Here is a 62,930-nt window from a genome sequence, read left to right on the forward strand (position 1 = left end):
CCCTTCCCTCCCCCTTTTTTGTTTTCCGTTCCCCTCCCCCCTCCCTTCCCTGTCCCCGACGACCGGATCCTGAGGAGGCAGCTGCGGTGGCAGCTGCTGAGTTCTGGGTGAAGGTGAGTGGTGCCGCCGCCGCCGCCGCCGCCGAGTAGAGCGCTCTAAAATGGCCGCCGTCCCCTGGCCGCCTGTTCTCGAGCGGTACAAAATGGCGGCCGCAGGCGGAGCCGGGCGGGGCGACACTTTTTAGCGTTTACTGCGCGCTTCGGGCACTTGGAAAGTCCTCGCTTTTGTTCTCCTTCCCCGTTGCCCACGGAGGGGAAGGAGACAGGCGACTTAGGCGGACCCGGCCGTCATCGTGGCTGTCGGTGGCCGTGCCTTGCGGGGCAGGGATCGGGGCGGGCCGAGGCGCGGGGTGCTCGGACGGGGAGAGAGCGTGGCGGGGCCCCACGCGCGGCGGGGTGGGACGCGGCCGGCGGGGGGCCCCGGCCGTTGGCGCGGGACCAGCCGAGGCGCAGGAGTCCCTGAGACCGGCCTCCCTGCGGGGAGGAAGTGGGTGAGGCCCCGGCGCCGGCGGGGGCGGCAGGGCTGTGTGTCGGGGGGGGGCGGAGGGCATCCCCGACGGGCTCGCCTCAGACGGGAGAGGGAAGAGAAAACGAGGACGCGTGTCCTTTGTCGGCTGCGGAGGGAACGAGAGGGGGCTGTCAGTTCTGGGGGTTGTGGAACGAGAGGGGCCACTTGGGGGCGACGGGTGGGAGGAGGCCGCCCTCCGCCCGGAGAACAAAGAGCCGGGCGCCGGGCCGGCGGGGCGCCTCCGCTCCTCTGCGCCGGGCTCGCCCCAGCGGCCCGGTGGGGGCTGTCGGAAGCGCCTCCTGACTCGGGCCCGCCTGGGAGGGATCCGCTGCCCTTTTGTTCCCGGGAGGGGAATGGGGCGGAGGTGCCTGTGCTGCCGTGTTGTGGCCCGGCCTTCCGCCCGCTGGGTGTGCACACGCGTCCCTCTCGGGCATCTGCCCGCATGCCCTCTGCGGGGGGGATAAACGATTGGACGGTGAAGAAAACGGCTAACTAGTCTGGCGATCACTTACGTAGTCTGTTTGGCTGGTCATTGGTGCGGTAAACTAAGACGTTTGTCACATAATGTGCCTGTGTTGATTGATTTTTCTGTTACTGATCTGAGTGCTCAGTTTTAAAGGAAGTAGAATGTGGCTTTTTCAAAGATTCCTTCATAGCGGTAGAGATGTTCTTCTATTTCTGTGAGTGCTCTTTGCATCCTTGAACACAAGGGAATTTCCAGGTGGCTGAACAAAATAAAATTTTACTGCCTATTTGTGCTTTGAGTATATTCTATTTTAGTCTTACGAGATCTGCAATGCAGTGAAAGTTCAATCGACTGTACTGCCACTATCTGAAATAAATTACGGTTATTGCAGGGTTATAGGTTTGTATGTGAGCAGTGTCTAATTTTGGTACTCTTCTCATTCCAGGTTTTTCATTTCTCCCATCCCCTTCCCTCCCCACCCCATCCATTAATATTATTCTTTTGAAGATTCTTCGTTGTCAAGCCGCCAAAGTGGAGAGTGCGATTGCAGAAGGGGGTGCTTCTCGTTTCAGGTAGGTATAGATTTATTTTGGGCAGTTAGAGACCAATCACAAAACCAAAACAATCACCATACCAAATAATTCTGACTAAATGTACTGTAAAATACAGAATAATTAAAGAAACCCTTTTTTCTTTTGACTGAAACATAATTGGGGTATGGATTTTTTTTTAAATGTTTTTCTTCTGATTAGTGCTTCTTCGGGCGGAGGAGGAAGTAGGGGTGCACCTCAGCACTATCCCAAGACTGCTGGCAACAGGTATAGTAAATGACAGCTTTAAATTAATAGTCTTTGTCATGAATAACAGTATAGTTATGGCAGTAGACATCAGGAAAACTAAGTTGACTGGGCATGGTGTATCTACTATGTAACTTAAATTTAGAATATCAGCTCTTGATTATTTCTTACCTAAATCATCTAATATGAATTGAGGCTCTTGAGCTATTTTATCCTACATTTTTCACTGATGTTATTTCTGAAATCAGTTATTATTCATATTAATAGTATGAAAACAGTACGCATGCAACATGGTCATAAGACATTCGAAAGTGTTGGTTCCCAGGGTATGACTCCTGGATCAGCAGCATTGGCATTGTCTGGGAGTCTATTAGAAATGGAAATTATCAGGCCCTAGCCCAGACCCACTGCAGCAGAAACTGGGGGTGGGCCCAGCAGTCTGTTCTAACAAAAGCCCTTTAGATGATTCAGATGCACACTGTTGTTTGAGAACCACTGATTGTAAATTTTTTAGTTGTAGGGGAAGTTGAGAAACCCTAAACTGAAATTTTTGTATTTAGGCTTTCTGATCAGTATGACATTTGATATGTGAGTGGATGCTATGTTTTAAATTGGCTTAATTATAAATCTATTAATTTTCACTAGCGAGTTCCTGGGGAAAACCCCAGGGCAAAACGCTCAGAAATGGATTCCTGCACGAAGCACTAGACGAGATGACAACTCCGCAGCAAACAACTCCGCAAATGAAAAAGAACGACATGATGCGATCTTCAGGAAAGTAAGAGGGTAAGTTTATAGGTCTGTTTTGTCCTTTTACTGAAAGGAGGCAAGAAGAATGGGTTGGATGTATCTCTCTTTTGTGTATGTTTATGCCCAAAGTATGTATTTTAACAAATGCCAATGTTGAGAGTTTTAAACTGAAGAGCAGCCCATCAGTATTTTGGGGCTTAGAGTTGCTTGCAGCCTCTTGTGCTGATGTTTCCCATGTCTGGTGTGTAACCCAGTGAATGAAGCACAGGACATAATGGTCTTAACCTCCTGCATGTACCCTTGAATAAGGAGGCTCTTGGCTCTCTGGGTTTTGAGAATGTGTGAAAGACTTATCAGACAGCTGGGCACCCCCTAATCAGGTACAGAAATTCTAATATAAATAACAGACTTATTTCAGTGTCCCTTTGGTTAGAAGGGTAAGAACTGTCTTGATATCAAAGGGAGATGATGGAAGAAAGAAATTAACATAATTTACAAGCTATTTTTCAATTCTTTGTATGTTGGCTGACACTTAAAGTGTGATTCCTTTTTCCCCAGCATACTAAATAAGCTTACTCCTGAAAAGTTTGACAAGCTATGCCTTGAGCTCCTCAATGTGGGTGTAGAGTCTAAACTCATCCTTAAAGGGGTCATACTGCTGGTAAGTTAAATATTGGCTTAACTGAAAGGGAGAGGAAAATATTTAACAAACCCAAGTTGGGTTTTTTTACACTTGTATTAATGTTTAAAACTGAGGTGTGAGTTAGATAAATGTATTTTTCAATACTGGTGATAATAAAAGACCCACTAACTTGTAATGGCGTCAGATTTAAGAGGTGAATTTTTAATTGTTAATACTACGTATTCTTGTTGCATTAACGGGCTTATCAAGCTGTTTGGGTTTTGTTTGTTTTTCCTTCTGTGGAAGCACCATATTTTGTTTGGGGAATGAATTGTATGATAGTTAATATAAGATTCCAATGTTTGCTTATAGTTTTGATTTTCAGCATGTTTTCAGCTGCAGGGGGAGAGTGTGACTAGTATGAAATCTGTATGACTTGACTTTTGGTGCGCTGTAATAATACTAATAGCTAACATTTAAATACTTGTATTTTTCCAGGCTTACGCTAAGCACTTTACACAGTTTATCTAATTTAGTTCACACAGTAAACCTTAACAAAAGATGTTCTTATTCCCAAATTATAGATGAAGCATAGAGAATTTGTCAGTAAGAAATTTGAGATTTAAGCTCAAGACTGCAAAGAAGTATATAGTTATAAAGAAAGGGTTCTTTAAATTGTTGTATTTAAGGTTTTTTTTTGGTTTTTTTATTTTAATGACATTTTCTGTAGATTGTAGACAAAGCCCTAGAAGAGCCAAAGTATAGCTCACTGTATGCTCAGCTATGTCTGCGATTGGCAGAAGATGCACCAAACTTTGATGGCCCAGCAGCAGAGGGTCAACCAGGACAGAAGCAAAGCACAGTAAGTGGTAGTGTTAGCTTTGCCTGTTTTAAAGTTGATTTGAAAGACTTTGTTAATAAAAGTTGGTCAATGTCTTCTGTTTCTAATAGACATTCAGACGCCTCCTAATTTCCAAATTACAAGATGAATTTGAAAACCGAACCAGAAATGTTGATGGTAAGAGTTTATATTTGATACTAAGTAGTACTGTGTATTTTCAACTTAATTCTGAATGTTGGTTTTATGTTTTCTTATTTTTTTCCAGTCTATGATAAGCGTGAAAACCCCCTCCTCCCCGAGGAGGAGGAACAGAGAGCCATTGCTAAGATCAAGATGTTGGGGAACATCAAATTCATTGGAGAACTTGGAAAGCTTGATCTTATTCATGAATCTATCCTTCATAAGTGCATCAAAACAGTAAGTGTAACTGGGGATTTAGGCTTCGTTTAATTAGTGGGTACACATCATTTGGGAAAGATGAGTCAATTATTTCTTTTGCCATCTGAGAATCTTAGGCTATTTTAGATGGCCAATGATTTATTTAAATGTTCTGAATATGGAAGTAAGTATGCAGTGTAGTAAGGTAGGGGTAGAACTGATTACCTACTTATGTGAAATTGCTTGATTTGGAGGGGTTTCTTTAACACAGACCAAATACAGTGTTAGTGCTAGGTTAGATACTGTGCGATCTAGGAGTCAATGCAAACGTAAGGTGATAGTACTACATCTAAACAAAGTTAAGATTTTCGTCAACATGTGGCATTTATTTCTTTTGATAGCTTTTGGAAAAGAAGAAGAGAGTCCAACTCAAAGATATGGGAGAGGATTTGGAGTGCCTCTGTCAGATAATGAGGACAGTGGGACCTAGATTAGACCATGAACGAGCCAAGGTATGTGTGTTGCTCACAGAAATGGTATGTGTAATTTATCTTTGTTTTATTCAAATCAGGTGTTTTGATATTATAGAGGATTGCCATTATTTAGTCATTCACCTTGATTATAAACTAAAAGCCTTAAATAGTATTTTCCTTTAATTACGTATTTTTCTCTTTTATAATAGTCCTTAATGGATCAGTACTTTGCCCGAATGTGCTCCTTGATGTTAAGTAAGGAATTGCCAGCAAGGATTCGTTTCCTGCTGCAGGTAAAACTTTTTTTAAATTATGTCAGTGAGCTTTTTATGTTTTGGAATATTAAAATGAAACTTATTAAAACTTTCCAAAGGATACCGTAGAGTTGCGAGAACACCACTGGGTTCCTCGCAAGGCTTTTCTTGACAATGGACCAAAGACGATCAATCAAATCCGTCAAGATGCAGTAAAAGTAAGATTCTTTTCTTTTATCAAGTGGGTTTTAAGATTATAGTAGCACAAGGACCCTTTTAAAACTTGAGATGATCTCATCTTGCCTGGTGATGCTTATTAGTGTTTTTAGTGTCTTGTATGTCACTTTGGGAAGAAGTTGTTTACAGAAATTATATAAATAGTACTCTAATATCGTGTTTCCCTGAAAACGGATTTTAGGTTAATTTTTGCTCCAAAAGACACATTAGGGCATATGCTCAGGGCGTGTCATCCTGAAAAATGCTAGGGCTTATTTTCGGGGAAACACGGTAGTCTAGAAGTTTCTCTGATTTTTCTCCAATGTAAGAATTTCAGTTTTACATAAAATAATGTCCAAAAACAAGTGTTTTATTCACTTCATTTCTAAAGGATCTAGGAGTGTTTATTCCAGCTCCTATGGCTCAAGGGATGAGAAGTGACTTCTTTCTGGAGGGACCGTTTATGCCACCCAGGATGAAAATGGATAGGGACCCACTTGGAGGACTTGCTGATATGTTTGGACAAATGCCAGGTGATTTTAAACAAAACAGTGGTTTGGTTAAATTAAAAAGTCAGTGTAACATAATGGAGTTGTAAAGAGCTGTCCATGTATGTATTTTAAGGTAGCGGAATTGGTACTGGTCCAGGAGTTATCCAGGATAGATTTTCACCCACCATGGGGCGTCATCGTTCAAATCAACTCTTCAATGGCCATGGGGGACACATCATGCCTCCCACACAGTCGCAGTTTGGAGAGATGGGAGGCAAGTTTATGAAAAGCCAGGTAGGAAAACATTTAAGAATGTTTAGGCAACAAGTACTAAATTCTACATGATTTGGTTTTTGCTTTTTAAAAAACGCAAACACTTTAGGGTAATTTGTTTTTCTAAACCAAATTTACGTCTGTGACAGTTATTTTAAACTGGGTGAAATGCTTATCCTTAACATTAGTAAAGTGTTAGTAAAATCACATCACTATATTTGACAGTTAGGTTAGATTTTTATTCTTCCCTGTTTCATCTTTTACTTTCTCTGGGCAAATTCAGTTAAGCTTTCCTTATGACTTGGCTCATCCCTTTGGTACTTTATTACCATAATTTGTGGACCCCTTTTTATCTAGACTTTCTTTCTCCCTTTCTGAAATAGGGGCTAAGCCAGCTCTACCATAACCAGAGTCAGGGACTCTTATCCCAGCTGCAAGGACAGTCGAAGGATATGCCACCTCGGTTTTCTAAGAAAGGACAGCTTAATGCAGATGAGGTACATTTGCCTATGTTATTTAATATAACACAGTTTGTCAATTCAGAACTCTATTGCCCGACGATTATAAAAAGATGTGTTAAGAGGACTTAATGCTGGAGTTCTTTACTTTCTTTCTCTCTTTTCTGTACTTCTTTTTCTTTCTTTGGATGTCCAGCGTCCTATGAGCGAAGATTATGAGATATGAGGGCAAGCTTCTTAAAGTCTAGTGAGAGCAAGGAAAATGGTTGTCAAGATTTTTATTGTGATTTCCCAGTAAATAGAACGGCTTAACTAAGAATGAAGCAGGACATTTTCTAAACTAATTACATTTTCTGGTTATTTTAGTGCTGTTACTCCTAGGAGAATTCTGGTACAAATACAAGATTTATAATAGTATCTTATTCTTGTGTGACCAGCTCTTTAGTTTTCTTGCCAGAAATTAAAATGTTAATATGGAGTACTTTAGGTTATTAGTGAATCTTATGTTCCTGCTGTAGGTTCTATCAGATTTTTACATACTGAATCAATCTCAGGATTTTGGAATGTTACATTTATATTTAGTATGTTAGCCAACTGCATGTTGTTAACTTGCATATCTTTTTTTTGTTTGTTTTCAATTCTAGATTAGTCTGAGGCCTGCTCAGTCGTTCCTAATGAATAAAAACCAAGTGCCAAAGCTTCAGCCTCAGATTACTATGATTCCTCCTAGTGCACAACCACCACGCACTCAAACGCCACCTCTGGGACAGGTGTGGACCATAGTATGACAGCTTTGTCTGTTGTTCCAGTACTTTCTGGAAGATATCTAGTTGGGGGGTGCGGCCGTGTTTTCTCTAAATTCACAAGCTGCTTTTTAAAAATTTTTAGTAAACATACCTATTATGTTGCTGTTTTTTAGACACCTCAGCTTGGTCTCAAAACTAACCCACCACTTATTCAGGAAAAGCCTGCCAAGACCAGTAAAAAGCCACCACCATCAAAGGAAGAACTACTTAAACTAACTGTAAGTTGCAAATAATCCCAGTCTAATTCATGGGTTATATTGAGTTTAAAAAAAGAAGAAAAAAAAAACCAAAAAACTACTGAAGTCATTCTGAATGTGTTCTTTTCAGGAAACTGTTGTAACCGAATATCTCAATAGTGGAAATACAAATGAAGCTGTCAATGGTGTAAGAGAAATGAGGGCTCCTAAACACTTTCTTCCCGAGATGTTAAGCAAAGTAATCATCCTGTCATTAGACAGAAGTGATGAAGATAAAGAAAAAGCAAGTTCTTTGATCAGTTTACTCAAACAGGAAGGAATAGCCACAAGTGACAACTTCATGCAGGTAGAACACTTTTCTGATTCTATGAGAACTCTCTCCATTCGAATTTGAAAACCAATAAACTAACTTATGTTACATGTTCCTTCTAAGGCCTTCCTGAACGTATTGGACCAGTGCCCCAAACTGGAGGTTGACATCCCCTTGGTGAAATCATACTTAGCACAGTTTGCAGCTCGTGCCATCATTTCAGAGCTGGTGAGCATTTCAGAACTAGCTCAACCACTGGAAAGTGGCACCCATTTTCCTCTCTTCTTACTTTGTCTTCAGCAATTAGCTAAATTACAGGATCGAGAATGGTTAACAGAACTTTTTCAACAAAGCAAGGTCAATATGCAGAAAATGCTCCCAGGTAAGAGATGCTGGAGATTTTTTTTTTAAAAAATACTGTCTGTAGATTTCTTGGTACTTTTGATTTGTATAGGTCAGACAGTGTGACTGTCTCGTCTAGATAATGATAAGCATTACCACAAGTAGATTTCACCTTTATTAAAAAGAAGTTAATATGATTTTAACTACTTTTATTTGCTCCAGATGTTGAGTTTGCTGGGTTAGTTCTTTATTCTTTTACATGAATCTTACACATTTGGGAAATCACTACCTGATGATACAAATGGTTTTGTCTTTTTCAGAAATTGATCAGAACAAGGATCGCATGTTGGAGATTTTGGAAGGAAAGGGACTGAGTTTCCTATTCCCACTCCTGAAATTGGAGAAGGAACTGTTGAAGCAAATAAAGTTGGATCCATCCCCTCAAACCATATATAAATGGATTAAAGATAACATCTCTCCCAAACTTCATGTAGATAAAGGATTTGTGAACATCTTAATGACTAGGTAAAATGAAGGTGATCCACGTATAGTACAGAGCTAAGCTATGTTTTGTTTACTGGAAAAGTCTAAAAGGCAGGGGACTAAGAATTGTCTGTTTCTTGAGGTATAAAATTCGATTTGGGGTTCTAATATATCTCTCTCTGTTCTCTGCAGCTTCTTACAGTATATTTCTAGTGAAGTAAACCCACCCAGTGATGAAACAGATTCTTCCTCTGCTCCTTCCAAAGAACAGTTAGAGCAGGAAAAACAACTGCTTCTTTCTTTCAAGCCAGTAATGCAGAAATTCCTTCATGATCATGTTGATCTACAAGTCAGTGCCCTGTACGCTCTTCAGGTGCACTGCTACAACAGCAACTTCCCAAAAGGTGAGGACCAGTATCAGGAGATGGGCATGCGCGGGGTAGTTCTTAAACAGCACACGAATGGGATTGCGTTTTGTCTTTTAGGCATGTTACTCCGCTTTTTTGTTCACTTCTATGATATGGAAATTATTGAAGAAGAAGCTTTCTTGGCTTGGAAAGAAGATATAACCCAAGAGTTTCCCGGGAAAGGCAAGGCTTTGTTCCAGGTAAATCTTTTGTTGGAGAAATTTGGTCTGCTTTCTCCAGTTCACTTGGTAACTATTTTAATGACGAGCCTTTAAAACAAATACAAGTAAACTGGTCATAGTAGTTTGTACATCCATGTCATTTTGCACTGTTAACACGCTAAGGCAAAGTAGGCAGTTAGGTAAGTGAGGTAATGAAATGAAAGGCTTCAGTCCTAGTTGGTGTGTGTAAGAAATCTGTCAGATTAGAGGTGGCCAATATTAAAGTAAAGCCACTTAGAAAGATTAGGAGATTGCAAGCTGGGATTTAAGCTTTTTAAAAAAATGTCAGTAGAGATTGCTTCTGATTTCTCATACTTTGATTTTGTATCTTACTAAGTGGAATTCTAGCCCTAAGGAATTCTAAAATCACAGTATACATTCATTGCCTGGGGAGTAGTTTAAAAGCAGGTTTCAGACCTGATTCCAGGGATTCTGATTTAGTGTGGTGATGATCACACTGTAGTATTTTCCAGGGGACCACGCTTTGAAAAACACTGGTCTGCAGTATCTTATCTTTACTCCTAAGGTTCACAAACTAGTTTCGTGAGGGTCATCTTTGCAACATTTATCCTTAGCCCCTATCCTTGGGGAACCTGACCCACCAATTATAATTTATAGCATGTCCTGGAGGCTACTGAAAATTATAAAAGGTATAAATACTCCATAAAAGTTTTGTCCTTGGCTAGGTTTCTAGTTTGGTCCTGAATATCCTTTGAGTTTTTCTTCCTCTGTAAGTACTACATATTTTGTTAAATTACAAATTAATTTTACAGGTTAATCAGTGGCTAACCTGGCTAGAAACTGCTGAAGAAGAAGAATCAGAGGAAGAAGCTGACTAAAGAACCAGCCAAAGCCTTAAATTGTGCAAAACATACTGTTGCTATGATGTAACTGCATTTGACCTAACCACTGCGAAAATTCATTCCGCTGTAATGTTTTCACAATATTTAAAGCAGAAGCACGTCAGTTAGGATTTTCTTCTGCATAAGGTTTTTTTGTAGTGTAATGTCTTAATCATAGTCTACCATCAAATATTTTAGGAGTATCTTTAATGTTTAGATAGTATATTAGCAGCATGCAATACTTACATCATAAGTTCTCAAGCAGAAGGCAGTCTATTGCAAGGACCTTCTTTGCTGCCAGTTATCATAGGCTGTTTTAAGTTAGAAAACTGAATAGCAACACTGAATACTGTAGAAATGCACTTTGCTCAGTAATACTTGAGTTGTTGCAATATTTGATTATCCATTTGGTTGTTACAGAAAAAATTCTTAACTGTAATTGATGGTTGTTGCCGTAATAGTATATTGCCTGTATTTCTACCTCTAGTAATGGGCTTTATGTGCTAGATTTTAATATCCTTGAGCCTGGGCAAGTGCACAAGTCTTTTTAAAAGAAACATGGTTTACTTGCACAAAACTGATCAGTTTTGAGAGATCGTTAATGCCCTTGAAGTGGTTTTTGTGGGTGTGAAACAAATGGTGAGAATTTGAATTGGTCCCTCTTATTATAGTATTGAAATTAAGTCTACTTAATTTATCAAGTCATGTTCATGCCCTGATTTTATATACTTGTATCTATCAATAAACATTGTGATACTTGATAAAGTTGTGTGCGACTTAAAGTTAGCATCCCCCAATTTATGAAGAAACGAAACAAAAGCTATCTTAATTTGAAGACCGGGGGATTTTAAATTGTTAATCTAACCTCCCTTTTCACGATGAGACAATTCCTTCTTATGTAACCCAGTGCTGAGATCACAAGTCTGTGAATTTGGAGGGACATCGCTAACGCATACAGACAAAGCAACCAACTTGGTGACGTTTACCTTTTCATTGTCATACTGAAATACATGGTGACCTGAGAGGCTAACCACCCTCATGGTCGAGACAGCACAGCTGCAGACATTCCCAGTAGCTGCTGCTGGAGCCTAGGTTGCTCTTGGCACAGTGCGAGCAACCTATACTGGGTGTGGGGAGAACCTCTAGGCAGATAGTAATAAACCATGTTGCTGAATCTGACAACCTTTGATGTCTCCAGTGGTCTGCCTTATTCTCCAGGAAGGGTGCTGAGTAGAACCAGCAGTTATGTCCTATTAGAGTCAAAGAAGCAGCCCTTCCTGTACTGTATTCCAGCAGACCTTCACTGAAATTCTAACATAGGTACAGATTTACAGTTTTTGGTGGATATTGTGAGTACAATGAAATTAAGGCTAAGCAGAGACTTCTGTAAATGTTTTAGATAAACCGAACTTTAGCTGACTTTGCTAGGCTGTGGAAATGAGCTATAAATTGCATTATTCTTGGTGCTCTGCCTAACATGCCTCCTCCCCCAAGGGGAAGTACTGGTTTTTAAACCAGTAAATGGGATATGTAGGTAGAGAAGTGGGTCTTTGCTTCAGTTTACAGCCAGAATTCTTCCAATTCAGCTAGAGAATTGGGCCAAAGGAAATCTTAGACTAATGTCAGTGTTTGTCATTGGTTACAGAAGTCAAGCTTTCATTCCCTCCTCCCCTCCCCAAGGCTTCAAGACTCAAAAATACTGACCCCATCTTGTTCCAGACACTGAACAGTATTTTATAACCTACCATACTGTGGAATGATATTTGGGTGTACTCAGTATGCACCTTGTATGAATATGCTTTTAGTATCACCATACACATAAGCAGTGACTTTAGGATTGACTCCCTCTTTGAGTTGTCTTCATTTTGTCAGTTCCTTTTTCCCCATTCTAAAAAAAAAATGGTGTACTCAAAGACACCAAAGTTTTCTCAAAATAACCAATACCCAGTGCTATATCCAGTTGGCTTTCATCATTTTAGGCAGCATTTTACAGTAAATCATTCCTTCAGATGGTTCACTTCCCCAGACACCACTCAGCTTTCTACCTCGCTTGGCTGTTCCTTCTCCGTGGCAAATGCCTGATCTCAAACACAACTTAAGTCGCTGGACTGTCAAACTAATTTATCATCTTGTTGGCTCTCCCTTCAGAACATTAGAAATCAGATAATTTCTCACCTCCTCAACTGCCACTCATTTCTCGCCTAGTTTTCACAAGATCCTTAAGTAGGTTCTGTGCTCAGTCCTTGCTCTCCTTTCAGTCTCAACACAGCAGCCAGAGGAAGAGGAATCCTTGTAAACACATCACAAAACCCACCAAACGGCTTTCCACCTAAATTTTTAAGTCAAAATGCTAAAGTTGGTCTACACAGCCCTACATAACCTAGTCTCCCCTGTTCCTGTCCCTACTCTACACCCTATTTCTCTGACCTAATTTTCTGCGATGCCCTTGCTCATTCTGCTCCCATCGCACTGGCCTCCTTGTGACTCCTGTGATATGCCAAGCACTGAAAGTTTTCTGTTCCTACTTACCCCTGGATACCTGGATGACGGCCTATCTCTGCATCATCAGGTCTTGGCTCAAATGTCATGTTTATTAATAAGGTTCCCACTGTCTATCCTATTTAAAATGTAACCCTGAACACACCTTATCCCTCCTTCCTGCTTTAGATATCTCCATGTCTACCATTACTATATGACATACTGCATATTTATATCTGATTGCCTCCAGAATGTGAAGAGGCTGAAAAATGTGACTGTTTTGCTCACTGCGGTATTCCAGCACCTAGAACAGTGCCTGGCACACAGTAAGCTCATACTGTTGAACCAAATCACAAATTAAAATTCTACATGGCAGGGTCTGGACATAGAAGAAGGAAGAAATACTGGCCAGAACTCAAACTTGAGTAGCTAGAGCTGGGATTCATCTCTATCTCTTAGTGTGACCTTGGGCAAGATACTTCATTTCTCTGAGACTTGATTTCCTTGAAAAGGGCTAATGGCTAAGGATTGCCATGAGAACTTAAAATATGTAATATGTAAGTCACTAGCTGAGAGCCTCGCACATAATAGTTCTTCAATTTGTGTGAATTCACATCTCAGTAGCTTTTCCAAGACTTCTCGTAAGAACTGCTTCCTTCCTGAGCTTTTAATCACTAGTTAAGTCTCGGTCTTATATGACCTATCAAAAGCAACAACTGACTACTCTCTTTTCCTCTCAGGCTTCTCCTCAGTTTCCTTTTAAGACTCTGTTCTAGTTTATGAATGTTCTACTTTCCTCCCTCTACTCTATCACTTAACTCTTGTAGCTCCAGTTACCATCTATGTGCTAATGACACCCGTATCTTGAATCCAAACCTCTTTCCAGAACGTCACACTTGTACATGCAAGCAGCTCCTGGACATTTTATCTGAATGCACCACAAGCATTTCAAACTGAACATGTCCATTACTAAACTCTTCCCCCAAAAACCAACATTTCCTCCTCTCCTGGACCTGATAGCTCCATCCAGGCCTAAACCATGAGTCATTTCTGATCCCCTCCTTCTCTCTCTTAACCAATTACTGCATTCTGTTTTAGTTACATTGTAGCTGTTGAAGCCCTTTTACTTCTCTCTCCACTGCATCCCCTGGTCCAAGCACCACCATCTCATGCCTGAATTACAGCGACAGACTTCCAGTTGGTCTCCCTGCCTCTCGTCTTGCTCTCTTAGTCCATCTCCACTTTACAGTCAGTGGTCTTTTTCTTAAGAGTCTGGTCTTTCCTCTGCCCTTCAGTGGCTCCTAGTTTTCCTCAGTAAGATTCAAGTTCCTTAATCCTGACAATCAAGGCCTTGAGTCATCTGCTCTTTCTCCACTTTTACATTTTTTCCCCTTCTTCTTGTCTCTGGGCCTTTGTACAGGCTGTTTCCTCTGCTTGCAACATTGTTCTCCTTACTATTCCCATCTCTTCATTCCCCCTCATCTAGCTTATTCTTACTTATCCTTCAGGTATTAGCATAAATGTCCCACATGTGGAAAATTTGCCTTCCTCTGCCAAGGCTGAGTTAGGATTTTGTTCCAATCAGGGTCCTTGGTTGCAAAGAAGAGACACCCACTCTGGACAAACTAAGTGGAAAGGGAATTTATTGGAATTCCCCTTAAGGGATCCACAGGAAGCCAGAGAACCAGGCGTAGAAATGAACGGTGAATGAGAAGCTGGGTAGCCTGAACCACAGAAATAGCCTAGCGAGGGCAGTGCTGTAACAGCCCATCAAACCCTAAAGCTTCCTTTGCCAGTATCTGAATGAATTCTCCAGTGACTCCGGGTCCAAGTTCACAGCCAGGCAGAAGCCCACAACTGACTGAACTTGGATCCTGTGTCCTCTCTTGCTGCCTTGGTTTCCTTCAGCAGAGCAAGGATCTGGCCTTTTGGGCCTCTGGTGTGTCAAGCAGGCACTGACTCCCACCAAGACTTACAGTGTGAAGAAAAGGGAAAACTTTGTAAGGATCTGGGAGACAAAATCCCAGATACTTGTCCACTATGAGGCCTCTCTGCAGCCCACTTCCCCATCCAGCACTCGGCGCACTGACTAGCTGCTTACTGGCTGCCTTTCCATGGCACTGGTGAGAGGAGGGGGGCGTCTCTCCCATTCATTGCTCTATTCCCAATGCCTAGCACAGCAATGGACACATACCCGGGATCAACAGGCACTGAACGCAACAATGAATGCAAGTTTTATAGAACCTGACTCATACAATTGTGGGGATAAGGTATGGCTGTTAAAGAATTAATGAGGTTCAGGGTCTAGAAAGAGTCCTGTGTAAGAAGATGGCCTTGCAACTAAAGCTTTGGCTTCATGGCAATTCTGAATGACTGACAATAGTCAATACACTACATTATACACATTTCTGTGCCTATGTACACCAGCCCCTTAGAGGGAAACCAAAAACAGGCTAGTTATTAATAAATCTTGCTGCAGTGACTAGAGTTTTCTCATTTGTGGATGCCCCGGCCTTACCATTTCCCAGCACTTCCAATCCAATTAAAAAGCACCCATTTCCCTACATTAAGTTAATTTATTCACTTGTACATTCAAAAGCGAGCGCCTCATCACTGCCAGCCTTGTGCCGGGGACAGGAACACAGCACGAGTATGACACCATCTCTCCCCCAAAGGAGCCCACTGTCCAACAGGGGAGACAGCCAGGAGCAGATCACGTGATCCTGTGGGCGTGGGGCAGGTGATGGGCCACATTGGTGCGAGCAAGGTGCCACCTGAGCTAAGAGGAGGGAACATCCTGGAGAAGCTGAGACTTCAAAAAGTCACGTTCTCAGCAAACATTCAGAGCTTTGCAGACAGAGGCAGGGAACCCAACTCTGCTTTCTCCTGGCTCCACACAGCTCCCATCTCTCTTCTACTCTATACCAGATGGGCAGAGTCCATCCAACACTTCAGAATGAGGGGGCATTCTTCACCTTCTGCTGGAGGTGGCTGTGCAGAGGAGCTTCACATATCAGCTGTGCAGTTGGGCCAAAAGGACAGGGACTTAACAAAGCTCTTTCCTACTTATCTCACTAGATTTAGACAGTCTCCCAAGGTGTGTCCTGCAAGGAAAGCCAGGGCTCTGCCCACGGAGACGCCTGAGCAGAGTTAAGAGGAGCAGAAACAGAACACTGAAGTCAGGTAGGCTGCCGGGGCCCACAGACTGCCCTCCCACCCACCTTACCTGGAGTTATTCCAAGAGGATGATGGAATAGAGCAAGGCTACCCATCACGCTGCTGCCTCTCTAGCGCCCTCTGCTGGGAACCCAGGAGAAGACCCCTACCTTGGCAGGAGGATGCAACCGTACACTGTCCAGTACATCCCAAGGGAAAGAAGACTATTGGACATGTTTATCAATGGGCGGGAGCGTAAAGTGAGAATTTTAACTTCAGCTTGGTGGCCCTGTCAACTGTGGACTATGCAAAGATGTGACTGATAAGCAATGAATCCTTGAGGGCTGTTCAGGTCCACTGAGGTAGAGTCACAGACCAGAGCTTGCGTCCCAGCTTCCCCATTGCTTAGTTCCATGGCTTAAGCCAATCGCTTCACCTCTTGGGGCTTCATTTGCCTTATCCTTGGCTTGTCTATCTTCTAGGGTTGTTGCACGGAACCAGATAGACAGGTAATGAAAAACAGTGTTGGACAGGCATGGGATTGCTCTACAAGTCCATTCGTCTCATAAGTGTTTATTGAGTACCAACTATGTGCCAGGTACTATGCCAGTGCTAGGGATGTAACACTGAATGAGACAAAGCCTTCGTATGGACCAAACATTCCAGGTGACAGGAGAGAGAGGGAGAGAGAGAGAGAGATAGACACAATAAATAACAACTATGGATTATTAGGTAGTAAAAAGTACTATAGGTAGAGAAATAAAGCAGAATAAGAGATTGGGAATGATGTGAATGCTACTTGAAGGGGTTTTCAAGGAAGGCCTTAGGAGGAAGTGACCTTTGAATAAAGATATAAATAAAGTGAGGAAGTGAATAAAGATGTAAATAAAGCGAGGGAGTGATCTATGCAGATAACTGGAGGAAGAACTTTCCTGGCAGATGGGAAGCCAAGCCAAAGACCCTGAGGTGGGAACGCATGTGGAGTGTCTGAGGGATAATCAGGGGACTAGTGTGGCTGAGCAGAGAATAGGGGCCTGAGACTGGAGAGCGACATGGGTGACAGGCAGAACTAGTTGGACATGGAAAGGACTTTGGCTTTTATTCTGAGTGGAAAGGACTGTCTTTGGAGGATCCCTATTATTATTTATTAATAATATTAATCATTCATTAATACTATCCAGTGCTTTGCTATGGTATATTATTATGATTATTCTAGCTAACATTTCTTGAGCATATGCCAGGCTTGAGTATATGCCAGGCTGGACTAGGTACATTAGATTAATCATCTCATTTAATCCTCTCATCCTCCTTGAGGCAGGTGCTTTGTCTCTATTTTACTGATGAGGAAACAGTATCAGAGAAGTTAAGTACCTTGCCCAAGATCTTTCCATTATTCAACAAGTAGTCAGGAGCACCTTCTGCGTGTTCTTTCTAAGTGCCAGGACACACAGCTTTTAAGTCATGGGTCATGATTCGACCCCTGCACTGCATCTTGAGAGCAAGCACTCGTCAACACTATGCCAACTTGCATATTGGGGGGACGGAAGAAGAGGAAAGAAGGAGAGAGAGAGTGAGACAGAGAGAAGGAAGAAAGAAAAGAAGGAAGGAAAGGAGGGCGGGAGGGAGAGAGGAAGAAAAGAAAGAGAGAGACAGACAGAGAGGAGAGAGAAAAAGAAAGAAAGGAAGGAAGGAAGGAAGGAAGGAAGGAAGGAAGGAAGGAAGGAAGGAAGGTAGGAAGGAAGGAAGGAAGGCAGGCAGGCAGGCAGGCAGGAAGGAAGGAAGGAAGGAAGGAAGGAAGGAAGGAAAGAAGGAAGGCAGGAAGGAAGGAAAGAAGGAAGGAAGGAAGGAAGGAAGGAAGGAAGGAAGGAAGGAAGGAAGGAAAGAAAGAAGGAAGGAAGGCAGGAAGGAAGGAAAGAAGGAAGGAAGGCAGGAAGGAAGGAAGGAGGGGAGAAAAGAAGGAAGGAAGGAAGACAGAGAAAGGAAAGGGAGACAGACTCCTCCCAGAGGCAGTGAGCTCCTCCTTCTGTGAAGTGTGTAATCCGAGCTGGTGACCACATGAAGGTGCAGGTAAGGGATGGGCCGTAGGATCTGAGGTGAGGAACAATCAGCCTCCAAATCCCTGTTATGTGCTGAATTGTGTACCCCCAAAAGAAATGTTGAAGTCCTAACTCTATGTACCCGTGAATGTGACCTTATTGAAATCAGGTCTTTGCCGATGTAATCAAGTTAAGATGAGGTAGGGTAGACCCTGACTTATCCTATATGATGGTGTGCTTATAAGAGACACATCCATGTCACCCAGAATGTTTGCTCCATACGAAGGCTTTGTCTCATTCACTGTTACCTCCTTAGCACTGGCATAGTACCTGGCATATACGAGTAGTTTGGTACTCCATAAATATCTACAAAAATGCCATATAATGACAGAGGCAGAGACTGGAGTGGTGTCTCTACAAGCCAAGAAATACCAAGGATTGCCAGCAGTACCAGAAGATAAGAGAAAATCATGGAACAGATTATTCCCTAGAGCCTTTAGAGGCTGACATCTTGATTTTCAACTTCTAGCCTCCAGAACTGTGAGAGAATAAATTTCTGTTGTTTTAAACCATCCAGTCTGTGGTAGTACGAGTATGTTACAGCAGCCGCAGGAAATGAATATACCTCCCACCTTCTGCATGCCGACCCCCCCACCCACCAATCTAGAGCCACATGCATGCAGCCTTTCCATCTTCCCTCTTGCTGTCTCCTCCCCAGAACCCTACAGCTGCCGCAGGACTCAGCTGGGTGCAAAAGGTGAGGGAAGGGTTTGGATGGATGAATGAATGAATACGTGAAGGAATGATTGGTGGAGCTCCATTAGTTCTGATAAAAGTGAGCTCTTTGAAGAAAATTACTACACTAGTAATCCTCTTTAGCACTGAAAAATTAGAAAATAAAAATAAGTTAAAAAAGATATAAAGTTAATCACATTAAAAATCTTCATAATTTGAAACGGGGTGGCCTAAGTAAAGCATGATAACAATGGCAGTTACGGATTTTGTGGGCTCTGAAGTTTATATAATTTGAGGGGCTCTTTTTATAAAGAGAATACAAAATGAGGTATAGGGCCTTGAAAGAGGTCCAAGCACATGAGGGGCCTGAAGCATAAGCTTCTTTGGAAAGAAGAAGCTTTCCAAAAGCTTTCCATGGAAAATCCACTTCTGCATAACAGAAAAAATATTATAAAGGAAAGTGTGATGGATTTGTTTATTAATCTGTTTGGCTTAAAATAAACAAAGGACAAACTAAGAAAAATATTTGCCAGACTCACAATAGAAGGTTAACCACAAAAAGCTCTTAAAAATCAATAGGAAAAAAGGTTAATTTTTTTGGACCAAAGTGTGTGCTGGCCCGTCGCACACATTATCACACCTGCTTCTCAGAGCAGTCCCGGGATGCAGACATCAGAATTCCAATTTAAATAGTAGCAAACGGGTGCTAAGAGAGATGAAGCCACCATTCAGATAAAGCCACCATCCAAAGTCACATCGTTGTCACTGGAAGAGCTAAGATTTAGACTTTGAATAACTCTAAAGCTCATATGTTTTCTATCAGACATAGTCAAAATTGGAGATGATTTCTAAAGGTGGGGAAAATGAAAGAAAACATGGCAACCCATACCGTAGACACCCGCACAGCATTTCATCCCCAAATTACCCCCCAAAGAAGGAGTGGACTGACATTTTAGCTCTAACAACTTGTTCCTATTGCGTGAAGCCCTCGCAATTATTGTTTTGCACACGATGTACTGTCTGCGGATGGCACATTAACCTGAAATGGTCTAACCAATGCTATTCGGTTGGTGCAAAAGTAATTGCAGTTTAAAAGGTTGAAAATAATTGCAAAAACTGCAATTACTTTTGCACTAACCTAATAGTTTTTGAGTTTATGGAGACCCTGATGGGTTTGCTGTGAAAAAAAAACAAAAGAAAAAAAAACACAAAGAAATTGAACACAGAGTTAACCACTATTCCTGGAGACATGACCACACAATCTAAAGAGTTAGCAAAAGTTGCAGACAAGCATTTTAAGGATGGTCTTAAAAATCGTACACTAAATGGAGTGGAAAATACCCAAGTAGTGGACAAATGGAAAGAACAAATCCCCGATGTGATGCAGACGAGCAGTAGTGCAGGGTGCCATTTCCAGCAGTCTCGGGCCTGATCTCACACAATGCCCTGGAAGGGAAGGGAATGTTCTCTAGAAAACCTTGTTAGATGATTCAAAAAGTGGCGCAAGACCAAGACCCTGGTCAAAGATTTTGTGATGACTTTGAATAAGGTTATTTTATGAAATGTGAATGGAGAAAAGCACTGGTTCTTAATCAATGTTCTATTTTATATAATACATAATTCTAAATGTGCATTTGTAATGAAATTAATGAATTAAATATTAGCAGATATTGAACTATTTTGCCTACATCTCAAAAGTTTATAAATGTTAAGTTAATGAAAAACCTTTTGGGCAGTGAGAGAGCTTTTAGAGTGAGAATGGGGTTTTGATTACATTATATTCAGACATATATGATATTTGGGACTCAAAACATAATTATTGCTTTGTCTTTGGAAATGCTAAGCAGTGAATACTAACTCACCAGAGTAATGCGGACACTACATTGTTTAAATACATTGATATTAAAAAGCAACATCAACAACAACGAGCCATGGAAAGATGAGGGTACATCCAAATGCCTCATGTCCCAGCGCCGCAGTGCCACAGGGCCCCCAGAGAAGGGCTGCCTGAGCTCCCTGCTCCACCAGTGACGTCACTCCTGTCATTCTATGTCCGTCTCCTCTGCCTGAGAAAAGATGTGTGCATCACAGAGCTTCAGGAGACAGTACCAGCCAAGAGCCCCACTCTATGTAGCCTGAATTTATGACCCATCTTCCCATTATGCCTCAATCCCACCTCAGCCCACCAGAAGCCTGAGGACCCCAGTCATCCACCCTGGACCCTCACCTCATAACTTCTCCACACATCTCCGCATCTCCGCCAATTCCCCACACCCTGTTCTCGAATACTTCCTCCACCCTCTCTGCGTCCCACACTCTATCGCCGGCAAAGGTTCCTGTACCCTACATCTCTTTCTGAACATCCCTGTCCCGTTCTTGCTCTGAAGGAAACCTGGCTGTTCGCTGATGCCAATGGCCTTGGTGTGGCCAACGTCCACTTGCTTGGCACCAGTATCTGTGCTCCTTTCTTCTAAGGACCCAGATCTTTTGACATTCATGCCATCAGACTTTACTACTCCCTGGTATGCTCACTTTCCTGATCTTCAAAAATAACTATTTCACATCTTCTCCTCTTTCCCTAAGGCTTCTCTGACTCTTCCTTCCCCCGCCCCAGTGCTCTACACCCCTCCCCTAGCTGATGAAATTGCCTTGCCAGGCCCTTTAGCACCATTGAAAAAACAAATTGTGGGTGTTCCTCTAGCAAGGGTGCATTTACGATGATATATAACTTTCTACTCGAAGTGTACCTCTGGACTAGTACAGCCTGAGAACTTGTTAGAAATGTAAACTATCTGTTCTCACTGCAGACCTCCTGGATCATAATTCCCGGGTTTTTTGTTAGCCCATTAAAGTTTGACGAGCCCTGATAAACAAACTAATACGGGCCCTCTTGTGACCACCAAGGATTGTATTTTGTCCCCAGCCAAGGTGGCCTGGGACTCAGCTTCTACTTCATTGAGAAGCAGTTCTACCCCCTTTCTTGCCCCCATGTCTTTCTGTCATCGACACCAACTTGCCACCTGTATTAACACCATATGTGACCCTCCTCTTTTTACTATCAATGAAAAGTCCCAGTTCTTTCCAAAGTCCAAACCCTCTCCCCATTCTCAGATCCCATTCCCTGGGGCCAAAAAACTGTAAGGCACTTGTTGTCCCCATTGCAGGGAACAAGGAGCCACCTGCCAGAGCGTGAGAGTCATTGGGAGCACACTGCCAGCTCATGTGACAACTGAGGGCTTCAAAGTTATCTTAAATAGAAGCTGTGGACAAGATCAGCTGATTGCAATGTGAGATTCCATCAGGAAGAGTCCCTGAGTCCTCTCAGAGGATCAGAAGGGTGGAAATCTGGTATCTGCGATTTCTGTAAGCCATGGAAAAGAAGGGTGCATGGTTTCAATGACAGAGTTCAGACTAGACCAGCAAGAGGGTTGCAGGCTGCTAAAGCAAAGTGTTAACACCCATAAAACCAGCCCCAGCTTTTGGCCCTCACATAATTGTTCATGGCCAAGGAATATAGTGGTACTCCCTTCTCCTATGTCCTCAGCCCATGAGCGCTCCTCTACGTTGCTTCTGCCGCCACTCCATGCTAGAAGCAGCAGGAGGACCAGATAAGGAGGAACGTGTCTGCACGCAGGCACAGGCACACACAGGCTGGCCAGGACAATCTAGCAGCAGGCTGAGGCAGGAAATGGAGTCTCCACTTCTTTCCAGTTAAGGAAATTAAAGCACTAGCTCCCCTTGGAGAAATCAAAGCAGCATTGTTTCCAAAGAACAAAACAGTCCAGGAGAGAACAAAGGTTTTGGCCTTGATCCCTCTTTGGAGACGATGCTATCATAAACACTCCACCCCACTTGGAGGAATCCCGCCTGTCTGGGACTAAAGACCAACTTACAAGTTCATTTACCAGGATCATGCTCAAGAGTAGTGATCCTTCAGTAGTTTGACTAACGCTCAGTGCCTTCACAGTTGCCCACATGAGAACAAAATGTGGTGAGCAATAAGAACCGTTTCTAAGAAACAGCAACCTTGTAACTTAGAGCCATGTGGAGAGCCTCGCAGCACATCTGCTCATGTCTGTGACTCATGCCTGCGTCCAGGTACTCCTGGACTCAGACCAAATGACGGTCAGTGACAGTCCAAGTGTAAACATCACTCCAACAAAATAGATTTGTGAAACCACTTTGTAGGAGAGAAGGATGGAGCTACCAGAGACTGCAGTGTAGAGAGTCCAATCCTTTCCCGCAACCTCCACCTTTAGACAAGAAATTCAGTTTTAAAAACAAAATATAAATTAGCACGTACTTCTTGTCAAGTCTTATGCTTGGCCCTTGGGAAATAGATGAAAAAGACGTAATCCGTGTCCTCAAGCTCACTGTCTGGTGGGGACATAGATATTTCAATCAATAGTCTGGGGTCATTTAGGGCAGAGGTGAGGAGCCTAACACACCTCACTTTCTATATGAGTACACAGCAATACCAATGTTCAAATTATGACCCTGAATCGTCAAAAGAGGGTTAAATACCCCCCTCATATGTGGGAATGGAGAGCAGTACAACTGAGAAAGGGTACAGGGAGCCTCTGGTTAGTGGTATAAGTGCTGTATTATTTTCATATTTTACTGCATCACATATTCTTCTGTATGCATGACAAAGAATGAATGACCTGAGTCTCTCCCAATACTGAGTGTTCTCATTGAATGTACTCCCCAGTCCCAACAGATGTCCAATTCAGGATCTTATTGTTAAATCAGTTTGAGATGGGTGTTTTCTGTGATTTGTCACCAAGAGTGTCCCTCCTTGCAATAAGGCTACAGAATGCAGCACTTTTCTAACTTATTTGGCTATCAAATTCTTTTTTAGGATTATTTTTTGGGACTACTGTTTCATGGCAAACACTGAGGAACACACTGGATTAGAGATCTATTTAGGAGATAGAATTGACAAGAAGGTGAATTCAAAATTAAGTGACTTCTAGCCCTTCCGGTCCTTGCACACAGGGGAACGAGGTCGTGAAAAAAGGAGGACTTGGTGTAGAACCGCCATTTCCTCTGTTTTCAGTTTCTGTGCCTTTTGCAGGCGGCCCAACAGGGCTATGTTGCGACAGAGCATCCAGAGGTTAACAACCCCTGTGGTCTGTAAGAGCCACTATGAGGAGAGCCCAGGGAGGATTTGTTATTTTCAGCAGAAAACAAGTGGCGGTTGCTAGTTATGATGACGCTGATCTGGATTTGCTGCACATTTCTTTTATAGTAAGACTCCAACTGCTTAAGAAATAAGGATGTTTTATTTTGCTTAATCCATGAAACAGATATGAAGAGGAGCATTTTAAGAGGTGCAGTCACTTTGAAAAATGGATCAAACTGTTGAACTCAACATACTAGATATGTTTGTGAATAAACTTACGGCATGCATCCTTAATGCTTCTCTGAAACACAAAATGTGATAATGGGGGAGAAAAGCAAACAACAAAAAAATTTAGTGACCTCTGGATAACACACTTGAAAATCCAGCCCCAGTGTCTTGCACCTCATAAATGTTCTCTTCACTACTTAGCTATGGACTGCATGAACAAATACAGATCTGCCCCCAGAATGTTGCAATAGTGGCAATCTAGAATCATTCAGCTATGTTAAAGAAAATGCATTAAAAGTTGAGATATTTTCCAGAACTCAATATTTTCAAAATGAAAAATGTTACATTTTTGCTGTAGTAAGCAGAACAAAGAAAAGCAAAAAGCAAGAGCAAGTACATATATTTTATAAGCAGAACATAACTTATCTGTATCTTTAAAAAAGTAGGCCTAAAATAGCAGACATGGTTTTTCAATTACTTGAAACAGAAAGACCTCAAGTTACTAATGCAGTTGAGGCAGACTAGACAGTTTGTTTAAAATTCTCTGCAATGGAGACAACAGGCCAAAACCACAAGTCATGCAGCGTAAATATGCGCAGAGGAGAGAATGGCCTCCAGCTGTACCCAGAAACAGAGTCTCACCCCCCTGCCACAAAACCAAAGGTCTGGGACATAACCAGCACTTGAATACCCCAACCCTTTGGGAAGCAATGGATCCATTGTTCAGGAAGATGCAGTGCTGATGCCCCTTACCATAAATGGCCAAGTTCCAAGGTCCTCCAATTAAAACTTGCCCCACCAGCATTTCCACATACCTATTCTCTCTACCTCCTTAAAAACCTTTAACCTAGTCCAGCGAACAAGATGGATGAGAGGCACCATTAGGTCTCCCATTTTCTCGGTTGGTGCCTTCTCGATCAATAAAGCTTTCCTTAAAATAAATAAGTTAATTAATTAATTTATCTGCAATGACCCTGGAATGTATAACTTAAAAGGATCTCAGACAACCTTATTTTATAGTTAGGGATACTGAGGCTGACAGGTGAAGCATTTTGTCACATCAGTGTGTCAGAGTTGGGCTAGAGGCCAGAGCCTGATGCAAAGTGAGACCCTGATGACGAGCTACAGTCTATTTACTTGTTCCACCCAAATCAGAGGACTGAGACCTACTGAGATCTAGATAAACTTGATTTGCCTGTAGCACATACCCTGTACTGAGTTCCTGATGTATATGGCAAGAATGATGACAACACGTACTGATCTAACACACCCTAAAGACCACGGTCAGAAACTACCTTTAGGAAAAAACTGCACTGGCCTATGCTCCACATTCTAGTTCTAGGAATTGATACTAGTCCTCCAGAAAAGGTCTTTCTTGCCTCGAGTGGCTACTTACTCTCCCAGGTGAAAAGTTGGTCACTGGTGGAATCAAAATAAGGGATACTTGAAAAGCTCCAGAAAAGTCCTATTTCCTGGAGATTAAAAATATTTTTCTCAAGGGGAAGTAGGAAGAAGCAAGGATATTTAAAAGAAGGACCTGTGAAAGAGTAACCCACCCGGTACTCACTTCGTCTGAATAAGGATGGTGAGCTTGGTGAATGCTGTCAGGCATTCAGAACCAACTTGATTCTAGGGAGGAGTTGACTGGGAATTTACCACAAGCTCATCACTGAACCTGCCTTCATAATCCTTGCAACAGTCCTATGAGTTAGGTATAGTCTTCTGCCGTAATAGAATGGTTGCCCACTTAGGAAACCTCATGTTATAAAAATAGTAATTTCCGCGGAGGAAGTGATCTAGGTACAGTGTCAGAATAACAAAATGGCGTTTCTTGCCTAAATTTAAGCAAACTTTATCTTAAAATTTAATAGCTCTAATTATGGTTGTGGTACTTGGTCTAGTTCTGAATTAACAGCAAAACCAATGCAATTCACATTCTCTAATTGTGACAGATCCAATTGAGGCTTTCAAAACTTACGGCATAGGAGAAATGGCTTGTTTTAGATGAGCAAAGGGGCCTGAGTAGGGAAGTAACCTGAGCAAGGTCACATGCCTCTCAGCATCACAAAGCAAGATTCCATTCGGGACTCCTGATTCTGGAACTCCTGTAGCTCTTAACCATCGAGTCCTTGCTGCTTTCTGCTGAGGCACCGACCCCACGAAGAAATGAAAGGCTGAGGTTGCGGCTCAAAATGGCGGCACAGGAAGATCCTGAACTCAGCTCCTCTCCCGATCACCAAATCTACAGCCACACGTGGAACAATTTCCACTGAACAAAGCCTATAAACTAGCAGAATGACTCCTTCAAATCAGGCAAGTGAGGAAAAAAAATAACCCCACATTGGAGGGGGTAGGAAAGGCTGAGACATAATTTCACCATAAACCCCACCGCCCCTGGCGCAGCAACCCACAATCCAGGGGAACTCAAAACCCAGAGCTTCTCCGAGAAGTGAAGAGTTTACACCTCACATTGGGCACCCCAACTTTTAAAATCTGCACCTGAGAGACGAGCCCCTAAAACATCTAGCTGTGAAAACCAAAAGGGCTGGCACCCAAAAGACCAGTGCGGCTCTGACAAACTAAGAAAGGGCTCTTAAAGCGCTTGAGCACAGACACACTCACCTCAGGGCCAGGAGATGCAGCCTTTGAAAAGTCCCTGGGACTTTGCTAATTTTAAAGCATCGGACCAGGGGCAGGGGACTGCTGGGATACTCTGGAGATGGAAGCTGGAGGGTGCCGACTTTGTAGACTCCCTGTGCCTTGCTAAAGCCTGCAGGCGCCATCTTTTTTCTCCTCCCGGGGCGGCCATCTTCATGCTCCAGCCCGTGGGTGCAATTCTCCTGCTCACTGATTTGCTGAAGCTGGCAAACACCATCTTTTCCTTTTTCTTTTTTTCCTCTCTCTCTCCCCCCCCTCCCTTTCTCCTTTTTTTTTTTTTTTTGCTTTTTTTGGTGGGTGCCATTTTTGCACACCCCCTGTGCCTCGCTCCAGCAGGGCGCCATTTTTATGCTCATAATCTCTCTTGCTGTCCTCCAGAGCACCAGCATCTCTCCGAAGGGAGCTTCCACACATGCTGGTACCCTGGTTTTTAAATCTGGTGGCCAGTTTTTGTGGTTGGAACCCAGGGGACACCCCTTGATTTTCTGGCTCTGGAGGCCGAAGAGGCTTGTGCTCCTGGGTCCCATGTGACTAACAATTGAGAGATAGTGCTTGGCAGTCTATCCCCAGGGCACTGCACAGACATCAGACTAAAACATACCCCCCTTCTTGTGAAAGAGGACTATTTGCTTGTCTAGGGGCTTTCACCTGAGGGGAAGGTTTCTGGTTTTGCACACATCTTGGGATCTATGGAGCTGTCCTCAGGGAACAGAGGCTGGTGGATGCCATCTCTGCATTCTCCCTCTGAAGTGATCCAGCAGCATCTCACATAGCTATCACTGTCAGGGCACAGCAAGAGGTAACAGACCGAGAGACTCAAGTCTTTCTGTGCTGCCTGAGAGCCTGCCTTCCAATATACTATATCACATTTTCTTTATCTATTCATTATCCATCCATGGATAGTTTGTTTCCATATCTTGGCTATTGTAAATGATGCAATGAACACAGGGGTGCGTATATCTTTTCAAATTAATGTTTTCATTTTCTTCAGATAAATACCAAGAAGTGGAATTGCTGGGTCATAGTTCTATTTTTAATTTTTTGAGGAACCTCCATATTGTTTTCCATTTTTGTAACTACTAACTACTATATATAGTAACAGATATTAACTACATAAATTGGTGATCATTTTGTAATACATACAAATATCAAATCATTATGTTGTACACCTGAAACTAATTGTTGTATGTCAATTATATCTTAAAAAAAAGCTAATACTGACGTCTGGGATCCAGGACTATGAAATTGCTCAGTTACCGAGGGCAGTGGCGGCAAAGCATAAGCAACAGATCAGTTAGGTTTCGTGTTGTAGACAGACCTTCCCTTCCTCAGTGGGGCATTCCCCATGTCTGTCATTTGCATCATCTCAAACTGTGACCAGAGGGGAGCTGTGCCTGAAGAAACCAAAGTGGCTTCTGACTTCGGCAACATGGCCAGGAGAGAATATTCCTGATCTGCTAATCTTGGTACACCTGGGAGAAATATCAATAGTGAGATGATGGACCTGCCTCCAAAATTGTGAGGATGTGCACTCAAAAGTACATTTGTAGCCAAAACCTGGAGCAGTGAGCAAAATATCAGAGAAATTACTATCAGCATTAGGTTAAATCCCTACATAAATTGCTCTCCAAAGGACAATCTACCTACCAACAAATTTGTTTGGTTACTGCGTGAAGTGTATCATCAGTTAGGAAATGCTTTTTAACTTACATTTTTGTTTTCTGGGGATTAACTAATTCACATCAAGTTACATATGGCACTGGAAAAAGAGAGGAGACAGTTTGAATCTCACCTGTAATAGCTGCATGAACTTCTGAATCTCAAGCTCTTCACCTTTTCAAGCATTACCTCCCTGAGATTCTAGTTCCTAGAGCTGCACATTTGACTACCACTGCCTAGAACACCCTCCCTTAATTCTCTACTTGGCTGGTCCTTTGAGTCATCTCAGGTCTCCGGTCCTTCAGGAAACCCTGCCTTGACTTTGTCCTCCTTTGTGCTCCCACAACCTGTGCAAACATTACCCCATTTTTCACACCATAGGGACAATGAACTTATCTTGACCACTAAAATTTTCAGGACAGTTAAGACATTTTATTTCTGCATTCTCTCAATACCTAAATAATGCATTTAATACTTGTTGACTATGTTAATTACAGCTTTCACAAACTGTACAGTGCTACATAAAAATATTGCTCTTAAATTGTTAATGACTAGATTATTAAAAATAAAACTCATACAAGTACCTTAGTTTTCTTGTATCTTAAAAAAAATCCATATGCCTGGTCATGGCATTGTACACCAGAGGCTGGACATTAATGAATGCCAACTATAATTTTATGTGTATAATGTGATGGCTCGGTGTGAGGTCGGGGTGGTGGTGGATGGGGGGAGGGGGGTTCACGGTGTGAGGGATGTAAAAATAAAATAAAATAAAACTATAGAAAAAAAAATCCATAAACCTATAAAGAATTACAAAACTTTTGAATAAACAACCTTTGGCTTACTTCAGCTTCTTCCAAATATTTGCCTATTTATGCTAAATGTTCATATACAAATGTACTGAGCAAAAAAAGAAAAGACAAAGTTACCCATAAAAGTTGGTAAAAGAATTTTATTATGTGGCTTAGGTACGTCTTTGCATTCTACTAACAAAAAAGCTTATTTCCACATCTTATTCAACCTAACAAATTATATATTTGTGATTTTATCTACATAGATGCAGTATTACACTACTGAAGAAACCTTTCCTTTCATTTGTACTTTGGTGCAATTATACAGTAGATACTTCTTTCTCCAGAAAATAAAAATATTCTCAATCTAAGTTTAAAATGGAACAAAGACATTAATGCCAAGTTTCTTGCACCACTTGGTAAACGATTGCAATAAAAACCAAAATGATATGCTGCTTAACACACAAAGAAGATGAAACATCTGCCACAGTTTCAGTCAAACCTTTGTAGGAATGATTTAGCATCTGGGTTTATTTTTACTGCAGTTTTCACATATGATAGGTGGAACTGTACCATAATGAAGGATAGTCACATTCTTCATTTGCACAAGAGACTCAAATATTGGACTCTAGCACAGGAAATGTCTCTTGGGGTTTAGTAATATATACAAATGGATAGAAAAAAAATTGCCTTAGGAAAAATTTCACAATTGTTTGACTAAACATCTGAAACATTTTTATCACAGCTTTCATATATTAAAAAAGTTTTCACCAGAGACGAAGCTTATTTATGAAATAAAACCTAGTCGCTATCATCTGACCCATGTTCTGAGCCCCGGTCCGAGGCCTCATTGTTGGAGGCCTCTGGTTCTGATTCATTTCCAGAGCCTCGGCCGAAACCCTCATTATCAGATCCCCTCTCCGAATCTCGATCTGACTCGGCACTTGGAGAAGCCGGGGGAGAGTCAATCTCAGAACCTCCCGAGCGGCTTCTTCCAGACTGCAGAGATTCATTATCAGATTGTTCGGAACCCGAAGGCCTTCTCTTTCTGGAGGGCTGGTCACTGTCTGAATCCTCATCTGACCGAGGTCTTCGGGGCCTCCGGGGACTGCCAGCCTCGCTGCCAGACTTGTTCTGGTTCTCATCTGAATCGCTCTCTGAAGAGGCATGTTTCTTCCGCTGTTCACCCTCGTCTGAGTCGCTGTTGCTATTGCTGTTCCGGGGATGTCTGGCAAAAAGACAAACATGGGTTAGACATCAGGATAGCCTATGGAGAACTTGACAAGTAGAGAATGTGCTTTCAAAAAATAAGGGCATTTAATGTTCTATTTCTTGACCTGAACAGTGTTTACACAGATGTTCATTTTGTGATACTTGTTTTGTCTACTTTTTTATAAATGTGATATATATAATAAAGACAGGATTAAAAAGAAAAGAAAATAAGGCATTTTAGCTATAAGATCATATAAACAGTGAAGAATGACTCTCACTAGGTTTTATTAGACATCTTTCATCAGAATAAAGCACTTCTCAATTTCATATATAAAACATAAAAAAGGGGTATTTTTGTTTATTTTTATAAACAAATTCATAGTAAAGGTAAAACCCAGGATATCACTTGGCTGTAGACTTTGAATAATTAACCTTCTCTCATGGCTGGATGAGTGGGACACTTCCCTGCCCTACTACCATCTCTGCTATCAGTATCTGAAGAGCCAAGTCACCATTTCTAGGTCAGGAATTGCTTCTGCACTAGCATCCTCTACCATGACCAGACTTACTCAAGATAGGAAGCTTGGGCTCAGAAGTCTGCAGCTTGTTTACTTTTGCTCTGAGTCCCCCCTCTACTTAACAGTTGTTAGGTTAATGGGAAGGGGACTTGTGCTCATATTTGGAATGGTGGTGGTACCCATGGATCTTGGCTTCCTGGAGACTCTGGAGGAAAAGAATATTCCTTTAACCACTGACAGATACTCACCCCCCAGAGCTTTGGAAAGGACATACTACTCCTTTGGCATATTCCTCAGTTTTGGTTTCCATAGCAGATATTCCAAGAAAGGAATATTGAATACTACAGGGCTCAGTCTAAGAAGGGTGATGGAAGTGAATATATTACTCTTTTCAGAAACCTCCACATATATTATGTGATTCAGATCACTCTGAGAGAATATGAAGTGCCTAAGAAGAGGATACTATATATTCATTCAGTATATATATGAGGTGTGATAAAAAATAGTGAATGTTTATATAATTTATTACAGTAAAAGACATATTGCCATTAATCCCCCTCAAAAATATGCCCCCTCACTTCGAACACTTATCCCATCATTCTTGCCACTTTCTTTTTTTTTGGGGGGGTGGGGGAGAGGAACAGGACTTTATTGGGGAACAGTGTGTACTTCAGGACTTTTTTCCAAGTCAAGTTGTTGTCCTTTCAGTCTTAGTTGTGGAGGGTGCAGCTCAGCTCCAGGTCCAGTTGCCGAACCGGCAGCCTTTGGAGTTAGGAGCATGGAGCTCTAACCGCCTGAGCCACCGGGCCAGGCCCTCTTGCCACTTTCTGAAGGAGTTCTGGAAGTCCTCTTTAGTGAGTGTCTTTAACTGCGCCGTCATGGCTGCCTCAATGTGCTGAATTGATTCAAAACATTTTCCTTTCATGGTCATTTTGACTTCGGGGAAGAGATGGAAGTCACACGTTGTCAAATCTGGTGAATAAGATGGATGAGGATACACCATAATGTTTACTTAACAGAACTTGCCATACCAGAAGCGATGTGTGACACAGAGAGTTGTCATGGAGGATGAAATAAAGACACTCACAAAAGAGGACTTCCAGAACTGCTTCAGAAAGTGGCAAGAACGATGGGATAAGTGTGTTTGAAGCAAGGGAGAGTTCTTTGAGGGGAATTAATGGAAATGTGTCTCTTATTATAATAAATTTTTTATTTAAACATTCACTGTATTTTTCAATCACACCTTGTACTAAAGGCCAGTGGGCCCCCTGGGATCCAACTCACTTCATTCCATCTGGCCAAATAAGGAAGCACTTCACAATGGTCAAGGCAGTTTAACTGATGCAAGTGGCTCAAATCATCCTGGCCTTGACCTCAGGTGTAGCCCTGGCAGCAGCTCGGCCTCTCACACTGGACCCTTCTAGCCACATTTTAATAGTGCTCACTCTAAACCCACACATTTCATTGCTCTGATACCTGCCCTAACCAATGGACTAGGGCAACACTGTGGCAAGGGCAAAACAGCACTTTCGGAAAATGCAACACAAACTTGTGTCAGCCAGTGTCTTCAGAGAAAAGGGGAACTGCAAATCGCTACATTTCTCTCTAGATTTGGTTCCCTACAGATCTCTACCTTACAAGGCTAGCCCTCCACCAGTACCCTTTGCCCCTCAATGTGCTAACCTCTCACCTCTAACCAACCAGAACTATTTATTCTCCTAAGACTCAAACAGCTCCTTTACAGAAAACATCTCTTACAACTCCTCCCACCAGCCCAACTCCAGATTAGGTATGGTCTGTGGAGAACAATAAATGCAAAACCTAAGTGCTGTAACACTCATCTCACTGTAATGTGGTTTTTGGTCTATCTGTGATTTTCCACTGCCTCTAAGGTATAAATTCCTTGGGGGCAGGGTCTATGTCTTTTTCTTCTGTAACCCTAGCACTCAGCAGGCTATCTCATACAATGGCTATTCAAATGTCTGTTGAATGAATGAATAAATGATGGTCATCACAAGAACATGGTGTAGTACATCATTAAGAGTCCTAGTCTACGAGTTCAAATGGGGGGGCACCTCAATCTTGAGGGACAAGTTTAGGACAAATAGAATCGAATATTACTTCTCCTTTAGCCTTGAGCTAAAGGAGAGTACTGGACAAGCAGTCAAGGATAAGCTCTCCACAAAGCAGGCAGAGCTGAGTCACCATTGCTTGACATGGGAGGAAATGGTCAAGCTCCCTATCTCCACATGACCAGGATCAGGTTGCTCATAATACTGTAGACAGTTAATGGTAGTGTACAAAATGACATATTTAGGAGAATGTCACGCAGGAAATTTCAAAATAGGTTTTCTTCTTTGATGGACAAACACGTAGTACCATGTTTCGAAAATAAGACGGGGTCTTATATTAATTTTTGCTCCAAAAGACGCATTAGGGCTTATGTTCAGGAGATGTCATCCTGAAAAATCAGCTAGTGCTTATTTTCCAGTTAGGTCTTATTTTCAGGGAAACACGATAGGATAAAATTATGGGGTTAGAATAAGATGGGTGTGAAAATCTTTTCCAACAATAACATTGTAAGAAGCTGCAGAGAGAACATTTTAGCAGTGACCATTCTTTTTCATTTTTAGCCTTTAAATTGTTGCTATTACTCAAACAAGCTCCTTTTTTTTTTTTTAAGCTTTCTGACTCTGCTTGAGCCTTCCACACTTTCACAAAGATTTTCTGCCCTTCAATAAGGAAAGCACGCTTGCTCCTGTCAAACACAATTTAGCACACATGGATCCACCACAGGCCCTAATGACATGATTTTTTCATTTTAGACAATTCCATTAGAACTTCGGGTCTCACAGCATGAACTCTGCAGGGTCCGCCTGGGTACACATCACATGTAGATTTTTGGCGCTTTCCTAAACTTTTTGGTATAAAGGTAAATACTTCTATTACCAGGGGCTTGGGACAGCCTAGTTTTGTTAGAGGCTATATTCTTGGACAGCTTCCAAAGGTTGTCACACGCTGGACCATTCTGAATGCCTGTAGACACCGTTCCTGGAAAAGCTCGGTTATCTTTCATTGAAAGTATATACAAAGGGAAAATTTCCTACCCTTCATCAGCAATCTTAAGTTTATCCTCATCTGAAGAATCATCACTTGATGATATTATGGCTTTGGATTTTATTTTTCCCTTCATTGAAGGAGGCAGACGTTCTGGCTTGGGCTGAAAAAAGATCAAATATAATAGGTAAGTCAAGGCTCACCTTAGGACATCTTGTTAAATTGGGTTTGCACTATAACGATATCATCAAACCATAACCAATGAACTTCAAAAACAAGTATTTGTGCTTGAAGAAACAGCAAGGAAAGAATATATTCTAGTGTACTGCAATCTTTTATGCCTACATAAGAGATTGTACGGAGGGGGACAGAAAACCACAGTATTATCAACTTACAGCCTTCTTTTTCTCTGCTCTTGGTGGACGGCGCTTTTTTGGTTTGGGGCCATTTTCTGTTTCGTCATCATCAGATCCTTCTTCTCCCTTTGGAGGTCTTAAGGTAGTGAACACCAAGAAAAAGTTTGCCATCAAATTATTATTCATTCTGAATACTCTTCTCTCTGGGTGCTATCCTCAATCATACAGTACAGTCCTCAAGGGCAGAGGCCGTGACTTATTCTTCCTGTACACAAGGCCCAGGAGTCTGCAAAAACTATGTATTATGCAATGTCTGCGGACTCATTTAGTCACTGGTGAGCCCTCTGATTAATCTAAAATAAGTTTGAATCTTGCATTTGGTGGAGTGATAAAGAATGTGAGAAAAGACCCAGGTTCCAGACCTCAACATCTTTCCCCTTCTCTTTCTTCCCAATTACTCATTCCAGGCCTGCTAATGTCCCGCTACAGCTTCAATTTCACAGGTCGGTGTCTGAATGAATACACCCGATTCTTTCCCAAGTATAGTCAACTAAGGGTTGGGAAGAACAGACCTAGGTAAGATAGCTAGCTGGGGGTTCCTGGACAGGGAAGCACCATGAGAGAGGAACAGAACAGCTTAGGGACACCTCCACTTGAGAGATGGGCAGGGCACCACTTATTTTAACAGCAGATGGCACTGGAAGAATTAAAAGGTCCTTCTTTCACATTAATTTACATTTTAAACTTCCAGCAAAACCATGAAGTGGGTATCGTTATTACCATTTTACAGAGAGGAGCTGAGGCTCAGTGACTTATTTTAAGATTGCACATGGACAGGTAGTGTGGACACACGGGTTCTCTCATTCTTGTTTGCATACATCTTCCAATAAATATTACAATTTTAAAGACATAAGAAAGGCAATTAATTATGACTAACTTATAGCTCTCAGAAGGAAAGCTGAGGAGGTGTGTGGTGATTCCAAGTACCCATCGGATTTTGAGGTGGGGTCTATCTTAGTATTAAAGTAGGAAGTGGGATATCAAAGGCTTTACTATTTGGGAAGATCTAGTAATTGCCAGGTGTTTGCAAATTGTAAATATAAGAAAGATTCAGAAGGTGAAAAATCTTCTATCAGCTTTATAAGGTTATTTAAAACACATTAATGATACCTTCTCCTCTTTTTCTTCTTTCTCTCACCACCCTCCTCTTCTTCACCTTCTTGTTCACTACCACTACCCTTTCTTCTCTTCTTCTTTTTGGATATTGGCAGCTCTTCATCGGAGTCATCATTGACAAATTCATCGAACTCTCCTCCCTTCTTAGAACGCTGGAATCCAAACAAGACTACAATCAGTTCTTTCCTGGCTAATGGAATGTGGCTGGAATTCTAAGGTGTAGAAAGAGGGCCTATCTTATCAGTCATTTAACAAATGAAGGCTCTTTTACCAAGTCACATAGAAGAGGTGCTTGGTAGGACCCAAATTTTAAAGACTTTTAATTGAGATCAATGTCTCAAATGGCAAAAATCATCAACTACTTAGGTCACTACAAGGTAAAATTTGTATTGAGCTAACAGAATGCATTTCTAAATACTGGATGCCAATTAAAGCACTCCATCTTGGAGGACTGTCTCTTAGTTAAGGACTAAGTATGGAATGAATGTAATCGATTTTCTTCATTTCTGAAAGTCACAAGACAGGGATCGGTGCCATCAGTGTTAGCCGAAGTCACATCTTACCCGTCCACCACCACCACCTCTTTTCTTTTCTTTTATTGCTTCAGTCTCCCCAGTAAACATAAGAATATTTTTGGTCTTCTCTACATACTGGGCCCGCTGTTCCAAAAGTTTCTTTTGCTCTTCTTTTTCTCTGAGACGTTTTTCTTCCTATGAGAAAAAAAAAGGGCAGAAAAAAAAACAAAAAACCTCATCAAAATGTTCTTATGATGAAATAAATCATGATTACCATCACTTTTTTTTGCTTTACCATATAAAGTATATGTATGTACATAAGTCCTTAATTATAGTCTAAGTGAAAACACAATACCTGTTCTTTAAGAAGTTTCTGCCTTAACAGCTCTTTTTCTTGTTCTTGTTTGGCGCGCAACTCCCTCTCTTCTTCATCCTGTTTGCGTGCCCGGGCCACATGGTACTGGGCCTGGCTCAGTAAGTCAGAGCACTGCCTAGAACATTTCAGATTTAGAGAAACATGAATATATCTAGTATACTTTTTGTTCAAAAACTCACAACATCTGTTTTCAGACAAATTAAAAAGTTGGAAGTAGGATCATTAGCTGATATCTATGGGAAGTCTTAATTAGCAAAATAAACTTCTTTTCTCATAAGCCAATACTGTCAACTATGTTAAGTTTCCAAATTATAAACATTCGCCCAAAGCACAGCTAAAAAGGTTTCCAACATTATCTTCACATGTGACTCAGAATCAGGAATCATACCTTCATTCTGGTGACATAGCTGATGTATTTTCCCACACAACTTAAGTAGTAAATAAATCCTGCCATAGTTCTTGAAAGGACCTTTAGGAGAAAGCCTTGGTCCAGGCTGGAGAGTCCATGAGTGTGAAAGACTGACCCCTAGACAGCCAGGAACCTGTCCACTGTTGTCACTCTCCCAGCCCACGTTAGGATCACTGCCTCATCCAAAGTCACCTTCCATAAATAGTAATTACCTGGCTTCTGTAGCAGCGAGGGCCAAATCAAACCTCATTTTATCTCCCACTTTACTCAAGTAACTGAAGTATCTAAATAGAATGAGAAAATAAAATACTTTACTTAAAAAAATTCTAATGAAATAGGTCCTTTAGATTTTTAATCTGTTGTACAAAAATTATCTGAGAAAAGGCTTATATATTGACTGACTTACATGCACGTATTTAATACATGAAGGGCTATCATCTCAATAGGAAAATTATATATGCAACTCACTTAAAAAAAGACTCTCATCAATATGCCACTCAATCTGTTTAATAAAAAACAAGTTCATTAAGAAAAGCCAAGTTACATTTTAATGTTATCAGTAAATTAACAAACAACCAAAAATCAGTTCAAGCAATGAATATCTACTAAACAGTAAATTTACTAACTATGTCAACATGGAGATTAGGAGGCGTAGGCCACAAAATGCTTATACTCTACCAAGCAAGGCAAGAAATGCTCAAATAAGAATGCAAATAAGGTTAGGCATAACATGAAGAGATGCCTGGTTTTAATTTTACCACACTATAAAGTCACATAAATTTTGAACTGAGCTGAAAAAAATCTAATCATTATTTAAGAGAAAAGGCCTTAATCTTAGCTTAATGAAAATTAATATCCCATAAAAAGATACTCTGCTATAAAAAATAAAACCAACATAATTAGAATCTAAAAGTTTCAAGTGTGTTAAATGTTGGGTCATATTATTAAGTTAATGAAGACTCTAAGGCAAGCTTGCAAAGCTAGCTGGCCAGTTCTAGGGATCTGGCTACACCATCCAAATGTGGCAGGTTTGACGCCACCTGGTGGCAGCTGTCGGCTTTGGCTTAAAAATCGCTGGAATGATTTGAATAGGTTCTCTTTTGAGATTCCCTTTTTCTAACAGATCCTGGAAGGAAATGATTTTCAGCACCTTTTGAGACACATAGGTCTAAAGAAATGAAATGTTTCAAAGGTTGTTTCTACAAAATCTTTACCTATGTGCAAGTTCCAGTTCTTTCACAGCATTAAGTACTTCCTTCAGATTACTCTTTTCATCTTTCAGGACAGAGGTAGCTAATCTCTGCAGGACCAAGGCTACATTAAACATAAGAACTGTATCACTGGGTGCCACATGTCTAGCCTATAAATAAAAAACAGAGCAAATATTTTATATAATCTAATGACATGAGAAGGATTTCAGTCAAATAGTATCAAGTATGTGAACATGCATAAAACAGAACAAAAAATATATACTGGAGCATAGAATTGAATGAGAATAATAATGAGTTCTTTTTACCTTCAGCAAAGTCTGTTTGCATTCCTGCAACTTGCCACACTTAAAGAGGGCCCGGGCCAAATAGAGCACAACTTCAGTGTTCTGGTGCTTATAGAACTTTCTGAGGCAGTTTTCATACTACGATAAAAGTTAAAACACAAGAAGGATTAAATGATTCTGTCATTCTGTAATAAAATTTCAAGCGATTTTCAAGCTGTATGAAAAGATATTTTATCCTTTGAATAGCTAATTTCAAAAGATCTGAGAATGATCCTTGACATTCAGCAGGATACATTTTTTTTTAAACTTTTATTTATTTTAAGTATTTTTCCAGGACCCATCAGCTCCAAGTCAAGTAGTTATTTCAATCTAGTTGTGGAGGGTGCAGCTCACACTGGCCCATACGGGGATCGAACCAGACATCCAGGTGTTACAAGCATCAAGGTCTAACCAACTGAGCTAACTGGCTGCCCCCCAGGATACATTTTCATAACATAAAAAACTGATCATAAGACAAACTAGATACTTGAAATAGTTTTTCCATTTGAAATTTGGACCAACACTGAAAGGATAAGGACTTTTTCGTATCTTTAGCAGTATGTAGAATTAGCTTATTGATAACTTATTAGAAGTCATGCGTCTAGCTCCTTTGGGTTCTACTCTCTACCACCTTTAGGATTAATGGAACCTACTGGCAATAAGCAAGAGACATCTCATACTTCTAGCTGTTGACTTTTTGGTAAAATCAATACTACAGCAATACCAGTGTTAATTTTGCCACGAACTTGTCACTTGTTAACCATGGAACATATCTTGTTACAGAAGACAGACAGTTTTTCCCTGAATAGTCCGTGTAATTAATTTGCATTTTAAAAGGCAACATTATCATTCTGCAGATCAGGAAGGCCCAACTCCAAAACCTGAGACTATATATGTAATCTGGGTTTTATAAGTCCTTGTGACCAGTGCCTTTCCAATTTTCTGAATATAGTAATAATACTCACCCTTCTTAGAAAAAAAGGTTAACTACTTCCCAGAGCCTGGACTGCTCTTATCTTCTATCTTTAGAAGGAAGCTTGTTTTTTCTGACCCTAATACTTCCCATAGAGCCCAAGAGCCTTTTAACTTTTTAGTAAGAGTAGTATGACTCTTTTATTTCAAGTTCTAGCACTCAACAAATATGAAACACACAACAATATTCTATAATCATGAAAACATCTCCATGGAGTTTTTTCTTTTAAAAATGTCATTTAACTTTTCTGAAACTCAGTCCCCCCATCTAAGACATTTGTAAAACAAGCAAACAGATGTTAATTCCTCCCTATCTTCTGGGTACTCACTGATATGCTAGGCATGTTAGTGCCAAGTATGGCACCAAGTACTTTTCATACCGGATCCTCACAAAATTCTATGAGATTAAGGTACAATTATCCCCATTTTATAGGTAGGGAAACTGGCTGAGAGAGGATGTCCTTTGCCCAAGGCATACAATTAGTGATGGAACCAGGACTCATAGCTCTCTCTGGACACCAAAGACTGGCCTTAACATTATATCATTACAAACCTCTGAATAGACACAGTATCACACACGATAGCATGCAGAGTGATGACAAGGCCAGAATGGTTAAGAAAACATCTGCTCAACAATGAACACGATATAAAAATGTATTAAAAGACGTTACCATCTGAACAGCACTGATATACTGCTTCTGTTCCACATAGATGTGTGCTAGGTTCAACCACACATCACTGATATCTGCTGTTGCTTCTCTTACTTGGGCAAATACATCACGAGCTTCACGGAAATATCCTTTGTGGGCTAAAACAGCTCCTAAAGTTAGAAAAAAGTTCAGAGTTAAGAATTTTCTAATTGTGGCCAGAAAAACAACTTGAAGTCCTATTTTTACACAACTACCTTCATTCCATTCAGAGAAACAGTCTGACCTACAAACATTCCTCCAAAAGCACTCATTTCACAAATCACTATGGATATCCAAATCACATAATCACCTATGCCGTTAGCAGCATATAGGTTCTTTGCATCATTTCTGAGTACTTGCTTATAGATGGCCAGAGCACGGTCTTGATGGCGCTTTTCCTATAAAAAGAAACAAACATTATAAAAAAATTCAAACAAGAAATGAAACATGTATCATCAGTTTTGTTTTAAAGACACAAAAAGATTACCTTTTCTCTGTCTCGCGTGGGCTGATGCAAAGTTTGGAGCCAGACGTTGCCAAGGGCCAGCATAGAATAAGTGTCGCTCTGTGTAGATGGTTGTTTTAATATCCTCTCAAATTTCTTCTGGCCCGGACCCCATTCTTGTTTTGCCAAATGAAGATTCCCGATCAAAGACCAAGCATCTGGATGGTCCTGAAACAGACATATAAAAAGAAGCAAATGCTGGAATTTAGATTCAGAGAGATCAATCATCTTTCCACAATAGCTGATTACTGAAGAGGTTTACAAGCTATATTTACAACAGTGTTTTTCAAACTGAGATTTGAGATGGATTAGTGAGTTGTAAAATCAATTTAGTATATAGTTATCAGCATAAGAAGAGCAACAGAATGATTTGCAAAACTTTCATTTATTTCTTTTATATACACACATGTGTATACTAGGCTATGATGTGAAATCTATTTCTTACTGTGGGTAACAATCAAAAAGTTTAGATGAATCCTATACTCTAATATCTTGAGCACGTAACTGAAAACAACGGGGAGATGCTAAGATATTAGAAACATGATAGTCATTAAAAGGAAAAACTGACTTACTAGGGGGAGAAGATGAAATAATTATTTTTCAAACCTCAGAGTTTGTATTACCAACCTGATTAATCTGCAGAGCTTCCTTAAACCAGTCTGAAGCCTCATAAAAGTTTCCTTTATCTCTAGCCATGGCTCCTAGTCTCAGATAACCTGGAAATACATTTAAAAGTTTTTGCTTAAAATATTAGCTATAAGGATAATTTTAAAGTCCTACTTTTGAAATAATCATTTTCTGTTAACACACTCATACAATGAACAGAAAAGTTCCACAGGTGAAAAAATGTCCAGCACCAATATAACTAACTAATAACCTACCAAGTTAAAGCAACTCCGTCATCGTCAGGTTTACTGTTTGACATCACAGATTTATCTCCTCCATCCCCTTCCCAATGCTTGCACAATCGCCCAAGTCTTTATCTCAAGCTGTTATTTAAAAAGCTTGGAGCTGTTGTTTCCAATTTCTCTCTGACGCATTGCACTGTCAACTTACTTTTTCTTAAAAAGCTTCCTGTCATATAGAAAAATAGTGAAAGCCTGGACTACTAAGGAGTACTAGTTAGAAAACCTGAGGCTCTTCCACTTAAGGGAAGACACTGTTCTTTCTCACTATTATAAACATTGCAAAAATGTTCATATGAAATCAAAGCAGGACCATCATAAAGGTAAATCCATCACCAAATATGCTAAGGAGTTGTTAAAAGTCTAATAAAAGTAGCTGACCCACTGAAGATAGCCTCATCTATGAAATGTGATCCAACTGACTTTTTGTTTAGTTTCTAGCATAAATTTAAATGAAGCTGCATTTTCTTTTTTAAGGCTACAAATTTGCCTTGAAGAACAGTGGACATTATAACCTTTAAAATTGTTTACTATTGGTTCTAAGAAAGATTTTATTTTTTTAGGCTAGATTTTTGCTGCTGTTGTGGGAATTTTAATACATTTTAAAAAGTTTAAAATTCTTACAGTCAACATAATTAGGATGTTCCCGTAAAATGTTTTTATATAGTTTTTCTGCTTCGTGGAATTCACACATTGCCTCATACAGCCTGGCTAAATTATACGATGTTGTGACAGAAATGGCATTATAATAATGTTCATCATGCTCAGCTTCTGCCTTTGCGCGATCCAATGATGCCAAAAAATATTTCTATGAGAAAGAAAATGACATTGTTAAAAGATTTAGTTGATACATCTTAAAAAGTGTGCATTCAACTTGATAGTATAAATGGGAGTATTTCTCTTTTCCTACCTTTGCCTCCCCTAGATTTCCAAGTCTAAAATGGAGGGCACCCACATTATTCAGAATCTCTGGGGGGACATCAGCCTGCACTTTCTCCTGAAGGATCCGTGTTGCTGTTCCATAGGCTGAAAGGGCACCCTGTATTTTCAAGGTGAACAGAATAAGTGTAAATGAAAATAAGAGAGAGACACATACTACACACCAGGCTTACAAAAAACACATTAGACAGGAGATGAAAAACATTGCTAAAATACCTGTATATCGGTCTGTTCTAAGATTTGTGCCAATTCAATCCAAGCTTCAACGTCATCAGGATACTGTTCTGTGACCTTCTTCAAATGGCCCTGGTAAAAAAAGAGATCATAAAGCTAAAGCATCCAACCACAGGCTGTCAAAGGAAAAAGTGATGGCTACTCTACACTGTATAGTAAGTCAAGTGCTATTTCAACTAGAGTTAGCTCAGCTAACAAAACTGCTTCCATCATATCTTGACTAGCAATAAAAAGAAATGAGGAATAAGAGTCCAGGGATAAATTATAAAAAATAGCCAAGATTTTAAAAAAAACGTACCTTGGCAATATCTCGTTTTTCTTGATCTTCTGAGGCAGCATATAGAGAGCCAAGAATTTTCATAGTTTCATAATTATTAGGATAAGCTTTCAAAACTTTCTCAAAGCACTGAGATGCATTTTCTTTGTCACCTCGATAAATATACATTTGTCCCAAACCAAAAAATGGCAGCACAAAAGAGGATGAGGCAAACTGTGTGGCTTGATAATAGTACTGGAAAGCTTGGTCATAATCTTCCTAAAAAATGAAAATAAAACAAGACCAACAATATGTACAAAGTTTTTCAAAGAAAACTATAAAACAAAAAGGATTAGATATTTAGAGAGGTATGAAATGACCTTACCTGGACATGGAATGATCTAGCCAGCTGGTAGCAACTTTCTGCTTGCATGGCCTCCACTTCTGTATTATGGAATGCGTGAAGAGCCAAGTGTTGCACTTTACTGTAATCCTGCACAATGAAGATTTGGAAATCAACTGAGTAAACTCTTAACAGTCTCAACCATAAGGCTTCTTTTAAAATGTTAACTGAATTAAAAATAATAGTACTGTATCCAGAAATACTAATCATTTTTCTCGTTACTCTTGCTGATAAAATTGAGGGGAGATGGGAGGCAACATTTACCTAGTACTTAACATTTGCCCATTGCATCTATCACTTCATTTAATCCCTACAACAATCCTTTGTGGTATCAGCCCTATTTTTGTGATGAGAAAACCTAAGAGAGGTTAAGTCCCTTATGAATAATAATGGGAGCACTTACAATTTATTGAGAACTACTTTATGTTAAGCACTATATGCTAGGTGTGATATTTGTGTTAGTTCCAAGTTTAATCAAAACCCTGCAGTGTCATTATTACCATTTTATTGATGGGGAAGTAGAGGCTTACAGAAATAAAGTGTGTTGTCTAAGGTGGAAAAGCTAGAATCTGCAATTTGTTTGCGTTTTGACTCCAAGGAAATGCTATATTACATGAGAATAGCCACGTGCCAGAGCTGGATTTGAATTCAGCTCTATTTGAATGCATGGGTCCATGCACTTCCTATTAGATCTGGCTTCCATTTGGATTATCCTTAGTTGGATTATCCTTAGATAATCTCCTTAGAGTCTCCAAATCAGTTTATGGAGTGGGAAACAATTTTCTGATTTTAATAGGAATGTGTTTTATTCATTAAGTACTGCTTTATTTGGTCATTGGCCAGCCAGTTCTGACCTCTTTTTTTTTTTAAGATTTTATTGGGGAAGGGGAACAGGACTCTACTGGGGAATAGCATGCACCTCCAGGGCTTCTTTCCAAGTCAAGTTGTTGTCCTTTCAGTCCTAGCCGTGGAGGGCGCAGCTCAGCTCCCGGTCCAGTTGCCGTTTATAGTTGCAGGGGGCGCAGCCTACCATCCCTTGTGGGAGTTGAACCGGCAACCTTGTGGTTGAGAGGACGCGCTCCAACCAACTGAGCCATCCGGGAGCTCAGCGGCAGCTCAGCTCAAGGTGCCGTGTTCAATTTTAGTTGCAGAGGGCGCTGCCCAACATCCCTTGAGGGACTTGAGGAATTGAACTGGCAACCTTGCGGTTGAGAGCCCACTGGCCCATGTAGGAATCGAACTGGCAGCCTTCAGAGTCAGGAGTATAGAGCTCCAACCGCCTGAGCCACCAGGCCGGCCCCCAGTTCTGACATTTTTATTTTTAAATATTAAATATTAAATTATTAGATATTAAAAATAATGTGATTGCAGTGTTTAACACTAACTGAGTGTTTCCCATTAGATAAATATTTAATGTATATATTACATTTAATTCTAATTACAACCCCTCAAATTCTATAAAGTAGGCATTATTACTGTTTTATAAATACGGAAATTAAACTTCAGAGAAATTAATTTATCTCACCATAGCCACATAACTATATAATGGTGATACCTGAATGTGAACCAAGTGATTCAAACTCCACACTTTGTTACACAGTCTTTTAGCTAAATTTACATATTGTTCAACTGGGATAGGGGAAGGGTTAAACGTTAAATTTGTTTTGCTATGGAACCTACTTTAATTTCCTTATTTTTATTACTCCATGACTCATGACACACTGTCAGGAAATAAAACAGTTCTATGTGAAATTTAACATATGATGTATTAAAGATTAGATTCTATTTTAAAATCCTCATTCATATCTTCTTTAGCACAACTGAAATTTGTTAGTTTTCCCCAAAATTTTTGTCCTTAATCCACTCTGCATTCTGGCTGCTTTTCTTTCTAATCAAAAGTCCAAGCTCAGTTCTCAATTTTCTCAAGAGGTCTGTGTTAACTGCCCCAGGAGTCATAATAGCTCCTATCTCTAAACCCACTTTACCCCTCAATTACTGATGCGTCTGGGATATTAATTAATAATATCCTTTCTTCCCAGCTAAATTATTCTTCTCTAGGGGAGGCAAGGTAGTGTGGTAGATGGAGAAAAGATAAGATTTCAACTTGACTATATAGCTGAGTAAATTTCGGCAAGTGATGTTATTTAACTTTGCTGAGCCTCACTTTCTTATCTATAGAAATGAAAATAGAAATAGCCTGCCTACCTCCTCAGGCTGCTATGACAAATTGGAAAATGTATGTAAATGTGCTCTGTAAACCTTAAAGACATACATTCAATGCAAGAATGTATGTCTGGGGCGGCCAGATGGCTCAGTTGGTTAGAGCATGAGCTCTCAACGACAAGGCTGCTGGTTCAATTCCCGCATGGGATGGTGGGCTATGCCCCCTGCAGCTAAAGATTGAAAACAGCAACTGGATTTGGAGCTGGGCTGCGCCCTCCACAACCAGATTGAAGGCCAACGACTTGGAGTTGATAGGCCCTGGAGAAACACACTGTTCCCCAATATTTCCCCCAAAAAATTTTTTTAAAAAAGAATATGTCTCACCTCATCTGGCACAGCGCTGATCACAGATCAGATGTCCAGTAACACTCTGGCTTGATTTACATATTCTACTTACATAATCTGTAAGGTTCTATATATACTGATTGTGTTAAATACAAACAAGTCTTTATCTTCAGCAGTGAAACAGTGACTAGCACTGAGATTAAAAACTGAACAATTCTCCTTTGCTTCAAGGAAGCTGCCCTATAGCTGTGAGTACTGATTATTAGATATACACTCAAATACTTAAGAATCAGTCCTTTGTTTTTCCCCAGTAAAAACTAAACTAATGTAGGTAACTTTTATCTTAAATAGTAACTTCATTTGCTTATAAAATACATTTCCATCTTCTCCCTAAACAGTTGCCTTTTAGTACCATAACAGTTATAGCATAAAGCTCAATAATGCATTATGAAAGGGGAATATGCTTCCATAGCCAGAGGGAATAAAGCATAATGGTGAATAGTTGTGTGATCTTAGGTTATTAACTGTGCCTCAATTATTCATTTCCAAAATGGGGATACTACCTACCTCATAGGATTGTGGGGAATACTATAAATTCATGGAATGCATTTTTAACAGTACTTGGCATTTAGTAAGCATTCAATACATATTAGTAGCAACAATCACAGTAACATAGCATCTGTTATTAATAAGGATTGATGCAGTTTTATGACTTTTTGCTATTTAACTATTTGTGACTAAATTGCTATTTAAGTAATTTAAAGTTCTTAGTACAATTTAGTATCTGATTTCAATATGGCAGATTAAACTTACATGCTTATTCTATAACTTTGCCAATGAAATCTTGGCTTTGGTACTTAAGAAACCTAAACTACCATTGTTTCTATAGAATTAGTGGCAACTTTAAAAATTACATCATGATCAATATGCAGAAATTTCAATGACTCCTTGTTGTCTTGTATGTTCAAACTCCTTATATTACACAAGGGGAGCACTATCTGAATCTCATGCATGACCTACCATGCCCCTTAATATGCTATGCTCTTACTTAACTAAACTAAGACTATTGCATAGATTTGTACCTTTTCCCTACTTAGAGATCTGTACCCTTCCCCTAGTTCAAGAGCTTTGCCTTCTTGTTGGAAGCCCTCCTTTAACCACATGATCACTTTCTCTTCATTTCTGTACCACATCAGGGTAGACACTTTTATCTTTACATTTACATTTGTTTACATGATTGTTTTTCACGAAACTGAACTCCTTGAGTGCATAAATCATGTCTTACTGACTTCTACGTTGCTATCACAGTGTTGAGTACGGTGTAAAGGGTCAATAAATGTTAAATGAATGAATAGACAAATGTACCCACCCCCAGATGATTAGCCCCAGATACAAACTAATCTGAAAAAAAAACTCTTGACATCTTTAAATTGTTTTCCCTGTTATAAATATAAAGTATTAACTGCAGTATAAAAAAAACAAAAAAATCAGGATTCAAAAGTAAAGAATTTTATACCTTCCTGGCTAGCCTGGGGCAGCCACTATGGGAACCAGTATGGAGGTTCCTCAAAAAATTAAAAATAGAACTACCTTATGACTCTGCAATCCCACTTCTGGATATTTATCCGAAGAAATCTGGAACACTAATTTGAAAAGATATATGCATCCCTATGTTCATTGCAGCATTATTTACAATAGCCAAGATATGGAAGCAACCCAGATGTCCATCCATAGAGGAATGAATAAAAAAGATGTAGTACATATATACAATGGGATATTACTTGGCCATAAAAAGAATGAAATCTTACCATTTGCGACAACATGGATGGACCTAGAGGGTATTATGCTAAGTGAAATAAGTCACACAGAGACAGACAAATACCATATGATTTCACTTACATGTAGAATCTAGAAAACAAAATAAGCGAACAAACAAAACAGAAACAGATTCATAGACACAGAGAACAAACTGATGGTTGTTAGATGGGAGGGGAGTTGGGGGTGTTGGGTGAAAAAGGTGAAGGGACTGAGAAGTACAAATTGGTAGTTACAAAACAGTTACAGGGAAGTAAAGTACAACATAGGAAATATAGTCAATAATATTGTAATAACTATGTATGGGGTCAGGTGGGTACCGGACTTACAGAGGGGATCACTTCGTAAGTTATATAAATGTCTAACCACTATGCTGTATACCTGAAACTAATAAAATACTGAATCTTACCTGTAATTGAAAAATAAAGTTTTTTAAAAAGAACTTTAATAAATGACTTCTCTTACCTTTTTGAAGAAAAAATGATTTGCCAAGTGGTTCAATACCATAGGGTTGCTAGGATCAATAGTATAGGCTCTGGAAAGAAGTTGGACACCATTTTTGATGGAATCAGCCTAAAAGAAAAACAATGACGGCTGGATTGAGTGAAAAATTACTTAATTAGCACTTTTTCAGTTGTCTTTATCGTCTGAAAGAAATAAGGTTATGCAAATCTAAGTTCAGATACCAAAATATAGCTCGTGTTTTAGTTGACCTTCACCAGGGATAAAACATTTCAAATAGTGAGTTAAATTGTTAGAATTTAGTTTTCTTAAACTTAACTACAGAAGCATCTGTATTGGAAGCTGTGTCTAGACAATTGTATATAAGGTGAAGCATGATGGGGAGCTTCCTTCTCAAAATAAGATAGAACTTCTCTATGAGAAAGCCTTTTATCCTCTCCTTTTCCTCCTTCCTTAAAAGGTTGATACCATAATAAGATGCTTGGAGATGTAGCAGTTATTTTGCAACTATAAGGTGACAAACTTGAAGAAAGTCCAAGTATTAAGGGAGGACAGAAAGATATAAAACATGGGCTTGATGATACTGAGGTGCCAAATCCAAAACCACTGGGTTTAGTAAACAATAAAAACCCTATGTTTAAGTCACTGTAGTGTATTTTTTGTTACTTGCAATTGAAAGCATTCCAAACTGACATATAATCTACAATCCCTTATCTGAGATTCTGAAATCCAAAAACCTCTAAAAAACAAGTTTTTTGGTACTCTTGGAATAAGCTCATTTGGTGGCAAAACTTTCCCTGAATTGTGAGGGTATCTATCCTATTAGTGTGAACAGTAACTCATTTACCATAGAAATATACCATATTTTGCCGTGTATAATGTGCACCCATATTTTAGGCCCAAACGTTTCAGGGAAAAAAATCTTTCATTTTAATTTTTTAATTTAAATTTTTATTTGTTTACATTTAGGTACCTGTTTTTGTATTATAAAGGCATTTCAGCATTTATTTATTTATTCCCCTCCCCCCCGCCCTTCTTCCACCTCGCCCCTGCACTCTAGTTCAAGCTGTTGTTTCTCAGTCTAGTTGTGTAGGACACAGCTCCCTGGCCCATGCCGGTATTATGAGCCTTGCGACCCCCCGGCTGAGGTAGTCGGTTACTGGTCGTCAGTCGGCCACTCACAGCAGCTCACAGCAGCTCTCGCCGACTGCCGGCCGCTCACGCTGCCTGCTGGCCACTCATGCTGGCCACCGGCCACTCATGGCAGCACACGGTAGCCCATGGGAGCACACGGCAGCCCACACCAACCTCAGGTGGCTCACGGCAGCCCAGCTCCAGAGAGAGCTGTTGTTCACAATCTTAGCTGTAGAGGGCACAACTCACTGGCCCATGTGGGCATCGAACCAGTGACCTCGGCGTTAGGAGCATCGCGCTTCAACCACCTGAGCAACAGGGCCGGCCCAGCATATTTTAACATATTATGGTACAAGAAATTTTATGTAACTAATTATAAAACACACGAACAGATACAAGGTACAAGCAAGTCTATGTACGGGTAACAAATTTACGATATTTATGCATCCTAGAAGGCAAGAACTCTTTGTTGTTGCAAGTTCATCGTAAGTTCAACAAAACTGATCATTGTATTTCTGGGTATTATTTTACATATGGATATTGTTATTGATTTCTAGAGTTACTTTTTTAACTCATACGCATAAATAAAAGAATTAAAAACACTTATACAGATACGGAATTAGTACTACCCATGTATAATGTGCACCCTTATTTTTCCCTCACAAATTTGGGCAATAAAGTGCACATGATACATGGCAAAATACAATAAGTTTATATTTGGGGTTGTGTCCTAGTAACTGGGGTGTTTTATATTATGCAGTGCAGGCATCATATTACATTTCTATACTCTGAAATCTTGATTTCTAAAACACTCTGGCCTTAAGGGTTTTAAATAAGGAACCATGAGCCTGACAAATCAGCCAGGAAATAGATAATTTTTTCCCTCACATACCTCTTTGTTGTTGAGCTCTAGAACAGCCAATCCAACCAATGCTCCCACACATTTTGAATTGAGTTCCAGGGCTCTACTGAATGCCAGACGCGCTTTCTCCAGTTTGTTAAGTTTCACAAAGCAATGACCCATTCCTAAACGAACTTCCGCTAAAAAAATAAAATCAAGTTATTCAATCTGTCAAACTAGAGCATCTCTAGGGTTTGAATTTTTTAAAAAATTCTTAAATTCTCTATTTATGAGTTGCAAAATCTCAAAATTAACTTCAGTATAACCATACTATCAATATAAAAGCTTTTGGTATATATCACAAACTTGGTTTCTTTGGAGGTTATATCATACCATTCCCCACTTCCCTAATCCTTACCCCCTCATCATGGATACCTTTCTCACTATAGACCAGAACATCTATAATACTGGTATTTTTCTTGTCTTCCAACACACCTGGCTACACTATACCTTCAATATCTAATTCTGAAGAGCAATTTTTAAAAAGAGAACAAAAAGCTTCATTAAGGCCTTAAATAATGTAACCGACTACATGCACATACTGTCATTCTCTTCGGAGCTACGCTTATGTATGCTACCCAATTTCAAGGTCATGCCAAAACACAACCATGTTATTATCTAAGGCCAACCTCTCCTCTGGTCACTAGTTCCTATACCTTCTCATCTATTAAAGGGTACTGCTCCAGTAACTCTCCCCTATTTTTCCTTTATCATCAAATTTTCCCCTTCTTCTAGATCATTCTTATCTACATATATTCTCCCATGTTAAAAAAAATCCTCTCTGATTCCATTTCCCTGTTATCAACCCATTCCTATTCTTCCCTTAATAGAAAACTCCCTGAGATCTATTTACACTTGCTACCTCCAATTCCTTTCCTTTCATTTTCTCCTGAATCCACTCCAAAGAGGGGCTCATCCCCACCAATCCAGTACAAGTACTTTTACAAAGCTCACTAATGATTTGAATGCTGCTAAATCCAAGGATCAATTCCCAGTCCCTATTTTACTTGGCCTAAAGATAGAATTTTACACTGCCTGACTCCCTCTTCTTCTGGAAACATTTTACATTTTATTCAGGACATTGCACTTAACTGTTTGTCTCCTCTGTCTTGGCTGCTCCTTCTGAGGATCCTTTGCTGATTCTTCCTCATTTCCATAACCTCTAAATATGAGATGCCCTAGGGCTCAATCCTTGGTCTTCTTTTCTATCTACACTCACTCCCCTGGGGACTGTATACAGTTTCATGGCTTTATACACTACCATGTTTCCCCCAAAATAAGACCTAGCTGGACAATCAGCTCTAAGTGAATCTTTTAGAGCAAAAATCGATGTGAGACCCGGTCTTATTTTACTGTAAGACCGGGTCTCACATCAATTTTTGCTCCAAAAGATGCATTAGAGCTGACTGTCTGCCTCTTATTTCCAGGGAAACAGGGTATCTGTATGTTGATGACTTCCAAATTAATACTTTGGCCCAGACCTCTTCCTTGAACTTCAGCCCCACCCCCTGACTTTTCCACTTGCATGTCTAAAAAAACTTCCAACTTTTCATATCTAAAACTAGTTCCTCCTAAACTACCTTCCAAATGTTGTAAAATGTAACTGCTCTTCCATTGCTTCTGCAAAGGAGTTACCTTCGAATCCTCCTTTGTCACACACATCACATCTACTCTATCAGCTCTCCCTTCAAAATATACTTAGAATCTGACCACCTGTACCTCCACTATTACCACCCTAATGCGAACCACAATCATCTCTGACCTGCATGACTGTAATGGCCTTCTACCTGATCTCCCTCCGTCTGTCCTTGCTCCTCATGCTCCATTCTAGTCTCATCCCAGAAGCATGAATGATCCTTTAAATTTAAGTCAGATCCTGTTACTTACTCCTTTGCCCAAAGCCCTCCAATGGTTCCTATATCTGAGTAAAAGATGAAGTCATTAGAATAACCTATGATGCCTTACATGATTACTTCCTAGTTATATCTTTGACCCCAGTTCTTACTAGTTTTCCTCCTCTTCTCTCTCTCTCCATTCCAGGCACAATGGCTTCCTTATTGTTCCTCAAACTTGCAAGGCCTACTCTTTCCTCAGGCCCTTTGGACCTCTCTCTGGGAATAATCTTCTCCCATATATCTATACGCCTTAGCCTTTTATTTCAGGTCTCTTCAAATGTTACTGTTTCAGTGATGTATTTCCCTAGTCAACCTTTCTAAGCAACCCCCATGTTTCCCATACTCCTTTTCTGTTTTATTTTCTCCTTAGCCCTTACCAATATCTTATATAGTATATATTTTACTCATTTTATCTTCATCACTGGAAAATAAGTTCCATGAGGGCAGTGACTTTTGTCTCTTTGGTTCATTCCCTGGGTCTAGAACAGTGACTGGCACACAGATGGTATCAATAAAATTTACTAAAATAACAAGATTTTGGAAAGACAAGTGGTATAGGGCAGAAGGATTATACTATGATCTACCATTTAGCTTTTGAATCAAACACAATATAGATGTGTGTTTTTTAATGAGCCCTCTGCATTTTAAAAAAACTTTTATTTATTTTAAATGTGTTTTTCCAGGACGCATCAGCTCCAAATCAAGTAGTTGTTTCAATTTGGTTGTGGAGGGCGCAGCTCACAGTGGCCCATGTGGGGATCGAACCAGTAACCTTGTTGTTAAGAGCACCGTGCTCTAACCAACTGAGCTAACTGGCCACCCCATAATAATAGTTTTTTAAAATTTCATTCTGTCATTTCAACAATCCTACAGTATTTTTTCACAACTAACTTCATAAGCAACTGCCAAATCCTCAATATTGTAAGTTGGATCATACATTTTAGGACTTAAAGTTTTTCTCTTACCTGGACATCCTGGGTTAGTACGCAATGCTTTCTTATAGTAAGCAAGAGCTCCTCTGTAATCCTTCTTATTGAATGAAATGCAAGCTTTACCTATAATGATTTTTAAAAATAAACACGCACTGATTAAAGAATATAAGTCTCATATGCTCTATCCTAACTCACCGAAATCAAATAACATCTCAGTAAGAAATACTTGAAAATAGTAAAAGTGATTTCATATTAAAACTTGCTTTCCATAAGGGTATATTGATTTATACCTATAAATAGAACAGTACAGTATGTTAAGTGCTATAAAACAACAAGTCCTATAAAACAATTAAGATAACTTAGAGTTGTCCAAAAACAGATGGTTTATTTACTCTTAAGAAGTGTGGAACAAATTATTCTTAACTGGTATATATTTTATTTCTGTAATTTCAACAGAAACAATGATCTATTGCAGATAGTTTCATTTTTAATAAGCTAAAGCTCTTTTACATTGCTCTCAAGCCCATTACTAAGGAGTAATTACAAAGAGATATATTCTAGGCATATGCTGAAAAATAGATTCCTAAGATGGTTGCCAAAAATGACTCACCAAGAAGGGCAGGAATATTATTTGGAGACTGGTTGAGTACAAAATGAAACTGTGCATCAGCCTGATCCATTTTGTCACCTTCGAGGAGGCAGAAGCAGGCTCTTCCCAACAAATGGTTCTGAAAAAGTAATGCATCATCTTAGACTTGACTTTACCAAGGACTAACCACAATTTAACATGAATGTGTAATACTAAAATGAAAACCATATAGAAAGGAGCTGCATCATCACAAAAATTCCTGTCAACTGTAATGCATTTAAACTAATAACAAGCAATTCTTAATTATAAACTGAGAAATTATCCTGAAATGCAACAAGTCTTCTGAGTTAGGAACCACGACAAAAAGAAAAATTCAAACTCCTTAAAATATGCTTGAAATTCTCTTGGATATATTGGATTAGTGACTCAACATGTGTATAAGTTTTATAAGCTAAATTACTTCAACAGTACAAGGACCAAAGAAATTCCAATTTTAACAAGGAACCCTTCTTCACTTTGACCATTTATGTCAACCATGTTATTTTAAGAAAAAAATCTTTCAAAAAAAAAAACCTATTGCCTGTCATACACATTTTTCCCTCATAAAATCAAAAAATGACTTATTTTACCTGATCATACATAATAATTTTATCGGCCATTGTATACAATAGGGTTGCCTGTGTAATAAGATCTTTCTTGTTGTCCTTATTTTTTTCCTTCCGAGCCTGTTGTACATAGTAGGCCGCCAATGTATCCAAGCAAGTCATCTGGTCTTTTTCATGGTCTCTATAGTCCAAATTGCCATCGATACGTGCTGCTTCCAACAACTTTACAAACTCTTCTGTTTTTCCTTGCTTGTAGTATTCCAGCTATGAGGTAAAGAATTAGAATTACTAAAGCATAAGTTTATGCAAAAAGTTATACACAAATCTATACAGCAGCTTTATTTGTAATAGTAAAAAACTATCACAACCCAATAGCTGATCAACAGGTGAATGGACAAAGAAGCTGTGGTTTATCTGCACAATGGCTACTACTCAGCAATAAGAAAGGAACTGTTGATACATGCTACAACATGGATAAATCTCAAAATAATTATGTTGAGTGAAAGAAGACAGACCAAAAGGAGTGCACAATGTATGATTCCATTTATAAAGAACTCTAGAAGATGCAAACCAATTTTTAGCAACAAAAAGCAGACCAGAGGTCGCCTGGACACTGCAGGGCACAAGGGAGAGTTCAGAGGAAAGTTTTGGGGGGGGGTGATGTATATATACATTATCTTGATTGTAGTGATGATTTGACAGGTAAATACACATGCTGAAACTTCTCAAATGGGTTAAGAAATATGTGCAGTTTATTATAGCTGAATTGTATCTAATAAAACTTAAAAACTATCATCACTACAAATGTTTTCAACTTACTTCTTACCTAGAAATAGTTGATTTCAAACTAAATCAGAGCCAGAGAGAGAAAGCAATAATAAGAGGTATAAAAATTCTAAACAGGAAACTTGGGTTCTGGTTCTAGGTCTATCAAATTTTCCATGGCTTTGGGCTTGCTGAATAACTTCCCTGGGCATGGGGCATGTATTAATAATAAGAATATCCACGCTCATTTGCCACGTAATATGGGCCACATTCTATGCTAGGAGCTTCATATATTTTGTCTCTAATCTGTACAACCATTCTTAAAGTTAATACTAATATCCTCATATTTTAGATGAGGAAACAGGCTCAGAAGGTAGATCATTTGTCTAAAGTCATAAAGGTAGTTAGCAGCCACGCTGGATTCGAATTAAGGCCTTTCTGGAAAGGATGTCATAAAAATGGCTGCGTGAGGTGAGCCTCTGGAAATCTCCCCTGGAATTTATAACAAATTGAACAAATATAACTCTACAAAGGACTCCCTGCACAGCAGACAGGCAAGACGAAGAGGCTTACTACTGGATTCACCTAAAGATGTATAGTTATCTCCAAACTCATCAAGTTATGTACATTAATTATGTACAGATTTTTGTATGTTGATCATATTTAAATAAATTGTTTTTAAAAGTAAAAAAAAAAAGAAAAAAAGAATTAAGGCCTTCTTTCTAATCCTCAAACCTACACTCTTTTCTCTGTAACGACCTACAGCCCTAGAAGTCCCCCTCAGGTTTCACCAGACACAAGGTTTCACCAATTTCTGTGTAAGCGCAGTTAAAGGAAATATTTGTACTGAAAAATATTGAAGTTACTTTCTGGTTTTAAAAAATGTGTGACAAGCATTAAAGGCTTGCTCTCCACAGACTAGGAAAACTTAGCACTTCAGGTCAGAAAGGCACTGCTTGTCACTGGAAGTACTTCTCTTTAAATCCACATCTAAGTAACTAAGAGTTAGGCCTGAGCACTGGATATAAGCCCAATTCTAGACCTACTTCTCTGATCCTTCAAACAGTATTAGGAGCCTCCTGAGTATCTTACATAAAAGCGACCCACGGCACACTTACTTAGAAACAATGATTATAGTGTTTAGTATATTCTATCACTATAATCATTTACCATAATGTTCCCATAAAAAGGACATATCATTATGCAGCTGGCGCTGGGGAAGGTGGAGGGTATTAGAATTTCATGCTCTCTGAGGTGATTTTCCTGAGACTCTCCAGCAGCATTTATGTTTTAGAAGGGACCAAACAGGACAAAAAAACTTAATCCAGAGATGAACTTCATCCAAAAGGGCTTTTGTGAGTTAGCCTGGAACCTAATCACCTTCTAGAGTATTTTATGAGACGTGTTTTATTGTTATGGAAAACAATAAGTAGCAATGTCTACATCCTGGCACCTTAATTTTTGCTCAGCTTATCCATAAACGTTAAGCCAGTCTTCACTAAGTAATCAATCACTAAATGATCAAATACTTAATAAAATACTGAGTATTATTTAACTTAAATGGTTTTTGCCTTTACCAACACACACTAATTTATCAGTGGAGTAGCACATCATTGAGGAAACTAGCCTTTTTGTTTCACAAATGGTAATACAATTAACTTCCATACACCTGGTACAAGTAATTTATCAAGCACCCAAGCTGGTTATTACTGTGTCCGAAAACAGAAACCACATATTTTTCTCAGTCAACAGATAAAAAAATATTTGTTGCATGAATACTGACCGCCAAAGCAATCCATATGTGCAGTTGTGTGTGTTCCTGTTTCAAAATACTGATAACTTCATCTCCCTCCGGTAACTGATCGAAGTCAAGTTCAATGACCTGAAACACAAAATGCAGGTTTTTAACTCTTATTTCTGTTTAAATTCACGTTTCTTCTTTGCTGCTTTTCTTAAATACACATCAATATGCATACACATAGGGTTTGTGAGCTGAGGGAGTATGTTAAGGAAAGTTTAAGGAGCTCACGACGAGTAGGTTATATGGTAATACTAAAGGAAAAGCACACAGAAGAAGCAAACAGATCCTCCTGGTTGTCTCCAAATCGCTAGGACTATAAAATAGGACCAAAAAAAAAGGCGTTGCTTACTCGAAAATAACAAAACCCGAACCCGCTTAACATATAACACAGGCAAAATGCAGCTGAACACCCCTGAGCCTCTGACGCCGAGGGTCTGAGCATCCCAGTGGCAACGCAGAGCCGAATGCCACTGTACGCACTGATCGCGGAGGCAGCACGTGTGTGTCGCAGGCACTCCCGAAGTGGGCACACACACAGTAGCAGGTAAACGTTCTGGAGTTAGACAGTGGTGTGGTTACACGACTTCGTGAGCATTACTGACAACCACTGGATTTCACGGTCAGTGAACTGTGTCTCAACCAAGCAAACGAACAAAACTAGGAGCAGGAGACATCCGCTACGACAACAGCGGTGCTGAAAGCTCCACGCAGACAGGCCAGCGGCCAGCCACGAAGACGGGGTCGGGAAGAGAGAGGTGAGCTCCCCGCCTGCGGTACCAGCTATACCTTGGGGTCTCGACTGCGCTTCCGGGGCCCGGGTAGCGAACACTGCACCCCGACAGACCCGAGTTAATAAAGGACAAAGGGCGACGTCCCTTCTCGGGCTATTCCCGGGGAAAGACACTTGGTTGGAGCAGCAGAGCGGTCACAGGACCACAGCGCCCACCGCCGCGAGCAGCGAGGTGCTCCCCAGGGTACCGGGCACGCTCGCGCCCTGCGCCCGCGCACCCAGAACAGAGCAGAGTAGTGCCAAATACGGACAGGTTGGAGGGCAACTTTCAAGCACTCCTTCTCGAGTCCCCAAGCTGCGGGCACGCAATGTTCCCAGCCTGGGAGGGCGCAGGGGCTGCGGAAGGACATGAGCCGAGCTTCAGCCAGGGACTTCGACCGAGGCTCCTGGGGGAAAGGGTGCTCTCGCTTCGGAAACGAAGCCGAGAGAAAGTGGGAAGAGGGGATCGTTCAAGTTCACGGCCCCAACCCTCCCCCCCATACTCGACACTTACCTCGTCAGTATCCCGGAGGGGAATCTCGATGGAGCCCCGCGACATGATGAGATCAAAAGGCGAGCGGGTATCTCACCCGCCGCTCTGCAGCCGGTACTCCTGGTTTCTGGCTCGTCCAGAGGCTAGCAAAGGCTCGGGTTCTGGTCGTCACTGCTGCCCTGCGGCACCACCGGAGCTCGGGTTTCTCCTTCCCGTCAGACGCTTAAACAACGAGCAGGGGACTGCGCCCGGCTACTTCCGGCAGCCCCGCCCCCTGCCCCGGAAGCAGTCCTCGCGGGAGAGCCTATAGGACCGCGGGCTTCTAGGATTTCGTTAATTTACGTGCCCGCCCACTGGCCAGCGGCGTCTGATTCTGATCTCCGTCACCTGCGCAGGCCAAAATATATACAGAAGGCGGAGCCACCCCGCCCCGCGGTGGGAGGGGCGACGAATGAGGCGCGGGTTCCGGGCCTGGCCACTGACTGACGTGAGACCTCTGCCAATACTAGCAATCCTCTCGTTTTAGCCCGGGACTGGCCTTTGTGGTGTGAGCGTGGCCAATCCTATTTTACCAAGATTGCTGTGAATGTTTCAGTCATTCGTTCTCAAGCCAACCACGGGTTCCTCCTTTAGCAGCTATTATGCGCTACCTTTGTGATCATTTAAATATAAATGTTACAATGAATTCTGTAATCGTTGTGATAGTTCATGTATTGTGTGTGTGTGTGTGTGTGTGTGTGTGTGTGTGTGTGTGTGTGTTGGTTCATTGAAGCGTATGAGAATCTGCTGGACTTGTGATTTTAATAAAATTGTTGAGGAATTTGATTAAATCTGTAATCTATGTTTTGATTAAATTACAGAATTTGATTAAATGTTTTAATTACCGTTTTCATTAAATTATGGGATGTGAGTAAATTAGTCCACAGTGTTTTGATTAAATCAGAGAAGAATCTGATTAAATAAGTTTGTAAACTTCAGTTTTACCTCCCAAGTGTCTCTCGGATGGATCTTCATCTTCATCTTCACTACCTCCGATCTAGCCCAACAGATTTATCATGACTCTCCTCCCTGTGTTACTATACTAGTACCAGCCTCCTGGTTTACCAATACTTCATCCACCCTACCCTCAAACTCCAATCCAGCTCCGTCATGTTACACACCTATCTTTTAAAAATACTAGTTTGATGTTTGTCTTTCCTCCCACCTCCCTCAAAACCTTTAAGCAGAAACTGATAAATTTATGTTTCGATTAGTTGCCTAACTATTTCAACATTTGAAACCGTGCTATTAATACAAACATAATGCTAGACACGTAGGTAATTTAAATTTTTCTAATAGCCATATTAAAAAAGTAAAAGGAAGTAGATGAAATTAATTTTAGTAACATATTTATTTAACCCAATATATCCAAAATATCATTTCAACATGTAATCAATATAAAAATTCAAATAATTTACATTTTTTATACTGTCTTAGAAATCCAATATGTCGTTTACTTACATAAATTCGATTGTTTAATTTTAATTGGAAATGTTGGATATGTATTTAGATTCCACAAATTTTGCAGTTGAAAAACGAGATTCACATACCTGAGTTTTTCCAAAGACACTTAAAAGTTTTCCAATAACTGAATCAACTACCAGTTTTAAATTTTAAGTTAATTAAAAATAAATAAAATTTAAAATTCAATTCCTCAGTTACATTAAACATATTTCAAGTTCTCAATAGCCACATATGCTTAGTGGATACTGTACTGGACAGCACAGCATTGCATTTCCAAGAAATACTATTTAATACATTTTAAGGTTTATAAAGTGAGCATTAAATAAAAGTACACATGGTGATGAGTGTTGTTCTCCATGACCAAAGCTTCCCTAGCAGTAAAGACCCTAGCAAATACGTTTGAATTAGTCTTTAAGTTACTGGCAACCAAAGCCATCCTAATTGATAACGTAGAACACTATAATTGAATAATAGTGTTCAATTTAGATTAGGATTTAGAGGAAGTGACATTTAAGTTGCAATTGGGAAGACAAGTAAAAATTGGCCAAGTGAAGGCTACAGGTGAGTATGTCCCAGACAGAGGGGACAGCATGCTGGGGAAGAGCTTTGCAAACCTCAAGGAAGGCCAAGTGGCTGGAACATAAAAAATGAAGGGGAGACTAGCATGAGTTGAGGCTGAAAACATAAGAAATAGCCAGATCATGCCCAGATTTATCCATGTAAAGCAAAACCAGCACCTTGCCCTGCTTCCAACAAGAGTAAGTGTACACATCACATCCCGCGGTAAGAAAACACAAAACACTTTGCACTCTGAGGTAAACCAAAAAAGAATAGTATCGTACTACCTATAGTCTCCAAAGTGAACGAAACCTTCAGCATTTTCCACGTTACTGACATCCTAACAAAAACAATTTAATCACTGACTTGTAAATCTAAGTTTTATAAGTCTGAAGATATGCAATAATTTGGAGGAATATGGTCATCATAAGACAAAATTGCTCTTTTTCTATCATGAACCAACTATCTATAAAACTTATAACCTTGGGGGGTGGTGTTTAATGAACCAGTCCTTCTAAAGCCTGAACTCACTTGTAAACTTTTACAAGTGTTTTTCTAAGGAAAGTGTTTTTTTCTAAATGCTTGGTCTCTGAGACTTCTTTGACATAAGATATGTTAAGGAGCTTAGATTTTATCTTAGGTGCAATTTAACTGAAAAGTTTGAAATGATGTGTGTATATCAATGAGGATGTGTGTGTGTGAAAGAGAGAATTGGTTTTGTGGTTTTAAAGATGGTTCTGGCTACATTGTGGATAAAAGATTGGAGAGTGAGAGGAAGTGGGGAGACAATTTAGGAAACTACTGTCCAGGTAACACAAGATAAATAGCTAGGAATAGATTTAAGGTAGTGGAGATGGAGATATATATATATATATAAAATACTATATTAAATATAATATTACTATATTAAATATAAATATATATTACTATATCAATGTATTTAACATTATTAATATATTGGTGATATAATATTTAATATAAATATATTTTATATATTATATTTATGTATTATATAAATATAAGTATATATTATAAATATAGATTCTTAATTTATATTATAAATAAATATAATATAAATATATTATATAAATATATATGTAATAAATATAAATACATATTCTTAAGCACTAGGACTTGTTAATGCATTGGATATGGGGGTCATTGAAAAAGTAGTGTCAAGAAGAACTTCCAGGCTTTTGGCATGAACAACTGGGTGAATGAAGTGTCATCTTCCAAGAAAGGAATGATTAGTGGAGGAGTACACCTGGACAAGGATGGATCACCAGTTGGATATATAGATCTGGAGCTCAAAAGACAGTTTCTAAGCTGGAGAAATAAGTGTGAGAGCCACCAGTATATAGATGAAATTTAAAACTATTACATTGGATGAGATCATTTAGAGAGAGAATGTAGAGAGACAAGAGAAGGGCCCAGGACCAAGCTCTGAGGAATTCTAGCGTATGGCGAGCAGATAGGAGAAGAGGGTCTGCAAGGAACCAGAGGAATAAATGGAGAAAAAAATCACGTGGTGACAACTGGGACTTAAACTGCAACTCTTGACACAAGTAGCTACAGGCAGCTTTTTGTTTTTCCCTAACTGTAGCAGGAACTGATTAAATTAGCCATTTTTGAGCTGTAGATCCCGTTTTGGAGTGAGTACAAAGATTTTATTTTAGCTAGTATGTTTGGGCAATGTCTGTTCACAAAATGCCATGCTTTTTCTGTGGGGCCTGAGTACACCAGATCAAGGTAAAGCAATTAGTGTATTTGGTCAGTGTGGGTTTTGTTGCGTGCATCTTCAAAAGAGATAGCTAAGATTCTTTAGTTTTCTGTTGTTGATGGTGTGGTAAATGTGTAGTATTGGTAAATACTACATTTAGCCAGGCCAAAGGGTGAGCTATTTTATGTTGATAAAATATGCTCATTATTAAAAAAGAATAAAGAATATTTGCTCTTAACAAAGAATATTTGAGATCTAAAATTAGATACTTTTTAAATAGCAGCATACAGTGGGAAGTGTTTTAGGTAGTTTGTATACATTACTAAGAAAGAATAGGAAGCTGTATTAATTTGCTAGTGCTGCCATAAGAAAGTACCACAGACTGGGTGACACAAACAACAGAAATGTATTTTCCCACAATTCTGGAGGCTGGAAGTTCGAGATTAAGGTGTCCACAGAGTTGGTTTCTTCTGAGGCCTCTCTCCTTAGCTTGTATATGGTCATCTTCTCCCTGTGTCTTCACGTGATCTTCCCGCTGTGTGTGTCTTCGTTCTAATTTCCCCTTCTTGTAACGATACCAGTCATATTGGGTTAGGACCCACCCTAATGACCTCGTTTTAACTTAATTACCTTTTAAGATCCTACTTCCAAATGCAGCCACATTTTGAGGAACTGGGGTTTAGGACTACAACACGTGAATTTTTGGGAGGACATAATTCAGCCCTAATAGAGCCTATCAAATAGTATAAGTCTTTACAGATGCATTTAAAAAATTTTTAAACTAATTATTTATTTTTTTCAGTTACAGTTTGCATTCAATGTAATTTTACATTAGTTTCAGGTGTACAGCATAGTGGTTAGACATTTATATAATTTATGCAGTGATCCCACAATTAAAAATATGGACTGCTTCACGAATTTGCACGTCATCCTTGCTCAGGGAGCATGCTAATCTCTGTATCGTTCCATTTTTAGTATATGTGCTGCCGAAGTGAGCACTGCCGGTGCATTTTAAAATTGTGCTTTTCCCTGCCAATTACTAAAATAAAGCTTGTTTCTAAAATTAGGATATAGGATCATTAGTAAAACATTTTAAGGTTATAATCTGACATTACATTTGTTTGGGTTGTTGTTTTATAATTTATGCCATAGTCTCCTCTTGATTTTCAATAAACATTCATCTGTAATTCAATGAGCTTATTTTCAGGAAATTAAAATTACATAAAATGCTCCTGTAGGTAAGCCTGGGAATGTAAAGGTTAACAGGCCAAATTTGATTATCAGCAAAAGAAAATATGACAGGAATTCGAGTTCTTGCAAATTAGAATAACAATAAAATCCTCCTGCTATAAACACTTAGATAT

General features: G+C 40.0%; 2 protein-coding genes across 3 annotated transcripts in view; one reads left to right on the forward strand and one right to left on the reverse strand.

Annotated features, from left to right (window-relative positions):
- EIF4G2 (eukaryotic translation initiation factor 4 gamma 2) overlaps positions 1-10,959 on the forward strand; it is an 11,105-nt gene extending 146 nt beyond the window's left edge. The window contains exons 1-22 of one of the 2 annotated variants that reach the window (XM_081062988.1): positions 1-113; positions 1,479-1,605; positions 1,786-1,851; positions 2,476-2,616; positions 3,139-3,241; positions 3,933-4,064; positions 4,154-4,220; positions 4,309-4,460; positions 4,823-4,933; positions 5,104-5,187; positions 5,268-5,366; positions 5,756-5,897; positions 5,989-6,149; positions 6,512-6,625; positions 7,231-7,356; positions 7,506-7,610; positions 7,720-7,935; positions 8,023-8,281; positions 8,562-8,766; positions 8,917-9,128; positions 9,210-9,331; positions 10,126-10,959. The exon at positions 1-113 is cut by the window's left edge and continues 146 nt beyond it. In XM_081062988.1, coding sequence (XP_080919114.1) covers positions 4,377-4,460; positions 4,823-4,933; positions 5,104-5,187; positions 5,268-5,366; positions 5,756-5,897; positions 5,989-6,149; positions 6,512-6,625; positions 7,231-7,356; positions 7,506-7,610; positions 7,720-7,935; positions 8,023-8,281; positions 8,562-8,766; positions 8,917-9,128; positions 9,210-9,331; positions 10,126-10,191 — 2,106 coding nt within the window. In that variant the 5' untranslated portion in view covers positions 1-113; positions 1,479-1,605; positions 1,786-1,851; ... (3 more) ...; positions 4,154-4,220; positions 4,309-4,376 and the 3' untranslated portion in view covers positions 10,192-10,959. The remainder of the gene's footprint in view (positions 114-1,478; positions 1,606-1,785; positions 1,852-2,475; positions 2,617-3,138; positions 3,242-3,932; positions 4,065-4,153; positions 4,221-4,308; positions 4,461-4,822; positions 4,934-5,103; positions 5,188-5,267; positions 5,367-5,755; positions 5,898-5,988; positions 6,150-6,511; positions 6,626-7,230; positions 7,357-7,505; positions 7,611-7,719; positions 7,936-8,022; positions 8,282-8,561; positions 8,767-8,916; positions 9,129-9,209; positions 9,332-10,125) is intronic. The other variant, XM_081062989.1, reaches the window with a different exon arrangement.
- Positions 10,960-29,203: 18,244 nt separating this feature from the next.
- Positions 29,204-58,160, reverse strand: CTR9 (CTR9 homolog, Paf1/RNA polymerase II complex component). The gene is made up of 25 exons (XM_081061767.1): positions 57,807-58,160; positions 56,506-56,604; positions 53,982-54,221; positions 53,374-53,491; positions 52,797-52,886; positions 49,928-50,076; positions 47,905-48,012; positions 43,099-43,206; positions 42,756-42,992; positions 42,440-42,529; positions 42,195-42,323; positions 41,909-42,092; positions 41,007-41,095; positions 40,362-40,547; positions 40,185-40,272; positions 39,857-40,005; positions 38,196-38,312; positions 37,894-38,039; positions 36,892-36,963; positions 36,250-36,385; positions 35,943-36,089; positions 35,374-35,531; positions 34,243-34,339; positions 33,898-34,010; positions 29,204-30,288 (listed from the first exon to the last, which is right to left on the reverse strand). The coding sequence occupies exons 1-25, from the start codon at positions 57,849-57,851 to the stop codon at positions 29,862-29,864; spliced, it is 3,522 nt and encodes a 1,173-aa protein (XP_080917893.1). The 5' UTR covers positions 57,852-58,160; the 3' UTR covers positions 29,204-29,861.
- Between the last annotated feature and the right edge of the window lie 4,770 nt (positions 58,161-62,930).

Source organism: Rhinolophus hipposideros (genome assembly GCF_964194185.1).
Source record: "Rhinolophus hipposideros genome assembly, chromosome: 10".
Lineage (NCBI taxonomy): Eukaryota > Metazoa > Chordata > Mammalia > Chiroptera > Rhinolophidae > Rhinolophus > Rhinolophus hipposideros.

Excerpts from the sequence above, each read along its gene's own strand:
- CTR9 (XM_081061767.1), bottom strand. The coding sequence starts at position 57,851 with ATGTCGCGGGGCTCCATCGAGATTCCCCTCCGGGATACTGACGAG. Across the intron at positions 56,605-57,806 it reads CCCTCCGGGATACTGACGAG|GTCATTGAACTTGACTTCGA; the intron begins GTAAGTGTCGAG and ends TTTGTGTTTCAG. Across the intron at positions 35,532-35,942 it reads GAGGTGGTGGTGGTGGACGG|CGTTCTAAGAAGGGAGGAGA; the intron begins GTAAGATGTGAC and ends TTTGGATTCCAG.